Source organism: Pygocentrus nattereri, chromosome 4, assembly GCF_015220715.1.
Source record: "Pygocentrus nattereri isolate fPygNat1 chromosome 4, fPygNat1.pri, whole genome shotgun sequence".
NCBI lineage: Eukaryota > Metazoa > Chordata > Actinopteri > Characiformes > Serrasalmidae > Pygocentrus > Pygocentrus nattereri.
This window is the reverse complement of record NC_051214.1, coordinates 7,317,937-7,390,025: the sequence shown is the minus strand read 5'-3', so window position 1 is coordinate 7,390,025 and position 72,089 is coordinate 7,317,937. Positions and strand designations below refer to the sequence as shown.

At 40.4% G+C, this 72,089-nt stretch overlaps 2 protein-coding genes and 2 long non-coding RNA genes across 4 annotated transcripts; all 4 read left to right on the top strand.

Moving 5' to 3' along the window:
• Positions 1-5,345: 5,345 nt before the first annotated feature.
• LOC108415419 lies at positions 5,346-7,230 on the top strand. Its single transcript, XR_005130173.1, has 4 exons — positions 5,346-5,435; positions 5,598-5,684; positions 5,855-5,919; positions 7,035-7,230. It is a non-coding gene; the product is annotated as an uncharacterized LOC108415419 (long non-coding RNA).
• A 6,325-nt stretch (positions 7,231-13,555) lies between these two features.
• On the top strand, positions 13,556-47,800 carry LOC119263168 (obscurin-like). Its single transcript, XM_037537485.1, has 8 exons — positions 13,556-13,644; positions 29,046-29,354; positions 30,735-31,043; positions 32,436-32,750; positions 39,951-40,265; positions 46,680-46,994; positions 47,513-47,602; positions 47,688-47,800. Exons 1-8 carry the CDS (start codon positions 13,596-13,598, stop codon positions 47,735-47,737), a joined length of 1,752 nt encoding a protein of 583 aa, XP_037393382.1. The 5' UTR covers positions 13,556-13,595; the 3' UTR covers positions 47,738-47,800.
• A 2,747-nt stretch (positions 47,801-50,547) lies between these two features.
• LOC119263231 (obscurin-like) lies at positions 50,548-56,386 on the top strand. The gene is made up of 7 exons (XM_037537834.1): positions 50,548-50,690; positions 51,252-51,560; positions 52,952-53,266; positions 54,611-54,925; positions 55,335-55,418; positions 55,546-55,610; positions 56,282-56,386. The coding sequence occupies exons 1-7, from the start codon at positions 50,642-50,644 to the stop codon at positions 56,384-56,386; spliced, it is 1,242 nt and encodes a 413-aa protein (XP_037393731.1). The 5' UTR covers positions 50,548-50,641.
• A 5,013-nt stretch (positions 56,387-61,399) lies between these two features.
• Positions 61,400-63,530, top strand: LOC119263288. The gene is made up of 3 exons (XR_005130225.1): positions 61,400-61,479; positions 63,000-63,083; positions 63,167-63,530. It is a non-coding gene; the product is annotated as an uncharacterized LOC119263288 (long non-coding RNA).
• Positions 63,531-72,089: the final 8,559 nt, after the last annotated feature.

Below are 72,089 nucleotides of genomic sequence, written 5' to 3'. Positions count from 1 at the left end.
GGTGGTGCCAGTATGCATTAGTGGGATTAAATAAATAATATACAGTGCTTAGAATCCACATATTGTATTGTCTTCCTCTCCTTGTGTTGTGCCTCCCTGAGAGTAATTGTGTCTTTTTCTATGTAGCGCTGTGTTCTGCGTATTTCACTGCCTTAAACAGGCTTAATTTTACCGCTACCATAAACAATAGAAAGTCTCATCACTAATCTAAGCATAAAAAGTCTGTCTCTGGAGTGATAAGGCAAGAAGGACAGTGGTCATACATACAGAGAGAGAAAGAGAGCAAGAGGAACGGCTGATATAAACAAGACTTCTAATGGAAATTAGTTTGGTATGTAGCGTACATGTAAATAAAGCCCTCTGCGTCACTCGCACTGGTGTTTTTATTTGTGTCTTTGTGGCCTCGTCAAGTTTCAGGTCAGCATAGCTCAGCCCCTCCCAACCCAGCTGATACTATTATAGCTACCACAAAATAGAAGCATAGATGACATAGAGGTTTCACAACCATGAGATCACATCTCATTACCATACATAGGCCAGAAAGAACAACTAGCTAAACCACAGGTATAGTTAAAAAAAGATGTAGAAAAGTGCTTGAGGTCAGAGTTGCCTGACATGGCATTAGTTGATGCTTTTAACCATCAAAGTGTAAGAACTGCTATAAGACAGTTTTGAGAGACAAGATTATGGAGCAGAGGAACTGGCAGTGGAAAAAAGGAGTAAAACCAAAAAAGCAGTGGAACATGACAGTTCAAAGTCATCAAATATGAAAGCAAGGAAGCTGAAACATCAAATGTGAAGGCAAAACGAGTCTATGTTGTGTTTTGAATTCGGCTTTGCTGGTTAGCAGCAATACAAGCTAATAAGCAGGTGACCAGCAATACCACCATATGCTGTGTTTTGGATGCTGGTCTGCTGAATAACCAGCATGAACATACAGGGTGCCCAACTAAATCAACATCAGACCAGCACAAGACCAGCATAAACCAGCATAAACAAGCTTAGACCAGTACAGAATATATGATGGCCTGTTGGGCTTTTTTTGCTGTAACATTAGAAAGATGAATAGATGTGCACAACTTCTCTTTATGGCTGTTTCTGATGTCCACTTGTGTTTTCTGTGAAATGACAAACCGCAAAAACAGGAAACAGTAGGTGTTCCCATGATTCAGAGACCACCACGTCACTGTGTGTGGTTTGTGATTCTGAAGAAGCTGCTGCTAAAGTCTCTAAAAGACAGAAGAGTTCCGGTCTAGCTGATTTAAACACAGCTCCTGTGAGCTGCCGGACATCAGAGTGGGTTAGACTCCAGTGAAGAGCTGCTGAGAGAGCTGTGGACTCAGTGTGGTATACAGGGCTAGTGTAGTGCTGGGTGTGGAGCGGTCAGTGTGCTGTGGACTCAGTGTGGCATACAGGGCTAGTGTAGTGCTGGGTGTGGAGCGGTCAGTGTGCTGTGTACTCAGTGTGGTATACAGGGCTAGTGTAGTGCTGGGTGTGGAGCGGTCAGTGTGCTGTGGACTCAGTGTGGTATACAGGGCTAGTGTAGTGCTGGGTGTGGAGCGGTCAGTGTGCTGTGGACTCAGTGTTGTTTTACTAGTGAGGATGTTGCTGACTTTCTATCTTCTCTTCATTGGGCTTCATGTCTCTGAAGGTGAGTGTCATTTTTAATTTGTTGCTGAATTACTGATGACATGCATGTTTAAATTTATGAGGTAAAAATTGCAGTTAGCAGGAGTCCTGTTGCTGCTGTTGAACATGAAAGATACTTCAATTATGTGTGTGTGTTGCCGCTGTCAAAAATAGAAAATAAAAACAGGCAACTCCAAACTAGTAACTTTATAGGAGAAGGCAACAACCTTAATGTAAATCAATGTAATGAAATTTTTCTGTTCAAATTGTGAAAACATATTTAATAATGCAAAAACGGAGAGACATGGCAACAACAACCGGCATCATTTGTATATTTTTTCTTTTTTATATAGAGGATTTGATATTTAGATTTCTGTTAAAAAGTGGAAATGAGCCAAAACTGGGTTCACATTGCGTACTTAAAAACTTTAATCAGAATATCACACAAAATGTACATAATTCATCTGATCTGATTTTATTTATTTATTCATTTAATTTTTGTCCTGCAGGCTGCACTTTGGTGAATCATGAGCAACTGCTAAGTATCACAGCTCATAGAGGAGGGTCAGTACTGCTGCCCTGCTACTGCACTGACCTACAGACCACACCTGAGGAATTCAGCTGGAAGAAAGAAAACACAAAAACAAGCAGACGGGAAGAGATATCCAGTGAGAGTGGTCAGTACAGAGACAGAGTTCAGCTGGTTAATGGTCACTCTCCAGGAAATCTCTCTCTACTCATATCACACCTGACTGAAGAGGATGGAGGAGTTTACTGGTGTGCTGTTAAAGATGCTCATTTAATGATCAGACTGACATTAGAAGGTAAAACACTCTCTGTTTATATTATTACTGAATTTCAAATTGTAATAAGACATTTAACAGTATAGAAAACAAACTGAGCATTTAAACATTCCACATCCTCACTGTCCAGTCATGTGAAAAAGTTTGTGCACTCTGGGTCAAATTCTGTTCTGTTGATTTTCTTAGTGAAATTACTTTCACACATTTTCAGAGAGCACAATTCTGCACAATAAACAATGATTGTTTATTTGCTGAAATTAACATATTAGGAGAAAAAGTGAACATTAAACATGGTCTTTCCTGTTAAACTATCATTTTCATATCAAATTTTGCTTGTGCTGTGTAGATGTGTTCACTAAATTATCAGTCTGAATATCAATTAAGATTTATTTGAGGTGTTGAACTTTTTCCTCTGTCATTATTGTGTTCACTTTATTAAACATTACACAAAGTGCCATAAAAGTCCTTTGACATGCTGTAGTTCCTAGATTTCAAACAGTTGGGTCAGTGGATCAAAGCCAAATCCAAACTGAAAGCAGTGATTTGTGAATCTACTTTCACCTGTATTTGAACAAGAACAGTAGAAGGACAGGAAATGTTGAGCCAAATGCATGAAAATATATTTTTGAGACGTGGATATTTATTTTCCCATTATTCCTTTTTTGTGGATAATAATCTTAATTTCATAAACACTTGAGTGCTTGTGGGGCTTATTTTACATTTGCACATTAATGATAAACTCTCTAACGATATATATCTATTGTGACCGGGGTCCTCTCTGTGTGGAGTTTGCATGTTTTCCCCGTGTCTGTGTGGGTTTCCTCCGGATTCTCCGGTTTCCTCCCACAGTCCAAAGACATGCAGTCAGGCCAATTGGACATGTTACATTGCCCCTAGGTGTGAGTCTGTGAGTGACTGTCTGTGTCTGTCTGTCTGCCCTGCGATGGACTGACGACCTGTCCAGGGTGTATCCTGCCTTCCACCCAATGACCCCTGGGATAGGCTCCAACACCCCCCCCCCAAACCCTGAGGGAAAAGTGGCTTAGAAAATGGATGGATGGATTTACTTATTGTTTTTTATGCTATTTATGCAACACAAGTGCAAAACAGCTCAACTAGTTCATAGTTTATCCCCCATACTGCAGTATTTTACTGAAGTGGTCAGTCATTTATAAACATAATCTACACAATCCCAACGTTCTTCCACCTACAGTAAAATGAAGACATTTCATTCCATGTTTCATGTAAATGGTGTCTATATAAGAGGGTATATTCTGGTGAGGTTACAGAATGATGTACAGAAAGTGACCACACAGACATCAGACTCACTGATGAAGGTTAAAGACTATTTAAATCTATATTTATACTGTCATCTGTTCCAGCTGGAGATGGTTTGTTAGGAATTTATTACACGTATCTTTGCTGTTTAGCTTTATTCGCCTTCTATAGTGACAAATAATTGATGTATAAAGATGAACATTTGCACATGTTAGGATGTTAGAGAACCAGCCCTGCGACTGTAAGATTTCCAGTTTGATCCACCAAGCTGACAATATGTGACTGAAGTACCCTTGAGCAAGGCACCTTGCCCCCAACTGCTCCCAGCATGCTGCAGATAGGGCTGCCCACCGCTATGAGCAAGTGTGTTCACTGCCCCCTAGTGTGTGTGTGTGTGTGTGTGTGTGTGTATGTGTATGTGTGTACGCGCACTCTCACTAGTGAGCACTGTAAACAGCATGTAAACATGGCTACTCACTAACCACGTTTACATGCAGCCTAATAATCCATTAATAATCCAAATAACAGCTCAATCGGAATAGAATACGTCCATGTAAACACCTCAGTCAGAATAGCCTAGTCCGATTGAGGCCATTCGGAATACAATTTCTGTCCAATTGAACGAAGTGGGTAAACCTGTAAATAACCTGTTAAATAGAAGAATAATACCCGTGTAAACGCCTGAATCCGATTACACTCCAATTGGAACGTGATGTTCGCTGTCATGGTAACATTTACTCCAAGCACTGCTCCACGCATGCGGTCCTCTTTGCATCGGATTACTTGTAGTGAGCATGTAAACAAAGATTTTCATCAAACTGTTGAATAGAGTGAGAATAAACACCTCAGTCTGAGTCTGTAATCCGGTTGTTTTCAGTCGGATTGGCAAAAATCTTTGCATGTAAACACAGAAACTCACTCCTCTACTCTTAATGAGAGATGCTGTGCACAGTCAAGTCTCGACATGAACTACGGATGACTTACAGGGCCAAATAGAATTTGCGTTAACAGCACTATTTTTTTTAATTAAATTGAGATCGTGTTCAACTTCAACAGCCCTAATAAAAACATCTAACACAGTTTTAACAATAATATATGCTATAGGTAATGTAGCCTACAACTGCTAATTCACTAACCTTTAACACTGAAAAGCAGGAGACAATCGCACCGAGCTATAAAACAGGCAAAAGAGAGATTTAAGACAAACATCAATAATTTGGAGATGAATGGACAGGCATCTTTTAAGGTGGAATGGGAAAATTCAAACAAGAAGCTGGTGAACGAAAGCCTGACTTCAGTTTCATAAAAAGTCAGATGTTGAGAGACATTTTACAAGAAACTATTCTACTTTTGTGGAAAAGCTTCCTGCTGGAGATGTGAGAAAAATGGCCATAAGCTGAGATAACACTTAAAGCAGTGCAAAGTAAATCTGCGTTTTTGTTAATATTATATTTTTAAGCCTGTGCTGGCACATAATGAGACATATTTACAGCTAAGATATAAAAATGGAGATACAAAGTGTTTGGGTTGCTGATCCCAGATTATGTTCATATAACTGTGTATACGCAAAGTGCCATTTACTGCTGTTCTGTCTGACTATCAAACTCTGCTGTACCTACAGAGATATCTAAAAGGTCAACAACATCTGTGCATTAAAAGCATCAGTGGTCAGCAGCAAAACCAGTCCAACCTCCTCAAACAGAGATTCCTCTCAAATAGCTGATGGTAAGCTCAGCACACTGATGGCAGCTGAAACCGAATGTCACTATTTCTGAACATTCTAGCTCTCTCTCTCTCTCTCTCTCTCTCTCTCTCTCTCTCTCTCTCATTCTCTCTCTCTCTCTCTCTCTCTCTCTCTCTCTCTCATGTACTCTTATTTCTTTCTAGACACAGATTATTCCCTATATTTCGTTTGTATTCCTGTTTTTCTTCTCCTGCTGGGACTGGGAGGAGTCATCTACAGGAGATGCAGAGGTATACACACACACACACACACACGCACACACACACACACACACACACACACACACCCATGCACGCACGCACACACACACGCACGCACACACACACACACACACACACACACACACACACACACACACAGGTGAGGTCTGTGTTTCACTGTTTATTGTTTCATTCTACAGGACAGAGACGAGGACAGGCGGACGGTCAAGAGCAAATAAGGGTGAATAGAGAACAGAAATCACAGGTGAGTTCACACATCCCATCATATCTCAACACATCTCTTCTTATAGCATCACATTCCATCAGACCTCTTCCCTTCTAGTCATATTCCATCATATTACATAACATCCCATCATATTTCATCATGCCCCATCATAACTCATCACAATTTTCACATCCCATGATTTCTCATCTAATCAAGTCAAAATATCACATTATTTCCATCCTACATCCCATAATATATCATCATACCCTTCTCATCTAACCTACAAACTATGTATACCACATGATATATCTCATCACATCCTAGCACATTCCATCATAACCCACCGTTTTCCTTGGCATCCCATCATATGTCATTATATCATCCACACTGTATCATATCATAATCATATTCCATCGTATTCATACACATCACACCACACCCAGTAACAAGCTCCATCTGCATATCACATCTACAATATTATATTTACACAACCTGGATGCGTATCCCTCTCAGCAGATGATCACCTCTGTCAGGTAGGAAGATACAAACGCAAAAGCAAACACTCTACTGTGCTGTCAGTTTATTAGTTACCCAGGTTGGTATGACTTCTGGGTATTGATCCTACAAGATGCTCAAAAGCTCACTGGGATGTTTCTTGAATGCTTTGGTGTCAAAACATGCCTTGAGACAAGATTCATTATTATGATGGATGTCTTGACATAAAAGAAAAACTGGATTTGTTTGACTGGGCAACTTTATTCCATGATTATTTTAGACCCAGTTTGTTTTTATCTTCTCCTCATTTGTAAACAAGGTCTTTGGTTGTTCTAGCCTATTTGTGAGAAAATCAGACCCCTCTGAAAAAAAAGTTGGTTTTGTCCACATGAGCACTACTCAATAAAAATCATCTAGATGTTTTAATACACAAAATTAACTCATGTTGTCCATGATTTATTCTACACACTACAGTCACATGTTGTTGGAATGTACAGCGTGAGTGAGTGTGAGTGTACCTAATAAACTGGCACTCAGTGCACATCAGTATATCCTATTCCTACTGAGGAAGAAGCTGCTCCTGGTAGATTAAGTCAAACTCTGAGGTGGTTTTAAAGGGTCAGTGTTGTGTGTTAATTATCATTTGTGCTCCTCTACAGGATGAACTGACGTACTGTACTGTCGTCCACAGCAACACAACCACAACAACAACCACAGTCACTGACTTCGGAGAAAAGACAGAATACGCCACCATCAGAGTGAACTAGTAACACATCTCACATCATAAAAAATACATACTCTGCTTTGTTTCATGATTTTTAAAACATTTTCTAGCTTCTGCCTTTGCATATTCAAAATGGCAAATATGTAACTAAATAAAGCTTCAGCTAAGCATTTACTGATTTTATTTCTATTAAACTCTTTTAATGAGCTAATTTGCAATCTGTAGCACAATAAGATAACAAGCAAAATGAAGATGAATTATTAAACAAATGCATTTTACCTCACACCTGAATATTTCCTTTCCTGTCATGTTGGTCATACAACTCTAAACAAAATCAACTGTTCTGATTGGTCCTTATATCTCAAGGAATTTTGATACCAGTCTTTAGTCATTCACCAGTAGCCCCACTTACTGTGTTGTTATTTACCCTCAAAGCCATAGCTTAGCACAGCACGTCCTAGCCTAGCCTCCGTTACGTACTAGGCCCTTCTGTGCTCTGTCACCCTTAAACCTTCTCCCTAATGTCTTGTCTGGTTCAGCGCATATACAACGATGTAGCAGTGGTGCTTATATAAACTCAGTATATTACTCAGAGATGTTTAATTAAATGTGTGAATAAAATTAGTTTCTCTGTAGATGTTGAACCTGAGAGGAACTGAACATGTAACAGGTTTAATACAGACCATCTCAACATCCTCAACAAGCTTGTACAGACACCATTCAGTACCTGATTTAACTGAATTAGGACAAGTTGAGGGTTTGAGTTAAGTGTTTGGTTGACGTTAAGGTCAGGATTAGGTCCAGGGTGAGGCCGAGCAATTATGGGATGTGGTGGAGAGGTACAGTCGCACCAGAGATCCTGCACCTACAAACACCACAGTGCTGTGGGAGGCTATCCAGACGGCGTGGGTCAACATCCCCCCAGACATCTTCCATGATGAGTTGTTGCATTTTGCCAGGCTAGAAAGAATCCTACACTATATTAGTTCCTGTCTCAGGACTTTTGGCATGTTAGAATATTATTGTTAAACTCCTTGAATTAAATCTGAAGGTCTGCACTTCAATCACATATTGACTGTTTTATATTAACAACTAGCAGCACCACATGAATGAGAGCTGATAATTTAAAAAAAAATGCAGAAAAGGTTCATGGGGTCAGATCAGCTGGACATGGCTTTAGTCCTCACATTTCTCACACTTTAACCATCTGAGTGTAGCAACTACATAAGCACAGTTGTGAGAGATGAGACTATGGCTGCACGTCAGTATGACACTACTGAGAAATGGCTAGATGTATTGTGGGATGGCAGGGAGGCGGACCCAAGTGCAGAGAGGAAAACCTCTCTGGGAAGGTAATGGAGTATGAATTGAGTGTGTTGTGTGCCTGTTGGGGTTGGGGTGGCTCAGAGCCAGGCTCAAATCACTGATGTACTAACTGCTGGTCTGAGGAGTTACTGCTGTGGGAAAAGGCAAACAAGGGGGATGCTGAAAGCTTGGAGCTGTTTTTGTTTAAGCCTTCTATTTGGGCTTTTAAGTGCTTTGGGGGCACTTTCTCTTTTTTTTTCCAGATATTTTCTCTTTTCATTTTCTTTACCTTTTATTTTTGTTTAAAAAATCCACCTGGGTGAAGTCCCATACCAGTCACCCCTCTGTAGTACTGGGTGTTGAGCGGTCAGTGTGCTGTGTACTCAGTGTGGTATACAGGGCTAGTGTAGTGCTGGGTGTGGAGCGGTCAGTGTGCTGTGTACTCAGTGTGGTATACAGGGCTAGTGTAGTGCTGGGTGAGGAGCGGTCAGTGTGCTGTGTACTCAGTGTGGTATACAGGGCTAGTGTAGTGCTGGGTGTGGAGCGGTCAGTGTGCTGTGTACTCAGTGTGGTATACAGGGCTAGTGTAGTGCTGGGTGTGGAGCGGTCAGTGTGCTGTGTACTCAGTGTGGTATACAGGGCTAGTGTAGTGCTGGGTGAGGAGCGGTCAGTGTGCTGTGTACTCAGTGTGGTATACAGGGCTAGTGTAGTGCTGGGTGAGGAGCGGTCAGTGTGCTGTGTACTCAGTGTGGTATACAGGGCTAGTGTAGTGCTGGGCGTTGTTTTACTAGTGAGGATGTTCTTCTCTTCATTGGGCTTCATGTCTCTGAAGGTGAGTGACTTTTATACGTTTTTACTGATTTATTGATGTCATCCAAATCTAAATGTATGTGTCAGTCAAAATGTTTAGCAGAAGCTGCTAGTTTGACTCTCAATGTTTTATATACTCAAACACAGCATTATAAGTGTTTACACAGATCAGGCACAACATTATGACGCCCTGTTTCTACACTCATTGTCCACTTTATCAGCTCCACTTACTGTATAGCTGGTCTTTGTAGTTCTACAGTTACAGACTGTAGTCCATCTGTTTCTCTGATACTTTGTTACCCCCTTTTACCCTGTTCTTCAGTGGTCAGGACCCCCATGGACCCTGACAGAGCAAGTACTATTTGGGTGGTGGATCATTCTCAGCACTGCAGTAACACTGACATGGTGGTGGTGTGTTGGTGTGTGTTGCGCTGGTCTGAGTGGATCAGATACAGCACAACTTAGTGCACAATTACTGCTAATTTGCTGAATTCAACATATTGAGGAATCAAACATAAGATGTGGCCAGTGCAAAAGTTATGGCACCTCTTGTGTTTTATTTCCTTCCAATATGTGAAACTACAGAATAAAGTTTGTTTGGAATTTAAAAAGGATTCACAAATCAATCATCTGAACTTTTCTGTTCAACTCTTTGTCGTCTCAGCTGTGTTTTAGTTAACAAATGTGTGATGAGTGGATGAAGGAGATTCTTTTTGATGTGCAGATTAATATAAACTCATGCTGGAACATTTTTTTAGTTATCAATGTGTAATTATTGCATTGTTCTCAGCTTCATGTCACAAAGTTGAGTGTTTTTTTTCTCTACTTCTGCCATTAAAATGTAACATTAAGTAGTTTAACTAGGACCAATAAAACCAAATAACAATAACATTTAATTAGGCAAGTGCTTTTGTTTAATATCCATCCACTCTCTGAGCACCACATTATTAGAACACACTTCTTGTGGCCCTGAGGGCTTATCATCAGCTAGAGGGGTATAAAGCCCCCAGCTTTGGGCTGTGGAACAGTGGAACTACAATCACTGAAGTAATGCAGCACAATTAAAAAATATGCCTAGAGCTAAAAGCCAGGACAATATCAGTGGAAAAACCACCAGTTTGACTTTATGAAACTTTAGTTAATTGAGCAGAACATTTAATCCACATCATTTCTGAAATCTTCTTCCTGTAATCCAACCAGCCACTGTCCATAGTGCTGAACCCTCCAGCTCAGGTTCAGCACCAGAGTTGTGGACAGTGATCTGAACACGGCACCTAGAAACAAGCTGGCTGCTCTCTGTCTCACTGGAAGAGCAGCTCACTGTGAGGTTGATGGAACACGACACTTCCTTTTTGCTCCATTAACCTGTAATAACTACCACACTTGTTAAGTGTACATAATTCAGGTGAAGTCAACTCTCCATTTAAACCCATTTATAAGACATGTTGGCTTCATCTGAATCGTTTAAATTGTTGCACATCATAACTGAAATAAAAACATCCCTAAATGAGTTTAGTCTTTAATAGTTTTAGATATTGGCAACTATTCAAGAAGACACTAATGCAGGTGGCAGCCAAGTTATGTATATTTTTCATTAGCATTTGTAAATATAAACAGATTAGATAGATAGATAGATAGATAGATAGATAGATAGATAGATAGATAGATAGATAGATAGATAGATAGATAGATAGATAGATAGATAGATAGATAACATAAGAAAGGGAAAATTTACATAAGCAGAACATTTTATTTTTGCACTTTTGCTGCTTTTGGAACTGTTATTTATTTGATACGCTATGAAATTAAAGTTAAGTGCTTTATTTGATTTCATGTAGAACACTGTACTAAAGTCTGACTCTGTTTCATTCTTAGCAGCTTCATTTAGCGTCAGAACAAATGGCAGATGTTAAACAATGCACATTATTATTTTTATTATTACTACTATTATTATTGTTGTTGTTGTTTCAGTGTTGTTGTTTCATTGATGTTGTCCTACAATTGATATTGTCATGAAATATATCAATTACACTAATATTATAACTTTTTGCTTCAAATATTTGTATTGATTGTTGTGTAAAGTTCCACAGATTATAAAGTTACTACTAATCAAATCCAGATCAGAGAAGCTCCATCTCCATACAGCAGCTCTTCATCCAGCTTTTGATTGTCTGTAATTTCAGCAACAATGGAGGCTAATTTTTTCAGAAAACCTGTTTCATTATCTAAGTAATTATTAATGATTTAATGAGGCCAAACCATTAATGAACCTGTATTGAAGAGTAACTGCTAAACTGCACTAAATGCAAAGAGATCAGAAGCTTCCACTGGAGTTCTCACCAACTTTTGATTTGTGCTTCACCTTTACTGAAGATCCAGAGTGGTGTGTAGGAGACATGGAGAAAAGGAATTTGATGGAATTTTTATTCATTATTATCTTAATTCCTGAGTAAGAACAGGTTCCTAAAAATAAATAAATAAATAAAGAAGGAAATGAAAATGTTGTGTGTGTAGAATGTAAAAATGATCAAATTTGGGTGGTCATTTTTTACTTGATGTAGATCTGAGGATCCTCAATACCTGTGATAGTTGATACATTAGAGCTGGACAGGAGCAGCAAGGTGGACAGTCTGCTCAGAGTGAGGTGATCTAAAATAATTCCTCCTTTTCTGTGTAGCGCTGTGTCCTGTGGATTTGATTGTCTTAAACAGACTAAATTTACTTTTCTTGCTTCAATGAAAACAAATTTGATAATAAAGTCTAATCACTAATAATGAAAAGGTCTAATCTCTAATCTGTATATGAAGAGTAAATTGTTGGCACTACAGCATCTTGTGGTTTGTCTCAACTCTTGACCACTACCACAATACACGGGTCAGAGCTGTTACACAAGGGATGGAGCAGCAAAAAAGCTCCTGTTACATCAAGTCTGTTACGTCTGGTCTCAAAAGTAGAAAACAAATGACCTCTAAGAGGAACAGTTCAGACAGGTCAGGACCTGAAACTGAGCTGCTTCATACTTGAATTTGGTGGGTGTTTCCCCCGTGTGGGTTCTCTCAGACTTTCAGCGGCTTAAGACTGAATCTCTCTGGTGTGACAGAGGAAGAAGGATGGAAAGAAGCTTAAGAAGGACTTCTATAAAACATTAAACAGACGCTTGATTAGGATGTCCTGTCTGTGTAAATAAAGCACTTGCAATCGTGTTTGTTTCTCTGAGGCCTCACCAGGTTTCCAGGTAGCGTAACTCCCCCCTCCCCCCAGCATCAGTCACTCTTGATATTAATATAGCTGCCTGAAAACAGAGACGTAGACCAGAAGTTTCACAACCATGACATCACATCCCTTTACCACAAAAAGACCAGAGAGAACAACAAGCAAGACCACAGATGGTCAAAGGAGAGCTGATAGTTTAAAAAAACACAAGACACAGACGAGTACGTGTGGTCAGAGCTTCCTGTCATGGCTAAAGTTCTCACAATTTAAACATCAAAGTGTAAGAACTGCTTTAACACCGATTGGGGGGACAGGATTATGGACTACAACAAAACAAAGAAAACGCTGTCAAGATAACAAACATAGCCATTTATGATACACACAGACACTCACAGACACACAAATTGTGTGCATGCATACATACATACATGTGTATTTATATGACACCCCCCCGACATACACACACACACACACACACTAACACACACAAATACACACACAACCTTATAACCAGTGCAGATAGAAATTAGACTACAGAATCTACATCGTGGACAGTTTGGCAGAATGGAGGACTGGTGAAACATACTCAACATATGCTGCCACCAGAACCAAACTATTTCAGCATGAAGGCAGCACCAGATGATCAAAAACTAGCTTATACCAGTTTAGAGCATTCTTACTAGTCTGTGCTGCTTTATTTTTCCTTTTGTGAGAATGACAAAGAGGTGTGCATCACATTTCTTTCTTTTTTTTGTGTCCACTTGTTTGCACTGCAAAATGATGCACCTCAAAACAGGAAACAGTGGGGGTTCACATGAGACCACCATGTCTGCGTGTGTGATTTTGTGACTCTAAAGAAGCTGCTGCTAAAATTCTTCTGGTCTAGCTGATTTAAACTGAGCTCCTGTGAGCTGCTGGACATTAGAGTGGGTTAGACTCCAGTGAAGACCTGCTGAGAGAGCTGTGGACTGTGGTATACAGGGCTAGTGTAGTGCTGGGTGTGGAGCGGTCAGTGTGCTGTGAACTCAGTGTGGTATACAGGGCTAGTGTAGTGCTGGGTGTGGAGCGGTCAGTGTGCTGTGGACTCAGTGTGGTATACAGGGCTAGTGTAGTGCTGGGTGTGTAGTGGTCAGTGTGCTGTGGACTCAGTGTTGTTTTACTAGTGAGGATGTTGCTGACTTTCTATCTTCTCTTCATCGGGCTTCATGTCTCTGAAGGTGAGTGACTTTTTTATCTTGTTATTGAGTTACTGACATCATGCAAATCTACATTTATGTGCCAGTCAATAATTGTTATTAGCACAAGATCCTTTTTTGATCTTGAACATGTAATTTACTCAAACACAGCACTATATGGGCCAAACTGAGTAGCAAACATGTATTAGTCATGTGAAGTAGCACTCAGAGCTTCAGCTTCTGAATGAAGTGATGAAGCTCTGCATACTGTTTTCATTTTTCCTAAATGGACAGCAGTCCGGTGTCACTGTTTGTCCATTCTGCTGGCAGCACACAATCAGAACCTATTTATACTTAAAGACTTTCAGCTGGTTTGTTTTGTGCTTTGTTTGTGCAGCTGCATCTCCAAATCCAGTAGCTGGACAGTGACCACTCTGTTTCAGGTAGAGGGATTTACTGCACTCAGCAGAGCTGAGCAGTGAAGTAAATGTTATTGTGTCGGTACTGGAGACTCTTGAAGATGTTGCTCACCCACTTTAACATGTGTCTGATGTTGGAGACTGTATGGAGTATGAAACTGTGTCCTACATACTTTCTCATTATTAATCATCAATAACTGACTACTGACTCTTTGTAAGATGCTAGTCTGTCACTTGGACCCTGAGATAGAACAGTGCTCCACTGGGCAGGTGCAGATGTTGAAGCTGCAGAGACTGATAGTTTGGTCCGGACAAATTTAGGCCAATTTTTAAATTGATTACAGTATTATGCTGTATAACTGTCTTATCTGTCACTGAACATAATGAATACAGTTGTGTGATATCTCATAGAACCTGACACACTTTGCCATATAGAAATTTTCTAGGATTAAAAAATCGCCACAGCGGATCATCTGCCTCCATCTTGCCCTATCCACTGCCTCCTCTACTTTTACACCAACCATCTCCATGTCCACCTTCACTACATCCATAGACCTTCTCTGAGGTCTACCTCTTCTCCTTCTGCCCGGCAGCTCCATCTCCAACATTCTTTGCCCAATATATCCACTATTCCTCCTCAACACATGTCCAAACCATCTCAACCTGGCCTCTCTGGCTTTATCTCCAAACTGTCCTTTATCACCTTCACTGTCCCTCTGATCTGCTCATTTCTAATCTTGTCCATCCTTGTCACTCCCAACGAAAATCTCAGCATCTTCATCTCCGCCACCTCCAGCTCAGCCTCCTGTCTTTTAGACAGAGCCACAGTCTCCAAACCATACATCATAGCAGGATGCACTACTGTCTTGTAAACCTTCCCTTTCACTCTGTCTGTCAGTTTGTGATGTAAAACTGAAGTGCAGTTGGGTTATGCACCAGGACAGTGGTCCAAAGCTCACAACTAAGTTGTGGCTTCCTGTAGCTGCACGCATTAGGGTTTAAAACCCTAATGCTTGCCTACAAAGCCAAAAATGGACCAGCCCCTACTGTCTTCATAGCAATGGTGAAATCTCGAACTGTACTACGAGGCCTTGGAGCTTCAAGTACAGCTCAGCTTGACCTTCAAGGTGCGTGGAAGACTGTTCGAGAATGTTCTCCGTACTGTCACCCAAGTGGTGGAATGAAGTCTCTTGCTGTCTTCAAACGCAGACTGAAGACACGTCTCTTTATACAGCACTTAAATGAGTATTGACTTAAGTATTTATTGCAATATAGTGTGCTGCAGTTATATATTATATTTTATTGTATTGCACTGTGTATTGTAGTTTACTGTATTCCATTGCATTGTACTGCACAGAGTTCTGTGTTCAACTCTACTCCTTTTCTCTGGGTATCAACAGCGACTTTTTCTTTCTGGCAGTATCTGAGCTCAGGACTGTCTTTCTCTCTAACCTATTGGTAACTAGCAAAGATACTTTCTCTAGACAGACAAAGCACTTCTTGTAAGTCGCTCTGGATAAGAGCGTCTGCTAAATGCTGTAAATGTAAATGTAAGCCCAGCTCTGAGAGGATCAAAAGAAACTAAATTAAGGTTTTGGAATGGGCGGGTCAAAGCCCTGAATTCAACTCCATTGAGATGCTGAGGCAAGACCTCAAACAGACAGTTCATGCTCAAAAACCCCCTACGATAGCCAAATTACAATAATCTGTAACGAAAATTCCTCCACAGTGATGCAAAAATCTCATCACAAGTGATTCCAATTGTTATTGTCAAGGGTGATACAACAAGTTATTAAGTTAAGGGGGCAATTATATTTTCAAATAAATGTTATAGGCTTTGAATACAATAAATCTTCCTTGTAAAAAAGGAGCAATCAAATAAAAGATGTATTTTGTGTTTAGTCATCTTATATGAAATTTAGTCAGATGATCTGAAACACTTAAATGTTGTGACAAATTAGTGAAATACAACAAATCAAATACTTTTTCCCCTTTATAAGTACATATAATATAGTACATAACACACACACACACACAATGTATGCATATATATATATATATATATATATATGTGTGTGTGTGTGTGTGTGTGTGTGTGTGTGTGTGTGTGTGTGTATCCTAAACAGTAATTTTACAGGATAAAAAACAACATTCTTTACTTTTAATGTGTGGCATTGGTCCATCATTTTGACATTTTGAGAGATAATAAAAGACAGCAATGTTAATATAAATATGAAAAAAAATGGAAATACTTGTTTTTGTTAACACATCTTTTTTTTTTTTTTCATTGCTTTTAAATACATTTCTAGAAATGTATAAAGAAAAGAGGTAATAATCCAAAGATGTGTGATGACATCACATATAAAAACCTACATAATGTCAATTTGATCTGACTGATGTGTTTCTACAGGCTGTAATCTGGTGAACAGAGAACAAGTACTGGATATCACAGCTCATATAGGAGGGTCAGTACTGCTGCCCTGTTACTGCACTGACCTACAGACCACACCTGAGGAATTCAGCTGGAAGAAAGACAGTGCATACACACAAACTTGGGAAGAGATATCCAGTGACAGTGGTCAGTACAGAGGCAGAGTTCAGCTGTTTAATGGTCACTCTCCAGGAAATCTCTCTCTACTCACATCACACATGACTGAAGAGGATGGAGGAGATTATCAGTGCTCTGTTAAAGGTGCTCATTTAATCATCCGACTGACTGTAGAAGGTAAAGCAATGTCATTTGGGGAAAAATGGACATGTGCAAAAGTTGTTGAACATTTTATATTTTATTTTTCCCAATATATCAATAAAAATAAATAGAAACTGTTAACTACATTTTGCAGAAAATCAACAAAACAAACAAAATATACACATACATAAAGCATATATATATATATATATATATATATATATATATATATATATATATACATACATGAGCAAGGGTGTTTAAACTCTTGCATATGACTGAATGTGTTGCTAGCTCTAGTTATTATCTTGTACATTTGCATTATAAGCATTATTTGGTGATTGGTGTGCTCATGGACAGGCCTGGTGGTGCAGTGGGTAGCACTGTCACCTCCCAGCAAGAAGGACCTTGGTTCTGTTACCTGGCAGTGTGACAAGAGTCCTTCCTGTGTGGGGTTTGCTTATTCTCCCTGTGTCTGTGAGGGTTTCCTATAATCCAAAAGATATGCAGTCAGATGAAGTGGAGATGGTAAAATGCTGTGAAGGTCACTTTCAGTATCATCACTCATGTCATTATTAATAACAAAATTAGAAAAAAGTATACACAGTATGTACACAGGTGTCTTCTTAATATAACCCCAAATCCAGAAAAGTTGGGACACTGTAAAATGTAAATAAATGTAAATACAAACAGGATGCAATGATTTGCAAACCTCATAGACCCATATTTTATTCACAGTAGAACAACGAGCTCATGTCAGATGTTGAAAGTGAGACATTTAACCATTTAATGGACAACATTAACTCATTTAGAACTTGATGGCAGCAACGCATCTCAAAAAAGTTGGGAGGGGCTGTGTAAACCATTGTGTAGTATCCCCTCTTCTCTAAACAACAGTCTGTAAATGGTCAGTCTGGAAAGTGAGGAGACCGATTGGAAGAGGAATGTTGTCCCAGTTTTGTCTGATGTAGGATTCTAGCTGCTCAGCAGTCCGGGGTCTTCTTTGACAGATTTTTCATTTTATGATGCGCCAAAGCTTTTCTATTGGTGAAAGGTTTGGACTGCAGGCTGGCCACTTCAGCACCCAGACTCTTTTTCTATAAAGCCATTCTGTTGTGATGGATGGAGTATGTGGTTTAGCATTGTCTTGTTGAAATAGGCCTTTCCTGAAAGAGAGGCTGTCTGGATGGCAGCTTATGTTGCCAAAACCTGTGTATTTCGTTCAGCATTAACCGCACCTTCACAGATTTGCAAGAAACCTATACCATGTGCACTAATGCACCCCTATACCATCATGGGTACAGGCTTTTGAAATGTGTGCTTATAACACGCTGAGGGGTCTTTAGCCCAGAGGACACAGTGTCCATGATTTCCAAAAATAATTTTTTAATTCATTAGAACACATGACACTTGTCCACTTCCCCTCAGTCCATTTTAAATGAGCTTAGGCCCAGAGAAGACAGCAGCGTTTCTGGATTATGTTGATATATGGCATCTTCTTTGCATGATATAGCTTTAACTTGCATTTTTGGATTGTACAGCAAACTGTGTTTTCACAGACAATGATTTGTGAAAGTGCCCATGCAGTGATTTCCACTACAGAATTATGTCTGTTTTAATGCAATACCGTCTAAGGGCCGAAAGATCACAGCCAACCATTATTAGTTATAGGCTTTGTCCCCTGTACAGAGATTTCTCTGATTCTCTGAATCTGTAGATGATGAAAAGCAAAAGTTCTTTGCTATTTTATGTTGAGAAACGTTATTCTCAATCGCTCCTCATCTATACTTCTGAAAGACTCTGCCTCTCTGAGATGCTCTTTTTATACCCAATGATGTCCCTGACCTGTTGCTGATTTACCACCAGGTGTGTTTTTTAACATTACACAACTTTCCCAGCCTTTTGATGCACCTGTCCTAACTTTTTTGAGAAGTGTTGCTGCCATCAAGTTCTAAATGAGTTAATTTTCTCCATGATTGTAAAGTGTCTCACTTTCAACATCTGTGTTCTATGTTCTACTGTGAATAAAATATGGTTCTATAAGACTTGAAAATCATTGCATTCTGGTTTTATTTACATTTATTTACATTTTACAGAGTGTCCCAACTTTTTTGGAATTGGGGTTGTAATAAGTGGCAGGTAATTCAGGTTGAGTTTTGTAAATAGGTCATTTGTAAAAACTAAGAATTTGCAGACTTTAATGTTTATTATCTTACATTACCCCTCAGTATTAATGCAGTCATCCCAAACTAAACTGAATCTGATTTTCCTTCTCCTGTAAAGTTACCATTTTGGAGATATGAGGTGAAAACATTTGCCACATTATGAACTGAAAAATATGACAAAGGAGACTCTGAACTGTTGAGCAGCTAAAACTTTATATTAAACAAGAATGGGAAAATATTTCACTTTCAAAACTACAGCAGGTCCCAGAGTGTTCTTAAAGAAGAGGTGATGAAACACAGTTAGAAATAGGCCCCCGTCCCAACTTTTTTGGAAGGTGTTGTTGGCATCAAATTCAAAATAGGCATATATTTTTTTTAAAAATCAATAAAATTTCTCAGTTTCAACATTTGAAATCTTTGTAGGATTTTCCTTTAAAATATGGTTTACGTGATTTGCACATCATTGGATTCTATTTTTATTTATATTCTGCGCAACATCCCAACTTTTTTGGAAATGGGGTTGTATATTCCATTATACAAGATTACAACTGGCATTACAAGCTATTATGTATAACATATAAAGGCATTTATAAAGCAGTATGAATAAAGGATTCGTAGGAAGTGCTACTTTGTACGTCTGTTACAAGCTTCACATTTCCACATTAGACAGCAGATAGAACTGGCATCAAATATGAATACACAACATATAAACACTTGACTCTAATATAATACTGAAGCTTTTTACAGCGGCTCTAGTAGAATTTAACTCCATGCTAGCCATTAACCCTCCTGTCCTCTTCACCTCCCGCCCCTTACTTTAGTGTTCCCGGTCAAAATTGACCGGTCTGTTTTAACTGCTCTTATATTAGCACAAAAACCATTTTTCACCTCAATATTTTTATTCAACATTCTTTAGCTGTGAACAACGTCTCAAAGTAGTGTTTAACCTGAATTTATAGAATTAGACATAAAATAACTGCAGTGAAAATACAAACAGAGTGAGTGAGCTGGGGGGGGTGTGTATGAGGATGAGTGAGTGAGTTGGGGGGTGTGTATGAGGATGTTCTCTGTCTGATGGATGAATATAGTCTGGATACCCATTCATTTCCTATGGCGGTCACTTGTGACCGGGAACACCACAGGTGTAACGATTGATTGATTAAACACTCAAAATTCAATGAAAGAGGTGATCATCACTTTATATGTTCAAGTGCACAGTATGGAGGGTATCATAAGGCCTTGAGGCAATCAGATGTAAAACACAATATTTATGAGTGTTTTAAGTTGTAAATCAGTCAGATTTGGTTAGAAGGTTAATCAGATAAACAGTCACTACTTTTACAGTGAACTGAAAATGTTTCTCTTTTAAATTTTGCTTTGTAATGACACACAGCGAGTATATATTGATGATTTAATGACTTTATCTATCATATCTCATTTAGAATCATAAATCTTTTTTTTGTTATTAAGTCTATTCTCATGACATATTTTTCTCCCTGAAATAGCTCCCAACATTTCACCCAAACTTTTTTGTATTTTACAGTCTGCACTCTGATAAACAGTGGAACACCATTAAGTATCACAGCACATACAGGAGAGTCAGTCCTGCTACCCTGCCACTGCATTGACCTACACACCAAGCCTGAAAGTTTTAACTGGCTGAAAGTAAACAGCACACCAGAAGAGATATCCAATGAGAGTGGTCAGTACAGAGACAGAGTTCAGCTGGTTAATGGTGACTCTCCAGGAAATCTCTCTCTACTCATATCACACCTGACTGAAGAGGATGGAGGAGATTACAGGTGTGATGCTAAGAGCACAGGATACAGAGACATCCTTCTCACGGTTATAGGTAAGACACCACTTAATACTGAATTCTCAATCCACTGCAACTCTCACTAAAGTGAACTGAATAGAACACTTAGGCTGTGTTAAGCACACATTACACATTACTGTGGGAGGAAACCGGAGAACCCGGAGGAAACCCACGCAGACACGGGGAAAACATGCAAACTCCACACAGAGAGGACCCTGGTCGCTCGGCAGGGGAATCGAACCCAGGCCCACCTTGCTGTGAGGCGACAGCGCTTCCTGATATATATATATATATATATATATATATATATATATATATATATATATATATATATATATATGCAAATCAGCTTAGAATATGGAGTTTTAGGTGAGCAAAAGCATAAGTACAAATAGTCAAAGTACATTAAAGAAAATCCGATGACCCTCTGACATCACCAAACTGCATTTGTCTATTATGACTCTTTTCCAGACTTTTGCCGCAGCTGCTACTTGTTTGCTTACATGTGTTTCTCTCTTCAGTCGCCTCTTCAGTAGGTGAAATGCATGCTCAGTTGGGTTAAGGTCAAGTGAATGACTTGGCCAGTCTGAAGCCTTCCATTTTTTTCCAGCATGAACTCCTTTCTTGTGTTGGCAATGTGTTTTAGGTCATTGTCTTACTACATAGTGAAGGTCATTGTTTTGTAAATTGACAGACAGAACATTTATGTAGACTTATGACGCCATGATGCTGCTTACATCCTAAGTTACATCATCAGGAAAGATTAGTGGACCCCTTCCTGAAGCAGCCATGCAAGACCAAGCCATGACATTAACTCCACTATGCTTGACCAATAAGTTCATAATCATAGGTTCAGATCAAACATAGATCCTTTTTATTTATTGTTTTTTGAAGAACATATTCTATATATTTTAAATTTGATGCCAACAACACATTCCAAAAAAGTTGGGACAGAGACATGTTTACCACTGTGTTTCATCTCCTCTATTTGAAGTACACTCTGTAAGCATCTGGGAAAGTTAGTTTTGAAAGTGACACGTTTTCTCATTCTTGCTTGATACAGTATTACACAACTTTGCCAGCCTTTTGCTGCACCCTTCCCAACTTTTTTGGAATGTGTTGTTGGCATCAAACTCAAAATGGGCATATATTTTTCAAAAACAATAACATTTTCCAGTTTCAACATCTGATATGTTGTCTTTGTACTATTTTCAATAAAATATAGGGTTTAAATGATTTGCATATCATTGCATTTTGTTATTATTTACATTTTGCACAACTGCCCACATTTTTTGGAAATTATGTAAACAAAATATCAGTTAACCCTTAGAATTCAAAATCCAATTCCAAGTATTTAGCATGAGACAGTCACACATACCATAAGTTGTTGTTTTCAGGAGAGCCTGGGCTACACAGGTATGCCATTGTTTGACTGTCAATTTACAAAAAATGAAGACAATGATTCAAAACACACTGCACTGCTAACAGAAATTTGCTATGTTTATGAATTTGGCTTATTTTTGATCTAAATTTTACCCAGGGCTTGCAAAATTTCGTAATCTTTGACTTATAGAGATCTTAAAAACAAGCGGCACCTCAGATACCTTTTCAGTAATTGTTCATTTGCAGTGCATGTGAGCTGAAATTGCTGATTAATTCTATTGGTTATTAAGAGTAAAAAATAAACAATTAGCATAAAGTGACCATGTTTTTTATTGATTTTCTGTCCTCTTGGATTCATACTGAGTGCTAAAACTCTCATAAACAGCAAGAAAGGCTTTCCTTTTCATTACAAATTGCATATTTCATATCAGATATTCCTAAAATGTATAACGTTTAACAGTATTGATTATAGGAGTCATAATAGGATGCTTTTTCAGCTTCTCCACGGTCTCTGCCCTTCGTCCCCTTTGCCTTGGTGACTGTGATCTTTCTCCACATTATAGTAGCTGTGGTTTATCACACCAAGAGAAACAAAGGTACAAACTACACAATCAAGCTGTTATAATCATACTAATATCCTTCTGTGCATGAATTAACGTCTGTTTTGTGAACATTTATCAGATCCTCACTACAGCACTGCCGATGGAGATCAGTGGTCAGTCTGGAGTAGTGCACATGCTCTTCAGTGGAAAGAATTGCATCCAGGCGCTGAACATATAGAAGCAAAACATACATCATAAAACAAGCTGCTGCTTTTTATGTTTCATATTTATTAGTTTTGAAGTTTGTAGTTCTTTTTATAACAACTATGTTTGTTTGCCTTGGTGTATCACACTGTATTATATTTTAGTAACTCTTTCATTGTGAATTGTTTTATTTTTAATACAATATTGGTTGATCTAACATTTTAAGCTATTTTGAAATATTTTGGTTACTTTTTTATTAAAGCTTTTCATGGTCTGTACTGTAAATATTGACAGTTGCCGGAGACAATCAGTGGTTCATATTGTACATTTAGTCTTTTTTCCTTCGTGTGATATGTACCACAGTCCCCTAGTCTAGTGTCTCCCCTTATACACACACGGGAGTCTATTCATCAAAGCTGAGTAAGGATAAATCTGAATATTAACTGAGCATTATTTCTTATCCATCAATTTTAGTTTCATTCATTACTTGTCAGTTTAAAGTGATGATGTTTCTGGAGGATCAAATCCACCTCTGGCTGGTTTGTGTATACATGTAAGCATAATGTTTTAACAACTTAGGTCCATCTTGGGCGCTTGGATCTGCATCTTGTTCTATGAAGCTTATATAAATAAAGGTAGCTACCGTCATACATGAGGCATTTTACTGAATGTTTCTAGTATTTTATGAGCCACAATTTATCAATTTGCTCTGTGTTGTTTTTTCATATTCAATATATTTCTGCTCTGTTGGCCTTTAGATGAGTTCATTTTGCTTGCTTGTTTGTTTGTTGTTTTTACTTGAAACTTTGGTAAATAAACTGCATTTGGATCCAAACACTCTTGGTCTAGTGATACACCTGTGCATGAGGGAATATTCAGGTTGAAAACACTAGTGAAAAACAACAAGCAGAAGCACAAAAATGGAATGCAAAACGAGCAAAATAGGGCAGGAAAAGGGTCATAAACTGGGGTCAATCCAATAATCACACAAGAGACCGCTCAGTAGTTTCAGAGAAACAGTATGTCACACTGATAGTATCTAAAGCCTGGGCATTTGTACTCTAAGCTAAAATGAGACACAGGAGCAGACAGTTAGAATTCGGGAGACTGCGAGCGCTGATAGGAGCGCCAGGTGGAGTCCAGAGTCCAGGTGGTCTCCCAGCGCATTCTGGGAGTTGGAGTTCGAGTCCGCTCAAGGAGTCAAATGCGTGACCGTGTTAAATTACATTACTTGCTTTAACAGATCACATTTTGTGTTAAACAAACAAACATGAAGTACCTGACACATAAAATGAGACTTTTTTTTTTTTTTAACCTGTCATGTCTGGCCATTTTTGCAATCTGAATGGTAATCCGAATGTACTGATGTACCAAACATATTTGTTTTCACAAGAAAAAGCTCTATAGGTTACTAAAGCCTATTCTTGTTAAAGTTCGTATTTTATTTGTTTGGCCAGGCCTAATAATAAAAAAAAATAATAATAATAATAATAAAAGAGGACAGGAAAGAAAGAGAAGAAGGGAGGAAAGACAAAAAAAAAAAGATAATAATAATAATAATAAATCATAATAATGATAATTAAATAAGTAAATAAATAAATAAATAGAAAAATATATATATATATATATATAAAAAATTAAAATAAATAAAAAAGAAAGAAAAAACACATAAAATAAGTAAATAAACAGACAACTAAATAAAAATAAATAAATAAATAAATAAATAAATAAATAAATAAATAAATAAGTAATTTTTTTTTAAAAAAGGAGAAGGGAAAAAAAAACAATTATACAGATATACATACATATACATATTCACATATCTATACATATACATATACATATACATATACATATATACACCCAGACATAATTCTACTATTTGCTGCTACATACATACACATGTTCACATATCCATACATATGCCTCTATACATATACACCCACACACCACACACAATTCTACTGTTTGCAGCAATGTGTATATGTGTGTATACGCGTCCACGTGTTATGTGTCATGGAATGTGCTCAGCAATGAGGGCAAGAAGCCGCAACCATGCCCCCATGGTCCAGAGACAGATAGGGAAGGACCCAGGGGACCCGGACCATCCACAGCCCATTAGGAACTCAGGAGACCTGAGGCCACACGCCCTGACGGCCACCGCGTGCACGCCCCACAGGACGAAGAATGGAGGCCCCAGACAGAGCGCCCACAGACAAAGGGCAAGTGACCGGAAAGCCAGAGGCAATGAGCAGCCCACCCCCCCGGCAGGCCAACATCCCCAGCATGAGCCGAGCATGCGGCCCCCGAGGCCCCAGGCGCCCGAGAACGGCCGACCCCCGGCAGGACCCCCCCCATGCCAAAGAGGCCCAAACCACCCCCAGGACACAACCGCCAAGGGAGCAGGGTAGGGACCACGCCAAGATGTCCAGCCATGCACCCAGGGACCCACAGGACACCCATACCCCGGGGGGGGGTGGGGGGGGGGGGGGGGGGGTGGGAGTCGGCAAGCAGCGGGGAGCGGTGGGGAGGGGTAACTCCTGCCCACCACCATGTACCACAGATGTCCAGGCTCAGCAAGTCATGGACCCAGGCCCAGCTGTCCACACACACATGCTCACATGCACCCACACACACCCACACCCGCACTCACACACGCCAGTCACCCATTCATGCACACACACGGAACATACATGGACTCACAGTGTCAGTGGGCGGACACCAGCACGGGCCAGCGGCAACCTAGGGAGGCAGCCACCCCAGCCCCGAACGACCGGCCAGTCCCCCCACCAGGCAGGGTGCACCAAACCGGGGTGTGAGAGGACCCGCCCACCCCCCCCACACTCAATATGTGTGCGAAATGAAAAGAATGTGTGTGAGCTACAGTGCAATTAAAATTGGAGGGACAGAGGCAATGTAGTACTGAATAACAGCACACTGCCACACTGACCCCCAAGGCCCTCAATGTCTAATGTGTAAATAAAATTGAGGGGCAGGTAGCAGTGAGCAGATAAGCAGCGCCACCCACCATCCACTGAGTGACACACCTGACCCCCAAAGCCCTGTGTGTACTGTACTGTGTCATGAAATGTGTCATTGTAAGGGGGGAAAAAACCCCTATGTGCAGTGTGATGTTTGACTGAGTGGGAGGAGGGGAAGGGTCAGGATAAGAAAGACCGAGAGGCAGAGAACTACCCCTCGGAGGAAGAGAGCCAGCTGGCACTAGCTCACTAGGCACCCCGGTTTCCTACACCCGGCCGCGGTGCAGGGAAGGCCGGCCCTGGGCCCGAAGCGGCCACGACCCCAGGACACCACCGCGCTCCAGGCCGGCGCCCGCCCACACAGCTGACACAGCACAAAACATACACCCACACACGCACACAAGAGACAACAATTATCACACATACACATACTCACGGTTACAATACACATACTCACGATTACAATACACATACTCACAATTACAATACAAACACAAACAACACACACCCACACGCACACAAGAGACAACAATTATCACACATACACATACTCACGATTACAATACACATACTCACAATTACAATACACATACTCACAATTACAATACAAACACATACAAACACACACACATACATACCAACACAAACACACTCACCCGCAACAAACTTCACACCCACCCATACACACACAGACACAGTGGTCCTGGGTCCAGAACCAACCGGCCCTATGTGGTTGTCCCCCTACTTGAGTGCCCCACCCCTCCTCCCGGGAGGCATCCAGAATCCCGGAATGCCAGACAGACACCCCGGCGCGCCCCAGACCCCCCACCACCCGGCGGTGCGCCCAGGGGGGCACAGACCCTTCCAGCGCAGGGAGGAGCCCAAACGGGAGACGGGCGACCCCAGGCGCCAAGGCCCTAGACCCCGCACCCCGGCCCACACAGGAGGCCAGCCCCCCGGACAGGGCCAGCACCCACCCCCACGGGCCCCCAGATCCCCACCCCAAGACCGTGAGCGCACACATCCAGGCCCCCCACCATCAATAACAGGGCCTGCACACAGAAACAACAGAGCGGCAGCCCCCATCTCCAGTCCAAGAGCCATCAGACACCCAACCACCACATTCTGTGCCCTGTATAATGTATTCAATGGAGAGTTTTGTATTGTATAGGTTGTAAATTTGGATTTTTTGTCATTTTAAAAGTGTTTAGACATATCTGTGTCCAGAAGTTTTCATCCGGGATGATGGAAAGATCTCTCTCCCATTTTGTAATTGGAAGGGATATTGAATCATTAATTTTTAATAATAAAATAAAAAATTAAATAAAATGAGACTTTAAAAGATGACTGTAACCAATAGGCGACAGTTTAGACCCACTCACCAACTATGCTGATAAGGTCTAAATCTCACCAGGGTAGGCAAGATGTGCAGCAGGTAGGTGAGAAAGTGGCAGTGGAGGGCAGCAATAGTGGCCTCCTGCAGCGTCTGAGGCTCTGGATCATGTACGTCTGAGGACAAATGACAAAACAGAAACTCCCCAGGTCAAAAGATTAGTTCAAAACTGTTCAATACGAAGTCGTCAAGAAACAAAGGTGGAAAACATCCCTCCCATGAGAATTGGCAGCCAAACATGCTCAGCATTCTCTCACAGGAAGTGAGATATAACCACGCATATATAAATAAAGCACTCTGGGTCACTCATGCAGGTGTTTGTACCTCTGAGGCCACATCAGGTTTCCTGTCAGTGTGGCTAAACCCACTGAAAGTAGAGATGATAGATTAAAATAAACACAAAATGCAGTGAACTATATTAAAGTCAGAGCTGCCAGACATGGTATTAAAGTCAATAATTATTCTATCAAAGTGTATTAAAGTGTGTATATTGGAGGACAGCAGGAGAGCAGATGAACCGCCAGTGGAACATACCTGGAACTGCTTTCCTTGAGAATGAAGAGTTAAATAAGATGGCTGTAAACTGGGAAGATCATCTCTGCTTGATAAACCAGCATAGGTTCTGTTTGGATGCTGGTATGCTGGTCAACCAGCATGACTATAATGGGTGACTAAAACAGTATCATCCAGCAGCAGGTCGGCAAAAACCAGCATAAACCAGCTTAGACCAGCATGGAATTCATGCTAGTATTACACCTTTTGCTTTCTGCAAGAATGTGAGACACAAGAGTGGTGTCTTTATTTGACCTTTTCATGAGTCCAATTGGGTGAAGTGCAAAACAGGAAACGGTCAGTGTTCTCACAACTCCACCACGTCACTCTGTGTGGTTTGTGAATCTGAAGAAGCTGCTGCTAAAGTCTCTAAAAGACAGAAGAGTTCCGGACTAGCTGGTTTAAACACAGATCCTGTGAGCTGCACGGACATTAGAGTGGGTTAGACTCCAGTGAAGAGCTGCTGAGAGAGCTGTGGACTCAGTGTGGTATACAGGGCTAGTGTAGTGCTGGGTGTGGAGCGGTCAGTGTGCTGTGGACTCAGTGTGGTATACAGGGCTAGTGTAGTGCTGGATGTGGAGCGGTCAGTGTGCTGTGTACTCAGTGTGGTATACAGGGCTAGTGTAGTGCTGGGTGTGGAGCGGTCAGTGTGCTGTGATCTCAATGTTGTTTTACTAGTGAGGATGTTGCTGACTTTCTATCTTCTCTTCATTGGACTTCATGTCTCTGAAGGTGAGTGACTTATTTTATTCATGGGCTACAGACGCCTTGTATATCTACGTTTATGTGCCAGTCAACAACTGTAATTAGCACAAGCTCAATTTTTTACATTAAACTATCATGTACTCCATTACATACCGACTAAATGGCTATAGTTCAGAATAAATATATAGACTGAGGTAAAATTGGAACCGCGTGGAAACCGAGTGAGCTGGTAGACTTACACGCAGGCGGGCAGCGTAGTTTTTAAACAGGAGGCTCCGCCCCTTTTGGCTGAGAAGCCGTATTTAATTGGCCGATTGACAACGCTCTTGCCGATGACTGACAGCTCCGTCAACCTATAGAAAGACAGAGAGATCTGCGAGAGTAACGCACTCAAATACAGATTTAATAATAATCATAATAATAATAATAATAATAACACATAAATGCATCTAGTTTTAGATTTTCTATGAAAAAGATTGAATATTTTGGTTTATATCAAAAATGTATTTTGTAAAAGTTGTGGGTTGACGTTAAATGTATAAAATAAATAAATAAAACATCACGACGTCTGATCTGACTGATGTGTTTCTACAGGCTGCACTCTAGAAAACAGAGGAGAAGTACTGAATATAGCAGCTCATGCAGGAGGGTCAGTATTGCTGCCCTGCTACTGCACTGACCAACACACCACACCTGAGAGATTCAGCTGGAAGAAAGACAACAAAGACACATGGGAAGAGATATCCATTGAGAGTGGTCAGTACAGAGACAGAGTTCAGCTGTTTAATGGTCACTCTCCAGGAAACGTCTCTCTACTCATATCACACCTGACTGAAGAGGATGGAGGAGATTATCAGTGCTCTGTTGAAGGTGCTCATTTAATCATCAGACTGACTGTAAAAGGTAAAACAATGACTCAGTTTTCATTCATAACAAATTTCAAATCCTATAATGAAACGTATCTGCATAGAAAACCAGTGTGAGTTTTAAACATTCCACCCCTCATCTCTGTTCACCTACAGTCATGTGAGAAAATGTGTACACCCTGTTCAAATCACCCCCAAACAAAGTTAAAATAAAACAGACCGGCGTTTAACTGTCTGAACTCTGACCTCTCTTCTTCTGGACATTAGACCATCTGTTCGCTGCATGTTATTAAGACTCGTCTAAACACAGATTCTTACTCTCTTATCTTCTTTGGTTTTCATATACGGATAATCTTTTAATCTTTTAATTATTTAATGTGTGTATGTGTGGATCTTATGTCTCATTGTATGTGCCTGTTTTGCTCCTATTACTTTTGTTATTATTCTTTATTATGAGTATTTTTACATTTGCTTTGTTTATTTTATGTAATGTTTTGAATAACTTTGTATCTTTTCTCTGGAAAAATGCTACAAAAATACAGACATACATACATTACTGAGTTATTGATATTATACAGTCCTAAATCTATGTGTGAGTCAAAAATGGCTATTAGTACAAGTTCAGGGAACTTGGCCAGTAAATTCTGGCTTTTGGCCTTGTCCCTACATACAGAGGTTTCTCCAGATTCTTTTAATATTATAATGATGAAAAGCAAAAGTTCTTTATTGCTGAGAAACATTATTCTTGATTTGATGATGCAGTCTTTCACAGAGTGGTGACCCCCTCCCCAACTTTACTTCTAATCGGCTCTTTTTGTGCTCAATCATGTTACTGACCTGTTGCCAATGAACTACCAGGTGCTTTTTTAAGCACTACACAACTTTACCAGCCTTTTTTTGTCCCCATCCCAATTGTTTTGGCATCAAATTCAAAATGGACACAGATTTTTCAAAAAACAAGTCTTTGAAGCAATCAAAGCAAACAATGAGATATAGAGTTTAAATGATTTGCATATCATTGCATTTTGTTTTTATTTATATATCACACAGCATCCCAACTGTTTTGGAAATGGGGTTGTAAGTTAATACAATTTTCCCCCATGTCATTTCTGACCATTTCTATTGGTCCACTTGCTCTGATATTTTGAGGAAAGGACAGCTCCCGTGTGCAAATAATGCTGAAAATTTTAAACCGAAAAATGAAATTGTGATACATGGAGTGTTTTTTGGACAGCAGCAAGGTGCTTCTGATATAAATAGAACTTTCTTCATCAAAGAATTTTGATATTTTGATTGATATCAAGAAGTGACCCGTCAAAGCTGTGTGTTGACATCAAATATTTAAAATAAAAACTGTAATCATGATGTCAAACAAAGAGTAGATAATCAATCTGATCTGACTGATGTGTTTCTACAGGCTGCCCTCTGGAAAACAGAGGAGAAGTACTGAATATCACAGCTCATACAGGAGGGTCAGTACTGCTGCCCTGCTACTGCCCTGACCTACACACCACACCCAAGACATTCAGCTGGAAGAAAGACAACAAAGACACATGGGAAGAGATATCCAGTGAGAGTGGTCAGTACAGAGACAGAGTTCAGCTGGGTAATGGTCACTCTCCAGGAAACGTCTCTCTACTCATATCACACCTGATTGAAGAGGATGGAGGAGATTATCAGTGCTCTGTTGAAGGCGTACATTTAATCATCAGACTGACTGTAAAAGGTAAAACAATGACTCAGTTTTCATTCATAACACATTTCAAATCCTATAATGAAACGTATCTTCATAGAAAACCAGTGTGAGTTTTAAACATTCCACCCCTCATCTCTGTTCACCTCCAGTCATGTGAAAAAATGTGTACACCCTGTTCAAATCACCCCCAAACAAAGTTAAAATAAAACAGACCGGCGTTTAACTGTCTGAACTCTGACCTCTCTTCTTCTGGACATTAGACCGTCTGTTCGCTGCATGTTATTAAGACTCGTCTAAACACAGATTCTTACTCTCTTATCTTCTTTGGTTTTCATATACGGATAATCTTTTAATCTTTTAATTATTTAATGTGTGTATGTGTGGATCTGATGTCTCATTGTATGTGCCTGTTTTGCTCCTATTACTTTTGTTATTATTCTTTATTATAAGTATTTTTACATTTGCTTTGTTTATTCTATGTAATGTTTTGAATAACTTTGTATCTTTTCTCTGGAAAAATGCTACAAAAATACAGACATACATACATTACTGAGTTATTGATATTATACAGACCTAAATCTATGTGTCAGTCAAAAATGGCTATTAGTACAAGTTCAGGGAACTTGGCCAGTAAATTCTGGCTTTTGGCCTTGTCCCTACATACAGAGGTTTCTCCAGATTCTTTTAATGTTATAACGCACCATAGATGATGAAAAGCAAAAGTTCTTCATTGCTGAGAAACATTATTCTTGATTTGATGATGCAGTCTTTCACAGAGTGGTGACCCCCTCCCCAACTTTACTTCTAATCGGCTCTTTTTGTGCTCAATCATGTTACTGACCTGTTGCCAATGAACTACCAGGTGCTTTTTTAAGCACTACACAACTTTACCAGCCTTTTTTTGTCCCCGTCCCAATTGTTTTGGCATCAAATTCAAAATGGACACAGATTTTTAAAAAAAACAAGTCTTTGAAGCAATCAAAGCAAACAATGAGATATAGAGTTTAAATGATTTGCATATCATTGCATTTTGTTTTTATTTATATATCACACAGCATCCCAACTGTTTTGGAAATGGGGTTGTAAGTTAATACAATTTTCCCCCCATGTCATTTCTGACCATTTCTATTGGTCCACTTGCTCTGATATTTTGAGGAAAGGACAGCTCCCGTGTGCAAATAATGCTGAAAATTTTAAACCGAAAAATGAAATTGTGATACATGGAGGGTTTTTTGGACAGCAGCAAGGTGCTTCTGATATAAATAGAACTTTCTTCATCAAAGAATTTTGATATTTTGATTGATATCAAGAAGTGACCCGTCAAAGCTGTGTGTTGACATCAAATATTTAAAATAAAACTGTAATCATGATGTCAAACAAAGAGTAGATAATCAATCTGATCTGACTGATGTGTTTCTACAGGCTGCCCTCTGGAAAACAGAGGAGAAGTACTGAATATCACAGCTCATACAGGAGGGTCAGTACTGCTGCCCTGCTACTGCACTGACCTACACACCAAAGTTAAGACATTCCGCTGGAAGAAACAGAACAGATCCACACACAAACAAGAAGAGATATCCAGTGAGAGTGGTCAGTACAGAGACAGAGTTCAGATGTTTAATGGTCACTCTCCAGGAAATCTCTCTCTACTCATATCCCACCTGACTGAAGAGGATGGGGGAGATTATATCTGTGCTGTTAAAGGTTCACGTTTAACCATCAAACTGACTGTAAAAGGTAAAACATTCCCAGTTTATATTCATAAATAATTTCAATCTTTTAATGAATGTATCTGTGCAGAAATCCAGCTCTTTGAGTTTTAAAGATCCCACCCCTTCATCACTGTTCACCTACAGTCATGTGTGAAAATGTGTAGACTCCATTAAAATGACAGGTTTGGTCGATTTTCTAAGAGAAACTTATTATAATCCTCTGAGAGAGCACACTCAATGTAAAGTCACAATTTTTGTCTGATTTAACAAATTGGAAAAAGAAAAAAGAAAAAAAAAACATAAAATATGGCCTGTGTAAACATTTTGACACCTTTTATATTCAATTTCTTTTCCCTATGTTAAACTAAAATTAGCAGAAAAAAGCTATTTATTTTTTTTTTGTGTAGAGGATGTGTTCACTTCATTTACTGTGAAACCAAATCAGAGACAGAAGATAATAAACACACACACACACACATTTACGTTTAACAGTATTGATTATACGAGTCATAGGAAGCTTTTTCAGCTTCTCCACCCTTTTTCAGCTTCTCTGCCCTTCGTCCCCTTTGCCTTGGTGACTGTGATCTTTCTCCACATTATAGTAGCTGTGGTTTATCACACCAAGAGGAACAAAGGTACAAACTACACAATCAAGCTGTTATAATCATACTAATATCCTTCTGTGCATGAATTAACGTCTGTTTTGTGAACATTTATCAGATCCTCACTACAGCACTGCCGATGGAGATGGAGTGGTCAGTCTGGAGTAGTGCACATGCTCTTCAGTGGAAAGAATTACATCCAGGCGCTGAACATATAGAAGCAAAACATACATCATAAAACAAGCTGCTGCTTTTTATGTTTCATATTTATTAGTTTTGAAGTTTGTAGTTCTTCTTTTTATAACAACTATGTTTGTTTGCCTTGGTGTATCACACTGTATTATATTTTAGTAACTCTTTCATTGTGCATGTTTTATTTTTAATACAATATTGGTTGATCTAACATTTTAAGCTATTTTGAAATATTTTGGTTACTTTTTTATTAAAACTTTTCATGGTCTGTACTGTAAATATTGACAGTTGCCGGAGACAATCAGTGGTTCATATTGTACATTTAGTCTTTTTTCCTTTGTGTGATATGTACCACAGTCCCCTAGTCTAGTGTCTCCCCTTATACACACACGGGAGTCTATTCATCAAAGCTGAGTAAGGATAAATCTGAATATTAACTGAGCATTATTTCTTATCCATCAGTTTTAGTTTCATTCATTACTTGCCAGTTTAAAGTGATGATGTTTCTGGAGGATCAAATCCACCTCTGGCTGGTTTGTGTATACATGTAAACATAATGTTTTAACAACTTAATATCATTAATAATATTGTAATACTAGTACAAATAGCTGGATTTGCTCATGGAGCACAATCACGGTAAATGAAATACATTTAATGTAAAAGACATATGCAGGAAGGTAAACTGAGGTGTGATATTTTCAGATGATATATAAAGGACTAGTTGGCAGACGTTTGTTTCTATGCTGTTTGCACTTGAACACAAATTACAGCTTGGACAATTTCATTGGTTAAACTATGTGTAGTTGGTACATCTTGGGCGCTTGGATCTGCATCTTGTTCTATAAAGCTTATATAAATAAAGGTAGCTACCGTCATACATGGGGCATTTTACTGAATGTTTCTAGTATTTTATGAGCCACAATTTATCAATTTGCTCTGTGTAGTTTTTTCATAATCGATATATTTCTGCTCTGTTGGCCTTTAAATGAGTTAATTTTCCTTGCTTGTTTGTTTGTTGTTTTTACTTGAAACTTTGGTAAATAAACTGCATTTGGATCCAAACACTCTTGGTCTAGTGATACACCTGTGCATGAGGGAATATTCAGGTTGAAAACACTAGAGAAAAATCAACAAGCAGAAGCACAAAAATGGAATGCAAAAAGGGCAAAATAGGGCAGGAAAAGGGTCATAAACTGGGGTCAATCCAAGAGACCGCTCAGTAGTTTCAGAGAAACAGTACCTCACACTGATAGTATCTAAAGCCTGGGCATTTGTACTCTAAGCTAAAATGATACACAGGAGCAGACAGTTAGAATTCGGGAGACTGCGAGCGCTGATAGGAGCGCCAGGTGGAGTCCAGAGTCCAGGTGGTCTCCCAGCACATTCTGGGAGTTGGAGTTCGAGTCCGCTCAAGGAGTCAAATGCGTGACCGTGTTAAATTACATTACTTGCTTTAACAGATCACATTTTGTGTTAAACAAACAAACATGAAGTACCTGACACATAAAATGAGACTTTAAAAGATGACTGTAACCAATAGGCCACAGTGGAGACCCACTCACCAACTATGCTGATAAGGTCAAATCTCACCAGGGTAGGCCAGATGTGCAGCAGGTAGGGGAGAAAGTGGCAGTGGAGGGCAGCAATAGTGGCCTCCTGCAGCGTCTGAGGCTCTGGATCATGTACGTCTGAGGACAAATGACAAAACAGAAACTCCCCAGGTCAAAAGATTAGTTCAAAACTGTTCAATACGAAGTCGTCAAGAAACAAAGGTGGAAAACACCCTCCAGTGAGAAGTGGCAGCCAAACACGCTCAGCATTCTCTCACAGGAAGTGAGATATAACCACGCATATATAAATAAAGCACTCTGGGTCACTCATGCAGGTGTTTGTACCTCTGAGGCCACATCAGGTTTCCTGTCAGTGTGGCTAAACCCACTGAAAGTAGAGATGATAGATTAAAATAAACACAAATGCAGTGAACTATATTAAAGTCAGAGCTGCCAGACATGGTATTAAAGTCAATAATTATTCTATCAAAGTGTATTAAAGGGTGTATATTGGAGGACAGTAGGAGAGCAGAGGAACCGCCAGTGGAACATACCTGGAATCGCTTTCCTTGAGAATGAAGAGTTAAATAAGATGGCTGTAAACTGGGAAGATCATCTCTGCTTGATAAACCAGCATAGGTTCTGTTTGGATGCTGGTATGCTGGTCAACCAGCATGAATATAATGGGTGACTAAAACAGTATCATCTAGCAGCAGGTCGGCAAAAACCAGCATAAACCAGCTTAGACCAGCATGGAATTCATGCTAGTATTGCATCTTTTGCTTTCTGCAAGAATGTGAGACACAAGAGTGGTGTCTTTATTTGACCTTTTCATGAGTCCAACTGGGTGAAGTGCAAAACAGGAAACAGTCAGTGTTCTCACAACTCCACCACGTCACTCTGTGTGGTTTGTGATTCTGAAGAAGCTGCTGATAAAGTCTCTAAAAGACAGAAGAGTTCCGGTCCAGCTGGTTTAAACACAACTCCTGTGAGCTGCACGGACATTAGAGTGGGTTAGACTCCAGTGAAGACCTGCTGAGAGAGCTGTGGACTCAGTGTGGTATACAGGGCTAGTGTAGTGCTGGGTGTGGAGTGGTCAGTGTGCTGTGTACTCAGTGTGGTATACAGGGCTAGTGTAGTGCTGGGTGTGGAGCGGTCAGTGTGCTGTGTACTCAGTGTGGTATACAGGGCTAGTGTAGTGCTGGGTGTGGAGCGGTCAGTGTGCTGTGGACTCAGTGTGGTATACAGGGCTAGTGTAGTGCTGGGTGTGGAGCGGTCAGTGTGCTGTGTACTCAGTGTGGTATACAGGCCTAGTGTAGTGCTGGGTGTGGAGCGGTCAGTGTGCTGTGGACTCAGTGTGGTATACAGGGCTAGTGTAGTGCTGGGTGTGGAGCGGTCAGTGTGCTGTGGACTCAGTGTTGTTTTACTAGTGAGGATGTTGCTGACTTTCTATCTTCTCTTCATTGGACTTCATGTCTCTGAAGGTGAGTGACTTATTTTATTCATGGGCTACAGACGCCTTGTATATCTACGTTTATGTGCCAGTCAACAACTGTAATTAGCACAAGCTCAATTTTTTACATTAAACTATCATGTACTCCATTACATACCGACTAAATGGCTATAGTTCAGATTAAATATATAGCCTGAGGTAAAATTGGAACCGCGTGGAAACCGAGTGAGCTGGTAGACTTACACGCAGGCGGTCAGCGTAATTTTTAAACTGGAGGCTCCGCCCCTTTTGGCAGCAAAGCCGTACTTAATTGGCCGATTTACAACACTCTTGCCGATGACTGACAGCTCCGTCAACCTATAGAAAGACAGAGAGATCTGCGAGAGTAACGCACTCAAATACAGATTTAATAATAATAATAATAATAATAATAATAATAATAATAATAATAATAATAATAACAATAACACATAAGTACATCTAGTTTTAGATTTTCTATGAAAAAGATTTAATATTTTCGCTTATATCAAAAATGTATTTTGTAAAAGTTGTGGGTTGACGTTAAATGTATAAAATAAATAATAAATAAAACATCACGACGTCTGATCTGACTGATGTGTTTCTACAGGCTGCACTCTGGAAAACAGAGGAGAAGTACTGAATATAGCAGCTCATGCAGGAGGGTCAGTACTGCTGCCCTGCTACTGCACTGACCCACACACCACACCTGAGAGATTCAGCTGGAAGAAAGACAACAAAGACACATGGGAAGTGATATCCAGTGAGAGTGATCAGTACAGAGACAGAGTTCAGCTGTTTAATGGTCACTCTCCAGGAAACCTCTCTCTACTCATATCACACCTGACTGAAGAGGATGGAGGAGATTACTGGTGTGATGTTAAACGTTCTTATTTAATCATCAGACTGACTGTAAAAGGTAAAACACTGACTCAGTTTTCATTCATAACAAATTTCAAATCTTATAATGAAACTTATCTGCATAGAAAACCAGTGTGAGTTTTAAACATTGCACCCCTCATCTCTGTTCACCTACAGTCATGTGAGAAAATGTGTACACCCTGTTCAAATCACCCCCAAACAAAGTTAAAATAAAACAGACCGGCGTTTAACTGTCTGAACTCTGACCTCTCTTCTTCTGGACATTAGACCGTCTGTTCACTGCATGTTATTAAGACTCGTCTAAACACAGATTCTTACTCTCTTATCTTCTTTGGTTTTCATATACGGATAATCTTCTCATCTTTTAATTATTTAATGTGTGTATGTGTGGATCTTATGTCTCATTGTATGTGCCTGTTTTGCTCCTATTACTTTGTTATTATTCTTTATTATAAGTATTTTTACATTTGCTTTGTTTATTTTGTGTAATGTTTTGAATAACTTTGTATCTTTTCTATTTCTATTTTTAGAGTTATTGACATTATGCAGATGTAAATGAATGAGTCAGTGAAAAATGGCTGTTAGTACAAGTTCAGCTTTTGACACTGAACATGTAATATACTCAAACACATTATATTTTCCTGTTCATATATATTAATTAAATGGAAATTACAGGAGAAAGCAAAAACATTCTTTACTTTTAATACTATTATACAACCTAATTTCCAAAAAATATTGGGGCGCTGTGCAAAATTTAAATACAAACAAAGTCAATGATGTGCAAATCATTTAAAACCTGTATTTCATTAAAATAGTACAAAGACAATAAATTGATTGCTCAAACTGAGGAATTTTACTGTTTTTTTTGAAAAGTATATGGCCATTTTAAATTTGATGCCAACAACACATTCCAAAAAAGATGGGGACAGGTGCATGTTTACCGCTGTGTTTCATCATCTCTTCTTTTAAAAAACTCTGGAAGTGTTTGGGAACTAAGGAGACACTGCTGTAAGTATAACTTAAGATAGGATTTCAGCTGCTCATCAGTTCAGTAAGTGTTGCTATATTTATTTTATTTGTTATATTTATCATTTAATAACCCTCTAAATGTTATCAGGGGGTGACACATCTGGACTGCAGGCAGGCCAATTTAGCACCTGGACTTTTAATACGAAGCAATGCTGTTGTAATATATGCAGACTGTGGCAAGACATTGTCTTGCTGAAATAATAAAGGCCTTCCCTGAAATAAATGTCACCTGGATGGCAGCATATGTTGCCAAAACCTGTATATATCATTCAGCATTAAAGGTGCCTGCACAGATGTGCATGTTACCCACGCTATTTGCACTAATGAAGCCCTATACCATCATGAATACTGGCTTTTGAACTGTGCACTGATAACAAGCTGAGAGGTCTTTAGCTCGGAGGACACGGTGTCCATGATTTCCAAAAAGAAATTTAAGTGTCGATTCGTCGGATTCCAAGACACTTTTCTGCTTTCACTCAATACATTTAAAATGAGCCCAGAGAAGGTGGCAGCATTTATGGATCCTGTTTATATCTGATTTCTTCTTTGTATTTAGGAGTTTTAATTAGCATTTGTGGATGCAGCACTGAACTGTTTTCACAGACAGTGGTTTTCTGAAGTGTTTCTTAGCCCATGCAATGATTTCCACTGGAGGATCATATCTGTTTTTAATGCAGTGCCATCTCAGGGCCCAAAGAACTTGGCCAGTAAATTTTGGCTTTTGGCTTTGTCCCTACATACAGAGGTTTCTCCAGATTCTTTTAATGTTATAACGCACCATAGATGATGAAAAGCAAAAGTTCTTTATTGCTGAGAAACATTATTCTTGATTTGATGATGCAGTCTTTCACAGAGTGGTGACCCCCTCCCCAACTTTGCTTCTAATCGGCTCTTTTTGTGCTCAATCATGTTACTGACCTGTTGCCAATGAACTACCAGGTGCTTTTTTAAGCACTACACAACTTTACCAGCCTTTTTTTGTCCCCGTCCCAATTTTTTTGGCATCAAATTCAAAATGGACACAGATTTTTCAAAAAACAAGTCTTTGAAGCAATCAAAGCAAACAATGAGATATAGAGTTTAAATGATTTGCATATCATTGTATTTTGTTTTTATTTATATATCACACAGCATCCCAACTGTTTTGGAAATGGGGTTGTAAGTTAATACAATTTTCCCCCCATGTCATTTCTGACCATTTCTATTGGTCCACTTGTTCTGATATTTTGAGGAAAGGACAGCTCCCGTGTGCAAATAATGCTGAAAATTTTAAACCGAAAAATGAAATTGTGATACATGGAGGGTTTTTTGGACAGCAGCAAGGTGCTTCTGATATAAATAGAACTTTCTTCATCAAAGAATTTTGATATTTTGATTGATATCAAGAAGTGACCCATCAAAGCTGTGTGTTGACATCAAATATTTAAAATAAAAACTGTAATCATGATGTCAAACAAAGAGTAGATAATCAATCTGATCTGACTGATGTGTTTCTACAGGCTGCCCTCTGGAAAACAGAGGAGAAGTACTGAATATCACAGCTCATGCAGGAGGGTCAGCACTTCTGCCCTGCTACTGCCCTGACCTACACACCAAAGTTAAGACATTCCGCTGGAAGAAACAAAACAGATCCACACACAAACAAGAAGAGATATCCAGTGAGAGTGGTCAGTACAGAGACAGAGTTCAGGTGTTTAATGGTCACTCTCCAGGAAATCTCTCTCTACTCATATCCCACCTGACTGAAGAGGATGGGGGAGATTATATCTGTGCTGTTAAAGGTTCACGTTTAACCATCATACTGACTGTAAAAGGTAAAACATTCCCAGTTTATATTCATAAATAATTTAAATCTTGTAATGAATGTATCTGTGCAGAAATCCAGCTCTTTGAGTTTTAAAGATCCCACCCCCTCATCACTGTTCACCTACAGTCATGTGTGAAAATGTGTAGACCTAAATGTCACCCATGCTATATGCACTAATGAAGCCCTATACCATCATGAACACTGGCTTTTGAACTGTGGACTGATAACAAGCTGAGAGGTCTTTAGCTCGGAGGACACGGTGTCCATGATTTCCAAAAATGAATTTAAGTGTCGATTCGTTGGGCTACAAGACACTTTTCTGCTTTCACTCAATACATTTAAAATGAGCCCAGAGAAGGTGGCAGCATTTATGGATCCTGTTTATATTTGATTTCTTCTTTGTATTTAGGAGTTTTAATTAGCATTTGTGGATGCAGCACTGAACTTTTTTCACAGACAGTGGTTTTCAGAAGTGTTTCTTAGCCCATGCAATGATTTCCACTGGAGGATTATATCTGGTTTTAATGCAGTGCCATCTCAGGGCCCAAAGAACTTGGCCAGTAAATTCTGGCTTTTGGCCTTGTCCCTACATACAGAGGTTTCTCCAGATTCTTTTAATGTTATAAGGCACCATAGATGATGAAAAGCAAAAGTTCTTTATTGCTGAGAAACATTATTCTTGATTTGATGATGCAGTCTTTCACAGAGTGGTGACCCCCTCCCCAACTTTACTTCTAATCGGCTCTTTTTGTGCTCAATCATGTTACTGACCTGTTGCCAATGAACTACCAGGTGCTTTTTTAAGCACTACACAACTTTACCAGCCTTTTTTTGTCCCCGTCCCAATTTTTTTGGCATCAAATTCAAAATGGACACAGATTTAAAAAAAAAACAAGTCTTTGAAGCAATCAAAGCAAACAATGAGATATAGAGTTTAAATGATTTGCATATCATTGCATTTTGTTTTTATTTATATATCACACAGCATCCCAACTGTTTTGGAAATGGGGTTGTAAGTTAATACAATTTTCCCCCCATGTCATTTCTGACCATTTCTATTGGTCCACTTGTTCTGATATTTTGAGGAAAGGACAGCTCCCGTGTGCAAATAATGCTGAAAATTTTAAACCGAAAAATGAAATTGTGATACATGGAGGGTTTTTTGGACAGCAGCAAGGTGCTTCTGATATAAATAGAACTTTCTTCATCAAAGAATTTTGATATTTTGATTGATATCAAGAAGTGACCCATCAAAGCTGTGTGTTGACATCAAATATTTAAAATAAAAACTGTAATCATGATGTCAAACAAAGAGTAGATAATCAATCTGATCTGACTGATGTGTTTCTACAGGCTGCCCTCTGGAAAACAGAGGAGAAGTACTGAATATCACAGCTCATGCAGGACAGTCAGTACTGCTGCCCTGCTACTGCACTGACCAACACATCACACCCGAGACATTCAGCTGGAAGAAAGACAACAAAGACACATGGGAAGTGATATCCAGTGGGAGTGTCAGTACAGAGACAGAGTTCAGCTGGTTAATGGTCACTCTCCAGGAAACGTCTCTCTACTCATATCACACCTGGCTGAAGAGGATGGAGGAGATTATCAGTGCTCTGTTGAAGGTGCTCATTTAATCATCAGACTGACTGTAAAAGGTAAAACACTGACTCAGTTTTCATTCATAACACATTTCAAATCTTATAATGAAACGTATCTGCATAGAAAACCAGTGTGAGTTTTAAACATTCCACCCCTCATCTCTGTTCACCTACAGTCATGTGAGAAAATGTGTACACCCTGTTCAAATCACCCCCAAACAAAGTTAAAATAAAACAGACCGGCGTTTAACTGTCTGAACTCTGACCTCTCTTCTTCTGGACATTAGACTGTCTGTTCGCTGCATGTTATTAAGACTCGTCTAAACACAGATTCTTACTCTCTTATCTTCTTTGGTTTTCATATACGGATAATCTTTTCATCTTTTAATTATTTAATGTGTGTATGTGTGGATCTGATGTCTCATTGTATGTGCCTGTTTTGCTCCTATTACTTTTGTTATTATTCTTTATTATGAGTATTTTTACATTTGCTTTGTTTATTTTGTGTAATGCCTCTCCATGGATCACCACCTTATCGTGGTGGAGAGGTTTGTGTGCTTGAAGGACCCTAGGAGCTATGTTGTCTGGAGCAAAAGCTCCTGGTAGGGTCTCCCATGGCAAACTGGTCCTAGGTGACAGGCCAGACAAAGTGTGATCCATAACCACCCCTATGAGGACAACAAAGCAGGACTCGTGTACCCTGCCCGGATCAGGGTTACCGGGGCCCCACCCTGGAGCCAGGCCTGGGGGAGGGGCTCGCCAGCGAGCGTCTGGTGGCCGGGCATTCACTCATGGTGCCCGACCGGGCCCAGCCCGAAGGAGCTACATGAGTCCCCCCTCCCATCGACCCACCACCGATGGGAGGGGCAGTAGTAGGGGTGCGGTGCATTGTGGATCGGGCAGTGTCCGAAGGCGTGGGCCTTGGCGTTCTGATCCTCGGTTGCTGAAACTGGCTTTTGGAACTTGGAACGTTACCTCACTGGCGGGGAAGGAGCCTGAGTTGGTGCGCGAGGTCGAGAGATACCGGCTAGATATAGTCGGGCTCACCTCAACACACAGCTTGGGCTCTGGGTCCAATCTCCTTGAGAGGGGCTGGACTTTTTTCTTTTCTGGAGTTGCCCATGGTGAGAGGCGGCGGGCAGGTGTGGGCTTTCTCATAGCCCCTCGACTCGGCGCCTGTATGTTGGGGTTTTCCCCGGTGGATGAGAGGGTAGCTTCCCTACGCCTTCGGGTTGGGGAACGGGTCCTGACTGTTGTCTGTGCTTATGCACCGAACAGCAGTTCAGAATACCCAGCCTTCATAGAGTCCTTGGAAGGGGTGCTTGAAAGTGCTCCTCCTGGAGACTCGATTGTCCTACTGGGGGACTTCAACGCTCACGTGGGCAACGACAGTAAGACCTGGAGGGGTGTGATTGGGAGGAATGGCCTCTCTGATCTGAACCCGAGTGGTGTTCAGTTTTTGGACTTCTGTGCAAACCACAGTTTGTCCATAACGAACACCATGTTTGAACACAAGGATGTCCATAAGTGCACATGGCACCAGGACACCCTAGGCCGCAGTTCAATGATTGACTTTGTAGTCGTGTCAGCGGACTTGCGGCCATGTGTACTGGACACTCGGGTAAAGAGAGGAGCTGAGCTGTCAACTGATCACCACCTGGTGGTGAGTTGGATCAGGTGGTGGGGGAAGATGCCAGTCAGACCAGGCAAACCCAAACGTATAGTGAGGGTTTGCTGGGAACGTCTGGCAGAAGAACCTGTCAGATTGATCTTCAACTCACACCTCCGTCAGAACTTTGACCAGATATCGGGGGAGGTGGGGGACATTGACTCAGAATGGGCCATGTTCCGCTCCTCCATTGTTGAAGCGGCTGACTGTAGCTGTGGTCGCAAGGTAGTTGGTGCCTGTCGGGGCGGTAATCCTCGAACCCGGTGGTGGACACCCCAGGTGAGAGATGCCGTCAAGCTGAAGAAGGAGTCCTACCAGACATGCTTGGCCTGTAGGACACCAGAGGCAGCTGGCAGGTATCGAGAGGCCAAGCGATCTGCGGCTTCAGTCGTTGCCAAGGCAAAAACCCGGGTGTGGGAAGAGTTCGGTGAGGCCTTGGAAAGTGACTTTAAGTCGGCTCCGAAAAGATTCTGGCAAACCGTCAGGCGACTCAGAAGGGGAAAGCAGTGTGCCACTAGCACTGTATATAGTGGAGATGGTGTGCTGCTGACTTCGACTGAAGACGTCATTGGGCGGTGGAAGGAGTACTTTGAGGACCTTCTCAATCCCACCAACATGTTCTCCAGTGAGGAGGCAGAGTCTGGGGACACGGGAATAGGCTTGTCCATTACTGAGGCCGAAGTCGCTAAGGTAGTTAAAAAGCTCCTTGGCGGCAGGGCTGCAGGGGTGGATGAGATCCGTCCCGAGTTCCTCAAGGCTCTGGATGTTGTGGGGCTGTCTTGGCTGACACGCCTTTTCAACATTGCATGGACATCGGGGGTGGTGCCACTTGATTGGCAGACTGGGGTGGTGGTGCCTCTTTTTAAAAAGGGGGACCGGAGGGTGTGTTCCAACTACAGGGGAATCACACTCCTCAGCCTCCCTGGTAAGGTCTATGCAAGGGTACTGGAGAAGAGAGTCCGGCTTATAGTCGAACCTCGGATTCAGGAGGAGCAGTGCGGGTTCCGCCCTGGTCGTGGAACACTGGACCAACTCTTTACCCTCTCCAGGATTCTCGAGGGTTCATGGGAGTTTGCCCAACCAGTCCACATGTGCTTTGTGGATTTGGAGAAGGCATTCGACTGTGTTCCCCGGGGTATTCTGTGGGAGGTGCTTCGGGTGTATGGGGTACATGCCTCTTTGCTACGAGCCATTCAGGCCCTGTACAAACAAAGCAGGAGCTTGGTTCGCATGGCCGGCAGTAAGTCAGACTTTTTCCCAGTGAGAGTTGGACTCCGTCAGGGCTGCCCTTTGTCACCGATTCTATTCATAATTTTTATGGATAGAATTTCTAGGCGCAGTCAGGGGATGGAGGGTGTCCGGTTTGGTGACCTCAGGGTCACATCGCTGCTGTTTGCAGATGATGTGGTCCTATTGGGGACATCAGGCCGTGAACTTCAGCTTTCGCTGGATCGGTTTGCAGCCGAGTGTGAAGCGGCCGGGATGAGGATCAGTACCTCCAAATCCGAGGCCATGGTTCTCACGCGGGAAAGGGTGGAGAGCCCTCTCTGGGTCGGGGATGAGCTCTTGCCTCAAGTGGAGGAGTTTAAGTATCTTGGGGTCTTGTTCACGAGTGATGGTACAAGGGAGCGGGAGATTGACAGGCGGATTGGTGCTGGGTCAGCAGTGATGCGGGCTCTTTACCGGTCTGTTGTGGTAAAGAAAGAGCTGAGCCATAAGGCAAGGCTCTTGATTTACTGGTCGATCTATGTTCCCACCCTCACATATGGTCATGAGCTTTGGGTAATGACCGAAAGAACGAGATCGCGAATACAAGCGGCTGAAATGAGTTTCCTCCGCAGGGTGGCTGGACTCTCCCTTAGAGATAGGGTGAGAAGTTCGGTCATCCGGGAGGGACTCGGAGTAGAGCCGCTGCTTCTTCACGTCGAGAGGAGCCAGTTGAGGTGGTTCGGGCATCTTGTTAGGATGCCTCCTGGACGCCTCCCTTGGGAGGTGTCACAGGCAAGTCCACCGGGGAGGAGACCCCGGGGAAGACCCAGGACACGCTGGCGTGACTATATCGTCCAGCTGGCCTGGGAGCGCCTCGGAATCCCTCCCAGGGAGCTAGTGGAAGTGGCTGGGGAAAGGGAGGTCTGGGCTTCATTGCTCAGGATGCTGCCCCCGCGACCCGAACCCCAGAGAAGCGGAAGATGATGGATGGATGGATGGATGGATTTTGTGTAATGTTTTGAATAACTTTGTATCTTTTCTCTGGAAAAATGCTACAAAAATACAGACATACATACATTACTGAGTTATTGATATTATACAGACCTAAATCTATGTGCCAGTCAAAAATGGCTATTAGTACAAGTTCAGGGAACTTGGCCAGTAAATTCTGGCTTTTGGCCTTGTCCCTACATACAGAGGTTTCTCCAGATTCTTTTAATGTTATAATGATGAAAAGCAAAAGTTCTTTATTGCTGAGAAACATTATTCTTGATTTGATGATGCAGTCTTTCACAGAGTGGTGACCCCCTCCCCAACTTTACTTCTAATCGGCTCTTTTTGTGCTCAATCATGTTACTGACCTGTTGCCAATGAACTACCAGGTGCTTTTTTAAGCACTACACAACTTTACCAGCCTTTTTTGTCCCCGTCCCAATTTTTTTGGCATCAAATTCAAAATGGACACAGATTTTTCAAAAAACAAGTCTTTGAAGCAATCAAAGCAAACAATGAGATATAGAGTTTAAATGATTTGCATATCATTGTATTTTGTTTTTATTTATATATCACACAGCATCCCAACTGTTTTGGAAATGGGGTTGTAAGTTAATACAATTTTCCCCCATGTCATTTCTGACCATTTCTATTGGTCCACTTGTTCTGATATTTTGAGGAAAGGACAGCTCCCGTGTGCAAATAATGCTGAAAATTTTAAACCGAAAAATGAAATTGTGATACATGGAGGGTTTTTGGACAGCAGCAAGGTGCTTCTGATATAAATAGAACTTTCTTCATCAAAGAATTTTGATATTTTGATTGATATCAAAAAGTGACCCGTCAAAGCTGTGTGTTGACATCAAATATTTAAAATAAAAACTGTAATCATGATGTCAAACAAAGAGTAGATAATCAATCTGATCTGACTGATGTGTTTCTACAGGCTGCCCTCTGGAAAACAGAGGAGAAGTACTGAATATCACAGCTCATGCAGGAGGGTCAGCACTGCTGCCCTGCTACTGCCCTGACCTACACACCAAAGTTAAGACATTCCGCTGGAAGAAACAAAACAGATCCACACACAAACAAGAAGAGATATCCAGTGAGAGTGGTCAGTACAGAGACAGAGTTCAGATGTTTAATGGTCACTCTCCAGGAAATCTCTCTCTACTCATATCCCACCTGACTGAAGAGGATGGGGGAGATTATATCTGTGCTGTTGAAGGTTCACGTTTAACCATCAAACTGACTGTAAAAGGTAAAACATTCCCAGTTTATATTCATAAATAATTTTAATCTTTTAATGAATGTATCTGTGCAGAAATCCAGCTCTTTGAGTTTTAAAGATCCCACCCCTTCATCACTGTTCACCTACAGTCATGTGTGAAAATGTGTAGACTCCATTCAAATGACAGGTTTGGTCGATTTTCTAAGAGAAACTTATTATAATAATCCTCTGAGAGAGCACACTCAATGTAAAGTCACAATTTTTTTCTGATTTTAACATAATGGAAAAAGAAAAAAAAAACATAAAATATGTCCCATTTAAAAAGTTTGACACCTTTTATATTCAATTTCTTTTCCCTATGTTAAACTAAAATTAGCAGAAAAAAGCTATTTATTTATTTTTTGTGTAGAGGATGTGTTCACTTCATTTACTGTGAAACGAAATCAGAGACAGAAGATAATAAACACACACACACACATTTACGTTTAACAGTATTGATTATACGAGTCATAATAGGATGCTTTTTCAGCTTCTCCACCCTTTTTCAGCTTCTCTGCCCTTCGTCCCCTTTGCCTTGGTGACTGTGATCTTTCTCCACATTATAGTAGCTGTGGTTTATCACACCAAGAGGAACAAAGGTACAAACTACACAATCAAGCTGTTATAATCATACTAATATCCTTCTGTGCATGAATTAACGTCTGTTTTGCGAACATTTATCAGATCCTCACTACAGCACTGCCGATGGAGATGGAGTGGTCAGTCTGGAGTAGTGCACATGCTCTTCAGTGGAAAGAATTACATCCAGGCGCTGAACATATAGAAGCAAAACATACATCATAAAACAATCTGTTGCTTTTTATGTTTCATATTTATTAGTTTTGAAGTTTGTAGTTCTTCTTTTTATAACAACTATGTTTGTTTGCCTTGGTGTATCACACTGTATTATATTTTAGTAACTCTTTCATTGTGCATGTTTTATTTTTAATACAATATTGGTTGATCTAACATTTTAAGCTATTTTGAAATATTTTGGTTACTTTTTTATTAAAGCTTTTCATGGTCTGTACTGTAAATATTGACAGTTGCTGGAGACAATCAGTGGTTCATATTGTACATTTAGTCTTTTTTCCTTCGTTTGATATGTACCACAGTCCCCTAGTCTAGTGTCTCCCCTTATACACACACGGGAGTCTATTCATCAAAGCTGAGTAAGGATAAATCTGAATATTAACTGAGCATTATTTCTTATCCATCAATTTTAGTTTCATTCATTACTTGCCAGTTTAAAGTGATGATGTTTCTGGAGGATCAAATCCACCTCTGGCTGGTTTGTGTATACATGTAAGCATAATGTTTTAACAACTTAATATCATTAATAATATTGTAATACCAGTACAAATAGCTGGATTTGCTCATGGAGCACAATCACGGTTAATGAAATACATTTAATGTAAAAGACATATGCAGGAAGGTAAACTGAGGTGTGATATTTTCACATGATATATAAAGGACTAGTTGGCAGTTTCTATGCCGTTTGCACTTGAACACAAATTACTTCTTGGACAATTTCATTGATTAAACAATGTGTAGTTGGTACATCTTGGGCGCTTGGATCTGCATCTTGTTCTATAAAGCTTATATAAATAAAGGTAGCTACCGTCATACATGGGGCATTTTACTGAATGTTTCTAGTATTTTATGAGCCACAATTTATCAATTTGCTCTGTGTAGTTTTTTCATATTCAATATATTTCTGCTCTGTTGGCCTTTAAATGAGTTAATTTTCCTTGCTTGTTTGTTTGTTGTTTTTACTTGAAACTGTGGTAAATAAACTCTGCATTTGGATCCAAACACTCTTGGTCTAGTGATACACCTGTGCATGAGGGAATATTCGGGTTGAAAACACTAGTGAAAAATCAACAAGCAGAAGCACAAAAATGGAATGCAAAAAGGGCAAAATAGGGCAGGAAAAGGGTCATAAACTGGGGTCAATCCAATAATCACACAAGAGACCGCTCAGTAGTTTCAGAGAAACAATACCTCACACTGATAGTATCTAAAGCCTGGGCATTTGTACTCTAAGCTAAAATGATACACAGGAGCAGACAGTTAGAATTCGGGAGACTGCGAGCGCTGATAGGAGCGTCAGGTGGAGTCCAGAGTCCAGGTGGTCTCCCAGCACATTCTGGGAGTTGGAGTTCGAGTCCGCTCAAGGAGTCAAATGCGTGACCGTGTTAAATTACATTACTTGCTTTAACAGATCACATTTTGTGTTAAACAAAGAAACATGAAGTACCTGACACATAAAATGAGACTTTAAAAGATGACTGTAACCAATAGGCCACAGTGGAGACCCACTCACCAACTATGCTGATAAGGTCAAATCTCACCAGGGTAGGCCAGATGTGCGTCAGGTAGGGGACAAAGTGGCAGTGGAGGGCAGCAATAGTGGCCTCCTGCAGCGTCTGAGGCTCTGGATCATGTACGTCTGAGGACAAATGACAAAACAGAAACTCCCCAGTTCAAAAGATTAGTTCAAAACTGTTCAATACGAAGTCGTCAAGAAACAAAGGTGGAAAACATCCCTCCCGTGAGAATTGGCAGCCAAACATGCTCAGCTTTCTCTCACAGGAAGTGAGATATAACCACGCATATATAAATAAAGCACTCTGGGTCACTCATGCAGGTGTTTGTACCTCTGAGGCCACATCAGGTTTCCTGTCAGTGTGGCTAAACCCACTGAAAGTAGAGATGATAGATTAAAATAAACACAAAATGCAGTGAACTATATTAAAGTCAGAGCTGCCAGACATGGTATTAAAGTCAATAATTATTCTATCAAAGTGTATTAAAGTGTATATATTGGAGGACAGCAGGAGAGCAGAGGAACTGCCAGGGGAACATACCTGGAATCGCTTTCCTTGAGAATGAAGAGTTAAATAAGATGGCTGTAAACTGGGAAGATCATCTCTGCTTGATAAACCAGCATAGGTTATGTTTGGATGCTGGTATACTGGTCAACCAGCATGAACTATAATGGGTGACTAAAACAGTATCATCCAGCAGCAGGTCGGCAAAAACCAGCATAAACCAGCTTAGACCAGCATGGAATTCATGCTAGTATTGCACCTTTTGCTTTCTGCAAGAATGTGAGACACAAGAGTGGTGTCTTTATTTGGCCTTTTCATGAGTCCAATTGGGTGAAGTGCAAAACAGGAAACGGTCAGTGTTCTCACAACTCAGAGACCACCACGTCACTCTGTGTGGTTTGTGATTCTGAAGAAGCTGCTGCTAACGTCTCTAAAAGACAGAAGAGTTCCGGTCTAGCTGGTTTAAACACAGCTCCTGTGAGCTGCACGGACATTAGAGTGGGTTAGACTCCAGTGAAGACCTGCTGAGAGAGCTGTGGACTCAGTGTGGTATACAGGGCTAGTGTAGTGCTGGGTGTGGAGCGGTCAGTGTGCTGTGGACTCAGTGTGGTATACAGGGCTAGTGTAGTGCTGGGTGTGGAGAGGTCAGTGTGCTGTGTACTCAGTGTGGTATACAGGGCTAGTGTAGTGCTGGGTGTGGAGCGGTCAGTGTGCTGTGGACTCAGTGTGGTATACAGGGCTAGTGTAGTGCTGGGTGTGGAGCGGTCAGTGTGCTGTGGACTCAGTGTTGTTTTACTAGTGAGGATGTTGCTGACTTTCTATCTTCTCTTCATTGGGCTTCATGTCTCTGAAGGTGAGTGACTTATTTTATTCATGGGCTACAGACGCCTTGTATATCTACGTTTATGTGCCAGTCAACAACTGTAATTAGCACAAGCTCAATTTTTTACATTAAACTATTATGTACTCCATTACATACCGACTAAATGGCTATAGTTCAGATTAAATATATAGACTGAGGTAAAATTGGAACCGCGTGGAAACCGAGTGAGCTGGTAGACTTACACGCAGGCGGGCAGCGTAGTTTTTAAACAGGAGGCTCCGCCCCTTTTGGCTGAGAAGCCGTATTTAATTGGCCGATTGACAACGCTCTTGCCGATGACTGACAGCTCTGTCAACCTATAGAAAGACAGAGAGATCTGCGAGAGTAACGCACTCAAATACAGATTTAATAATAATCATAATAATAATAATAACACATAAATGCATCTAGTTTTAGATTTTCTATGAAAAAGATTGAATATTTTGGTTTATATCAAAAATGTATTTTGTAAAAGTTGTGGGTTGACGTTAAATGTATAAAATAAATAAATAAAACATCACGACGTCTGATCTGACTGATGTGTTTCTACAGGCTGCACTCTGGAAAACAGAGGAGAAGTACTGAATATAGCAGCTCATGCAGGAGGGTCAGTACTGCTGCCCTGCTACTGCACTGACCAACACACCACACCTGAGGAATTCAGCTGGAAGAAAGACAACAAAGACACATGGGAAGAGATATCCAGTGAGAGTGGTCAGTACAGAGCCAGAGTTCAGCTGGTTAATGGTCACTCTCCAGGAAACGTCTCTCTACTCATATCACACCTGACTGAAGAGGATGGAGGAGATTATCAGTGCTCTGTTGAAGGTGCTCATTTAATCATCAGACTGACTGTAAAAGGTAAAACACTGACTCAGTTTTCATTCATAACAAATTTCAAATCTTATAATGAAACGTATCTTCATAGAAAACCAGTGTGAGTTTTAAACATTCCACCCCTCATCTCTGTTCACCTACAGTCATGTGAGAAAATGTGTACACCCTGTTCAAATCACCCCCAAACAAAGTTAAAATAAAACAGACCGGCGTTTAACTGTCTGAACTCTGACCTCTCTTCTTCTGGACATTAGACCGTCTGTTCGCTGCATGTTATTAAGACTCGTCTAAACACAGATTCTTACTCTCTTATCTTCTTTAGTTTTCATATACGGATAATCTTTTAATCTTTTAATTATTTAATGTGTGTATGTGTGGATCTTATGTCTCATTGTATGTGCCTGTTTTGCTCCTATTACTTTTGTTATTATTCTTTATTATGAGTATTTTTACATTTGCTTTGTTTATTTTATGTAATGTTTTGTATAACTTTGTATCTTTTCTCTGGAAAAATGCTACAAAAATACAGACATACATACATTACTGAGTTATTGATATTATACAGACCTAAATCTATGTGCCAGTCAAAAATGGCTATTAGTACAAGTTCAGGGAACTTGGCCAGTAAATTCTGGCTTTTGGCCTTGTCCCTACATACAGAGGTTTCTCCAGATTCTTTTAATGTTATAAGGCACCATAGATGATGAAAAGCAAAAGTTCTTTATTGCTGAGAAACATTATTCTTGATTTGATGATGCAGTCTTTCACAGAGTGGTGACCCCCTCCCCAACTTTACTTCTAATCGGCTCTTTTGTGCTCAATCATGTTACTGACCTGTTGCTAATGAACTACCAGGTGCTTTTTTAAGCACTACACAACTTTACCAGCCTTTTTTTGTCCCCGTCCCAATTTTTTTGGCATCAAATTCAAAATGGACACAGATTTTTCAAAAAACAAGTCTTTGAAGCAATCAAAGCAAACAATGAGATATAGAGTTTAAATGATTTGCATATCATTGTATTTTGTTTTTATTTATATATCACACAGCATCCCAACTGTTTTGGAAATGGGGTTGTAAGTTAATACAATTTTCCCCCCATGTCATTTCTGACCATTTCTATTGGTCCACTTGCTCTGATATTTTGAGGAAAGGACAGCTCCCGTGTGCAAATAATGCTGAAAATTTTAAACCGAAAAATGAAATTGTGATACATGGAGGGTATTTTGGACAGCAGCAAGGTGCTTCTGATATAAATAGAACTTTCTTCATCAAAGAATTTTGATATTTTGATTGATATCAAAAAGTGACCCGTCAAAGCTGTGTGTTGACATCAAATATTTAAAATAAAAACTGTAATCATGATGTCAAACAAAGAGTAGATAATCAATCTGATCTGACTGATGTGTTTCTACAGGCTGCCGTCTGCAAAACAGAGGAGAAGTACTGAGTATCACAGCTCATACAGGAGGGTCAGTACTGCTGCCCTGCTACTGCACTGACGTACACACCAAAGTTAAGACATTCCGCTGGAAGAAACAAAACAGATCCACACACAAACAAGAAGAGGTATCCAGTGAGAGTGGTCAGTACAGAGACAGAGTTCAGATGTTTAATGGTCACTCTCCAGGAAATCTCTCTCTACTCATATCCCACCTGACTGAAGAGGATGGGGGAGATTATATCTGTGCTGTTAAAGGTTCACGTTTAACCATCAAACTGACTGTAAAAGGTAAAACATTCCCAGTTTATATTCATAAATAATTTAAATCTTTTAATGAATGTATCTGTGCAGAAATCCAGCTCTTTGAGTTTTAAAGATCCCACCCCCTCATCACTGCTCACCTACAGTCATGTGTGAAAATGTGTAGACTTAAATGTCACCCACGCTATATGCACTAATGAAGCCCTATACCATCATGAATACTGGCTTTTGAACTGTGCACTGATAACAAGCTGAGAGGTCTTTAGCTCGGAGGACACGGTGTCCATGATTTCCAAAAAGAAATTTAAGTGTCGATTCGTCGGATTCCAAGACACTTTTCTGCTTTCACTCAATACATTTAAAATGAGCCCAGAGAAGGTGGCAGCATTTATGGATCCTGTTTATATTTGATTTCTTCTTTGTATTTAGGAGTTTTAATTAGCATTTGTGGATGCAGCACTGAACTGTTTTCACAGACAGTGGTTTTCAGAAGTGTTTCTTAGCCCATGCAATGATTTCCACTGGAGGATTATATCTGTTTTTAATGCAGTGCCATCTCAGGGCCCAAAGAACTTGGCCAGTAAATTCTGGCTTTTGGCCTTGTCCCTACATACAGAGGTTTCTCCAGATTCTTTTAATGTTATAAGGCACCATAGATGATGAAAAGCAAAAGTTCTTTATTGCTGAGAAACATTATTCTTGATTTGATGATGCAGTCTTTCACAGAGTGGTGACCCCCTCCCCAACTTTACTTCTAATCGGCTCTTTTTGTGCTCAATCATGTTACTGACCTGTTGCCAATGAACTACCAGGTGCTTTTTTAAGCACTACACAACTTTACCAGCCTTTTTTTGTCCCTGTCCCAATTTTTTTGGCATCAAATTCAAAATGGACACAGATTTTTCAAAAAACAAGTCTTTGAAGCAATCAAAGCAAACAATGAGATATAGAGTTTAAATGATTTGCATATCATTGTATTTTGTTTTTATTTATATATCACACAGCATCCCAACTGTTTTGGAAATGGGGTTGTAAGTTAATACAATTTTCCCCCCATGTCATTTCTGACCATTTCTATTGGTCCACTTGTTCTGATATTTTGAGGAAAGGACAGCTCCCGTGTGCAAATAATGCTGAAAATTTTAAACCGAAAAATGAAATTGTGATACATGGAGGGTTTTTGGACAGCAGCAAGGTGCTTCTGATATAAATAGAACTTTCTTCATCAAAGAATTTTGATATTTTGATTGATATCAAGAAGTGACCCGTCAAAGCTGTGTGTTGACATCAAATATTTAAAATAAAAACTGTAATCATGATGTCAAACAAAGAGTAGATGATCAATCTGATCTGACTGATGTGTTTCTACAGGCTGCCGTCTGCAAAACAGAGGAGAAGTACTGAGTATCACAGCTCATACAGGAGGGTCAGCTCTGCTGCCCTGCTACTGCACTGACCTTCACACCAAAGTTAAGACATTCCGCTGGAAGAAACAAAACAGATCCACACACAAACAAGAAGAGGTATCCAGTGAGAGTGGTCAGTACAGAGACAGAGTTCAGCTGTTTAATGGTCACTCTCCAGGAAATCTCTCTCTACTCATATCCCACCTGACTGAAGAGGATGGGGGAGATTATATCTGTGCTGTTAAAGGTTCACGTTTAACCATCAAACTGACTGTAAAAGGTAAAACATTCCCAGTTTATATTCATAAATAATTTCAATCTTTTAATGAATGTATCTGTGCAGAAATCCAGCTCTTTGAGTTTTAAAGATCCCACCCCCTCATCACTGTTCACCTACAGTCATGTGTGAAAATGTGTAGACTCCATTCAAATGACAGGTTTAGTTTTCATTTTAGTCATTTTTCAGATTTTAACATATTGGAAAAAGAAAAAAAAAACATAAAATATGTCCCGTGTAAACAGTTTGACACATTTTATATTCAATTTCTTTTCCCTATGTTAAACTAAAATTAGCAGAAAAATGCTATATTTATTTTTTTGTGTAGAGCATGTGTTCACTTTATTTACTGTAAATATTTACTATATATATGTACAAATTTGCAAAGTCTCTCATTTTTTTCTTGACACAGGTTATTCCATTCATTTCTTCATCTTTATTCCTGTCCTTCTTTTCCTGTTGGGACTTGGAGGAGTCATCTACTGGAGATGCAGAGGTACACACACACACACACACACACACACATACACACACACACACACACACACACACACACACACACACACACACAGTTTAAATATGTACAGTATCTGTATCTCATTTTGTATCATTTCATTCTGCAGGACAGAGAAGAGGACAGACAGAGAGCGGAGAGCAAAGAAGGATGAAGAAAAAGCAGAAAACACAGGTGAGTTCATACATCCCGTCATACACTCACTGGCCACTTTATTAGGTACAACTAACTGTTCAACTGCTTGTTAACACAAATAGCTAATCAGCCAATCACACGGCCACAACTCAGCGCATTTAGGCGTGTAGAGGTGGTCAAGACAACCTGCTGAAGTGCAGACCGAGCATCAGAACGGGGAAGAAAGGGGATTTAAGGGACTTTGAACGTGGCCTGGTTGTTGGTGCCAGACGGGCTGGTCTGAGTATTTCAGAAACTGCTGATCTGCTGGGATTTTCACGCACAACCATCTCTAGGGTTTACAGAGAACAGTCAGAAATAGAGGAAATATCCAGTGAGCGGTCAGTTGTGTGGATGAAAATGCCTTGTTGATGTGAGAGGTCAGAGGAGAATGGGCAGACTGGTTCCAGATGATAGAAAGGCAACAGGAACTCAAATAACCAACCAAAATCTCTGAGGAACGTTTCCAACACCTTGTTGAAAGTGTGCCACAAAGAATTAAAGCAGTTCTGAAGGGAAAAGGGGTCCAATCTTTCACTAGCAAGGTGTATCTAATAAAGTGGCCGGTGAGTGTATCTCATCAAATCTGCTCCTGGTAGTTTAAGTCAAACTCTGAAGTGGTTTTAAAGGGTCAGTGTTGTGTGTTAATTATCATTTGTGATCCTCTACAGGATGAAGTGACATACTCTACTGTCGTCCACAGTAACACAACTAGAACAACCACAGTCACCCTCATCGGAGAAAAGACAGAATACGCCACCATCAGAGTGAACTAGTAACACCACTTCCTGTCTATTAAAAATGTGTACTGTATGCTATTTTTCTTTCTTTTTTTCTTTTCATCTTTTCATCTAAATGCATAAGTTTACACATAAATGAAGAGCAAATAAAAAAACACAATGAATCAGTCAAGCTGCAGTTGGGTTGTGGGGTTTGATTAATGAAAAAAAAAATCAACAACACACCTGTAACTTACAAAATTAAACCTTTCCAAATTGTCATTTTTTATTTTTATTTTGTGTTTTTGGCAACAGCAGACGACTCTAACGGTCATTTCATGTTTTAAATGTAAATGAAGTCATATTATGAATACAAATATCTTTCATGTGCGATATTTAACATTTTTAACATGAAACAAGCAGGTTAAGTGCAGAAAAAACAGCCCATTAATGGAAATATTAGCCATCTATAAGATCATCCATCCATTTTCAAAGCTGCTTCTCCCTCAGGGTCGTGGGGGTGGGGTGGGGGGGTAATTGAGCCTATCCCAGCGGTCATCGGGCGGAAGGCAGGATACACCCTGGACAGGTCGCCAGTCCATCGCATGGCAGACAGACAGACACAGACAGTCACTCACACCCAGGGGCAATTTAGCATGTCCAATTGGCCTGACTGCATGTCTTTGGACTGTGGGAGGAAACCCACGTAGACATGGGGAGAACATGCAAACTCCACACAGATCTATAAGATCAGACCTCAGAAAATCCTAAGGCTGAATCTCTAATGATTTACTGCTCTCTATATAGTGCACTATGTCCATTATGAAAATACACCCTAAATATTGTCCAGTATGAATTGTGCACACACAGCTGAATCCACAGTGGTTCAGATACAGTAGCTGTTATTTTAAGACTTACGTGCTGCACTTTGTAGGGAGAAGGGAGTCGATTAAGATTCTGCCTAAAACACTTTGCAGCAGCGTTGTGTCACCTGATCTGAATACTGCGTGCTGATTCGGCGTGCTGATGCTGAAACAGATTTATTGGGTTCTACTGGAGAACAGTGCTGGCGTTTGACTGTTTCTGCTGTAAATAGTGAGCTTGAAATGCCTTGACAATGTAAAATAACGGCTTTTGTGATGAAATGTATTAGAATGCGCTGTGTGGCAAATGAAGTTTTCAAATAAAGCTTTTAATCAATTTTATTTCTATATATCTTCTTTTCAGCCAAGTTAATCAGACAGCTATGAACAAAATCCACTGTTCTGATTGTTTCTTGTATGTCAAGGAATTTTGAGCCCAGTCTTTAGCATTAACCAGTAGCCCTACTTACTGTATTGATGTTTCCCCTCATAGCCATAGCTTAGCATAGCATATCCTAGCTTACTAGGCCCTGCTGTAATCCGTCTCATAACCTGTTTCCTAATGTCCATCTCTAGTCTGGTCTGGTTCATTACCTCATTCAGCTAAACCTCTTGATGTAAAAAGCAAAATGACTATAAGTTTTATAGCCTAGTTCTCTAAAACTAGAACAAACTGGTTGATGAACTAAGGACGTTGTTCCTAACTCTGTCCTGGTTAAGCAGCTTATTCAGTGGTGAACTTTCAGTTGAATGCACAGCTTGGCGACTTACCCAGGGGCTTTTTTTTACTACCTGGCAGTTTTCCAAGAATGGGAATCATATCTATCGAATATTTTATATGCAGGGTGGTTGAGCGACACCACAGTGCCATCCTTTCCAGCCTTCTCACCTCTTCTGCATAGTTATAACACTGTGTGATGTCAAGAATAAATTCTACTGAACTTTGACAACAATAACTTTAATGGTGATTAGAAATCAAAGCTTTGGCCACAATTCCATATCGAAATAAGGACAACTTGTCATTCATTAAAATGTGCAGGATAGTGATGCTCCAAAAAACCCTAAATATACATTTTAAATATAGACAGTAGCTGAGTTAAAGGCTCTTTGAGGCATTGTTAAATGGCACATCACTAAAGATGCTGCAAGTGATCTCATGACTTCAAATAGCAAATGTTCTCATCACATCCTCACACCATCAGGTCAATCATGTGGGAGGGGTGTAAGTTGGGGGGTGTATGTGTGTGGTCTGGGACACACAGTGTTGGTATTTCCAAAAAAAAAAGTTCTTTCAAAAAGGGTTCTGTGTGAACATCAGAGCACAGTCCAAGTTCTCTCACTGTGGCACAGCATTCATAAACAGGATGTATGTATGTAGCTGCATCATAGAGGCTCCACAGAAAGGACAGCCAAGGTTACACAAAGGCAGTGTGACGTCAGGTTGGTGTGTTTTTGAGTGACTACATTCACTCACTCCACATCTGATCAAAGGCCTTGTTGTTTCTCTTAGCAACACCACTGGACAGTTAGGATAGGGTCCTGTCTATTGGAATGAGGAGAGGCCCATCACTCTGAAATTGATGGTCACTTGAACATTTCAGACAGATCTGAAATCACTGGTAAAATTGAACAAAAACATTTTATTAGCATCTTTAACAATGCTGGAAAAAATGTTTTATCCTTCAAAAAGCAAATACAGGAATGTTTTACAGGCAAAAGCTGACAGATCAACACACAATGCACAGTTAATCAATTCAGTGTGGGCTATTGCAGCTCTGACTGTATGCTGTGTCTTGTGTGGTGGAGGAGAGGCGGAGTTAACGTGTTTGCTGTCTGCATTTGGTGATTGCTCCTCCCCTAATCATGGACAGCTAGTATTGTTTAGGGAGGAGTACTGACAGCATAAGACTGTCCATCTCTGAAAAGGACAGAGAGAGAGAGAGAGAGAGAGAGAGAGAGAGAGAGAGAGAGAGAGAGAGAGAGAGAGAGAGAGCATAGTCCAAATAGATGTTTGTTTGGTGTGTCAGTCTGTGTAAATAACTCTCTTGTGCAGTGGTTGTATTTGTGTCTCTGAGGCCTTGTCAGGTTTCCAGTCAGTGTAGGTCAGCAGCATCTTCTGGTCTAGCTGATTTAAACTCAGCTCCTGTGAGCTGCACGGACATTAGAGTGGGTTAGACTCCAGTGAAGAGCTGCTGAGAGAGCTGTGAACTCAGTGTGGTATACAGGGCTAGTGTAGTGCTGGGTGTGGAGCGGTCAGTGTGCTGTGTACTCAGTGTGGTATACAGGGCTAGTGTAGTGCTGGGTGTGGAGCGGTCAGTGTGCTGTGTACTCAGTGTGGTATACAGGGCTAGTGTAGTGCTGGGTGTGGAGCGGTCAGTGTGCTGTGTACTCAGTGTGGTATACAGGGCTAGTGTAGTGCTGGGTGTGGAGCGGTCAGTGTGCTGTGGACTCAGTGTGGTATACCGGGCTAGTGTAGTGCTGGGTGTGGAGCGGTCAGTGTGCTGTGAACTCAGTGTTGTTTTACTAGTGAGGATGTTGCTGATTTTCTATCTTCTCTTCATTGGGCTTCATGTCTCTAAAGGTGAGCGTCTTTTTTATCATTACTGAGTTACTGACATCATGCAAATTTAATTTATGAGCTGGTCAAAAATTGTGATTATATCTTTTTGATTTCATAAAAAGAGTTTAGAATTAATTTGGTATTTCTGATGTGTGTTTCTGCAGGCTGTGCTCTGATGGGAAGCGGTGGAACACAATTGACTATCACAGCCCAGACAGGAGGGTCAGTACTGCTGCCCTGCTACTGCACTGACCTAAACACTAAGCCTGAGGCATTGATCTGGAGAAAATACAACAGAAATAAATGGGAAGATATGTCCCTTAAGGGTGGTCAGTACAGAGACAGAGTTCAGCTGGTTACTGGTCACTCTCCAGGAAATCTCTCTCTACTCATATCACACCTGACTGAAGAGGATGGAGGAGATTACCACTGTGTTCTTAGTGGTTCATATATAAACATCAGACTGACTTTAAAAGGTAAAACACTCTCAGTTTATATTCTAACTGCATTTCAAAACTTCATTAATATTAATGAATGTAACAGTATAGAGAACCGACTCTATGAGTTTTCTAAGCACTGCCCCCCTCATCACTGCTCACCTCCAGTCGTGTGTAAAAGTTTGTGCACCCTGGTCAAACGACATGCATCATTGATTTTTAAAGTGAAAATAATTGACACGTCCTCTACAGAACACACGTCTGCACATTTTAATGCACAGTTACTGACTATTTGCTAAGTTTAACATCTTGGGGGAAACTTTCTCTGTGCAACGGTTCCAGCATATTTTACATTATTGTTAGATGTTATATATTAAATTAAAATTCACAGAACTTGTCATATTTAAGTGTGAGGATGTGTTCACTCATTTTCACTTTGAAATGATTTCATTTTTATGTATTTTCTCAATTCTAGGTTGAAAGCTCACACTTGTGTTTTGGTGTTTGTGTGTGTTTTTGTGTGTTTCAGTAAATGTCCAATTATTTCCCATTTCTCAAACATTCAAAAGCCAGTAAACACATAATAAACAAACAATTTGTTTTTTGTGATGCTTTTGGAGAAATCATTAAAGTTACCATTAAGAAACTATATGTAACACATAGAGATGATACATAGGATTTATCACATGGTATTATTGAGTGTTATATTTGCAGATAATTATTGAAAATCACTAAAATCAATTATATGATTAATATTAATAAATGCAGAAAATTATATATTATTTTAAAATAATAATGCGCTCAGGAATCCTTAAAATAAAATTTTCCAAACTTGGATATTAATCATATTATTATTCCTTCAGCTGGGTGGTTCATTTACATTTACAAATACTTGAGGTGTGTGTCTGAGAGGGGCTTATATTTTTATATAAATACTTACTTATACTACAGATCAGTCATAACATTAAATCCACCTCTTGTTTTTACTCTCCTTTCCACTGTATCAGCTCCACTTACCATCTAGAAGCACTTTGTAGTTCTAATTACAGACTGTAGTTCATCTTTACTGTGAATACTTTTTTAGCCCTTTTTTATTATTAATATACTCACCAAACACACAGCGCTGAAATACTTACAGTGAACTGCCTGCTGATGTTCTGCTCCTTCACTGACTATCAAATTCTTCTCTCTCTACAGAGGCTCCACCTACAACTACACCAACTAGGACAGTGGTCAATGTGCAGACCAGACCAGCCACTTCAACCACACATTCCTCTCAAAAGCCTGATGGTAAGTACAGCAAACTGACTGCAGCTGAACTGAACATTTGACTGCTTTCTTATTTTTTGTATGGAGTGTTTTAAATTCTGCACGTTCACTTCTTATTTTGTGGAATTGAACATGAAATGTGACCTGAGCAAAAGTTCTGACAGATTTTGTGTTTAATATTTTCTTTCTTTTCAATATGTTCAATAGCCCTGCAATGGACTGGCGACCTGTCCAGGGTGTATCCTGCCTTCCGCCCGAAGACTGCTGGGATAGGCTCCAGCATCCCCCCGCGACCCTGACGGAGAAGCGGCTTAGAAAATGGATGGATGGATGGGTGGATGGACGTTCAATAAGTTTAATATCTTAGGGGAAACTTTCCCTGTGCAGCAGTTCCAGCATATTTCACATTTTTGTTAGATGTTATATATTAAAGTAAAAATGACAGAGCGTGTCATATTTAAGTGTGTTCACTGTAAAGGATGTTCACTTAGGTTCATGTTGATATTATTTCTTCTTTATGTATTTTGTCAGTCCTAGGTTTCATGCTTTCATGTGTATTCCGGTAAAAATTGTCCAAATATTTCTGTGGCATGGGCCTGTCCCCAGCTGTGAAAGCCTGCAGGAAGGCGGGGCCTAAACTCAGAGTGGAGACAAAGCCCGTCAGGGAGAGGAAGGCAGCAAATGAGGGTAGGGGGCCAATGTTTGGGTGTGCACGAGTCCCAAGTCCCAAGCATCTGGGCAGCGCTTCTGGTCCTACAGTGAAAACAATCTAATTTGCTGAGTTTCCCGCCTTCGTGTTTCTTGTGTCCGTCATCGTCTCCTCTCTTGTGGCTGGTCGGGATTTGTGCGTCATCCCCCACTCGCTAGCAGATCTCTCCCCTGTCATCCTCATTGGGGTTCGTCACCATTCGGTGTTCAGGCCCTGCCTTCCTGCAGGCTCTCGTGGCCATCATTGGGGCCCGGGGTACAGGTGCCTGCTACAGTTTCCCATTTCTAAAACATCAGTCCAAAACCAGCTTTAGCAAGTGGATGAAACTTTAGTAAACTGAGCAGAATATGTAAATGGCCTAATTTTAGAAATCTCTACCCACTGTCAGAGAAGTTCTCACCCATTTTTGTAGCTTTTTATCTTGTTCCAATCCAGTTGGTCACTGTCCATGGTGCTGAACCTGCATCCTCCAGCTCAGCTTCAGCACCAATGTTGTGGACAATGATCTGAATGTGGCAGGTAGACACAATCTAGCTTCTCTCTGTGTCTCTGGAAAGAGCCGCTCCCTGTGAGGTTCCACTGTGTGGAATAAATGCACACTGTTCATGGAAATTGTCATGCCAACTGACATAAAATGTAATTAGAGGAAGATGATGTCGTTGTTTTGTAGCTGTGTTGGTAGCTGTTTAAAAACACACTGATATACAAATCTAATGAATGTTGTCCAGATTGTGTCCACATCTTTAAGAACATATGTAAATGCACTCAGATGATTAAATAAATACTCACTATGTGAGAGAAAAGGACTAAAATGACCCACTTCTTGTTCCAGAACCCTACATCCCCTTCGCCTTGGTCACTGTGATCTTTCTCCACATTATAGTAGCTGTGGTTTATCACACCAAGAGAACCAAAGGTACAAACTACACAGTCAAGCTGTTGTAATCATAATAATTTCTTGTGTCTTAATTTATCAAGTATTTTATTTATCTCTGTCAGATCCTGCCAGAGTTACCTACAGCACTGCTGATGGAGTGGTCAGTCTGGATTAGTGTATTTTTGCAACACTGGCATGACGTCACCATACAGAAGACAAAACCTCTTAAAATCACGAGTGGAAGAATTTCTCTGCTGGTGATGTTCATAAAGTGCCAAGATATGTATCTTATTTTTTAAGCTGAACTGCTAATGATACAATTGTAATATTGCACATTAAATGTGACATAATATGATGTATTATTATACATGTAATAGCATAATACTTTGACCTTTTATGTGGCCACGACCTGCCAGGAGGCCCAAGGTTTTATTACACACTTTTATAAGCCAACACAACCGGCTTTCATTAAAGTCCCTGTAGAGATTGAACAAAAAGCCTTAGTATGTAAAAAGACTGAGATTTTAGGGGTTAATATAACATTATTATTATTATTATTATTATTATTATTATTTCTGCTTCATGTATTTACATTTGTGCTCTGTAAAATTTCATTGTCTTAACTGGATAAATTTGACTTTTAATGATATCAAGAAAACATCAAAATTAAACCATTAAAAAAGACGCATCACTGATATTTTATGCGATTCTACATTTATGTGAATTTATGTGTAACTATGAATCAACAAGGATTATAAAAATGTTTTCCTTATTATTTATTTAACAAAACCATGTGTGTCATTATTATAGCCCCCCTTGCATTTCATACTTTGTGTCACCTTTGTTTGCCAACATAACAGCACTGAATCTTGAGAGCCCACTCCTCAATACAGAAGCTCTCCAGATCCTCCAGACTCCCAGACTTCTTTTTACAGTAGTGTTTAGGTCCAGGACAGGGATGATACACTTGAAATCTTTCATTTTGTGGTTATTCAACACTTTTTGTGTAGATATAGATGCTTGTTTTCATTACTGTTCTTCTGGGAAGACAGAACCTTGCAGTTCATGCAGTTTGGTGATGTCATTCATATATATATATACACAGATTTCAATCCATACTTGTGTCTTTTTATGTTCCTGCTTTGAGAGTTTGCTGTAGAAAAACTGTCTTCTTTCTCATCTGATTCTAGAACTGAGTTGCATTCAGAATCAGAATCAGAAGAGGTTTTATTGCCATTGTCAATGAACAGGATTCACAGACTAGGAATTTGCTTTGGCATGAAGGTGCAACATAAAAACAAGTAGTAATAGGCATGCAAAATTAAGTCCACATAAATAAATACTCTATGCAAATATAAAATATAGATAGAATGAATAAAAATAAAAATAAAAAAGGCATGTACAACAGTACTATATACAACAGTGCAGGTGGAGCAGTGCAATTCAAGTAAAGTGACCAAGGCAGGGTTATAAAGAGGTAGGTGACGTGATTATATATTGTTCTTGAGTCCAATGGCAGAGGGGAAGAAACTGTTCCTGTGGTGGGAGGTTCTGGTCCGAATGGACCGAAGCCTCCTGCCCAAGGGGAGTGGATCAAATAGTCCGCGTGCGGGGTGAGAAGGGTCTGCTATAATCCGATCCGCTCTCCCCACAGTCCTGGAGACGTACAGGTCTTGGAGAGATGGGAGGCTGCAGCCTATCACCTTCTCAGCAGAGCGCACAATGTGCTGCAGCCTTTGTCTGTCCCTGGCAGTGGCCCCAGTATACCACACTGTTATGGAGGAGCTGAGGATGGACTCGATGATGGCCGTGTAGAACTGTACCATCAGCTGGGCTGGCAGTTTGGCTTTCCTCAGCTGCTGCAGAAAGTACATCCTCTGCTGGGTCTTCTTGATGAGGGAGCTGATGTTCAGCTCCCACTTGAGGTCCTGGGTGATGGTGGTGCCAAGGAACCGGTAACAGTCCACAGTGGTGATGGGGGTGTCGGTAAGGATAAGGGGGGGCAGGGGGCTTGTGGCTTTCCTGAAGTCCACAGTCATCTCCACTGTCTTCTGGGCATTGAGCACCAAGTTGCTGTTGCTGCACCAGGTCACCAGCCGGTCCGCCTCCTTCCTGTAGGCAGACTCATCACCGTCTGAGATGAGTTCAATGAGGGTGGTGTCGTCCGCAAACTTAATCAGTTTGACAGAGTCATGGATGGATGGAGGTGCAGCAGTTGGTGTACAGGGAGAAGAACAGAGGGGAAAGCCCTGAGGAGATCCTGTGCTTAAAGTCCGCGTGTCCGAGACAATCTTCCCCAGCCGTACTCGCTGACTACGAGTACAAACACTTTGTGGTTAGATTAAACTGGCTTTCTTCCAGCGCTCCTTCCAAACAGTTTGTTGGCATTGTGGTGTCATTGCAGTGGAGTTTTGTAGACTTGATGACCCCAAAACCCTACAATCACGATTCTTTGAGAAACTGCTGTCTCTCTGCCCAGTCTTAACCACACATGTGTGTACTGCCCCTATGACCATTCAGTTCTGTGGCTCTGAGAGTGGAGATCTTTCTTACAGGACAAAACTGATACATATGTTTCAATGCAGGCTGTAGCAGTTATGACAACTATATATACACCAATCAGGCACAACATTATGACCAGCTCCTTGTTTCTATGCTGATTGTCAACTTTATCAGCTCCACTTACTGTATAGTTGCACTTTGTAGTTCTACAGTTACAGACTGTAGTCCATCTGTTTCTCTGATACTCTGTTAGTCCCCTTTTACTCTGTTCTTTAGTACTCAGGACCCCCATGGACCCTCACAGAGCCGATACTATTTGGGTGGTAGATCATTCTCAGCACTGCAGTAACACTGATGTAGTGGTGGTGTGTTAGTGTGTGTTGAGCTGGTACGAGTGGATCAGACACAGCAGAGAGCCTGCCAGAAGGCAGGGCCTGAACATCAAACCGCGATGTACCCTGGCCTGGACAGAGGACCAACTTCATAGGAGGCAGGTGGTCCTAATGTTTGGGCTCATTGGTGTGAATCACTCAGCTCATTGTACTGATGACACTGATTAGGGAATATACAGGGGAAGAAAGTTATCATCAAGAAAAAATTACATTTTCCACTCAACGTTCCTTACACTAAAATGGTAGATAATTCCATTTGTGTTTTGTCAACAGCTCTGCATTTTTAAATGTTTGAAACTAAAGACATTGTCCAGACTTTAATATTTATTAGATTGTTATTCTTTCAATCTTCATGAAACTAAATGGGCTTTAATCCGGCTGGACAAGGTTCAAAATTATTTGCAAAAAAAATAAAAGGTTGATGTTCGGTGTCTCTACACTGAGCTGTTTACTGACGTGCTCTTCCTGCACTGACTGTCAAACTCTTCTCTCTCTACAGAGGGTCCACCTACAACTACAGCATCTACTGCAGTGGTCAGTGTACAGACCAGACCAGCCATTCAACCACACATTCATCTCAAAGGCCTAATAGTAAGTACTGCACACTGACTGCAGCTGAAAGCACATGAATATTCAGTTGTGTTGCTGTTATTCTACCCCCAGCCTCTTCTCTCTCTCTCTCTCTCTCTCCCTCTCTCTCTCTCTCTCTCTCTCTCTCTCTCTCTCTCTCTCTCTCTCTCTCTCTCTCTCTCGCTCTCTCTCTCTCCTCTCTCTCTCTCTCTCTCTCTCTCTCTCTCTCTCTCTCTCTCTCTCGCTCTCTCTCTCTCTCTCTCTCCCTCTGTCTCTCTCTCTCTCTCTCTCTCTCTCTCTCTCTCTCTCTCTCTCCTCTCTCGCTCTCTCTCTCTCCCTCTGTCTCTCTCTCTCCCTCTGTCTCTCTCTCTCTCTCTCTCTCTCTCCCTGTCTCTCCCTCTCTCTCTCTCTCTCTCTCTCTCTCTCTCTCTCTCCCTCTCTCTCTCTCTCACCATTTCTGTAAATAGCAGTGAAGCATCTGTCAGTAATCCATTGTGGAGAAACAGTAAAAATAGAATCACCTTCACAGTTTTTGTTCAAGTAAAACTCAGTTTCTTTCCTCATAAACTCTGCATTATATTTTATTTCCACTACTATTTATTACTTCTAGGGCCTCTAAAATATTTACAGTGTTTCAAGTCAAATATTTGATTAAATGAGTCAGTATCATCCACCAAAAATGCCTCATCAGTGCCTCCACCGCTTAGCCAGCTCTGAAGTGCGCTCCACTGAAAAGGCGCTTTCTTTGCTGTTTCTGTGCTTGTGTCCTAGAAACGGTGCATTTGACGCTGGGCGCAGTGAAGAGATGCGCTCGCAGCTTACGAGTCTTTTCTCATCCCTCCGCTGGTCTGACATAGATTTCAAGTTTATATTATGGTGCATACGTCTTTACTGTGTGTGTTTTCTAAACAAGCCAGTGTTTATCTAATCATTTGTGGAAGGACTCTTTATTATAAGAGTAATCGTTATCGTAAGCAGCCGATAGTGAACACCCAGTGTACTAAAGCAGGGCTTTATTAGCTGGAATATTAGCCATATTGGCCCTGAACAAAACACTCATAGGCCTGGCTGCTGTGTCAGTCCGTCACATGCAGTTTCAGCAACCTGCATGTGTCCTACAGGTGAGAATATCAAGACAAATAAGTCCGCCTGATGCTTCTCTTATACAGTGTCACAGTAATAAGCCATCAAAACGTCCAGTTTCACAGGAATATCAAACTTCTGTGGGCATTTACAACTCAGGCGATTACATATTTGAGAAGCCACATGTCTTCTGAAAATAAAACAACATATAGCAGGTGGCTGTCGCATATATTTACTAGAGTTATAACAACTGAATGAGGAACTGACAAAAAACAGGGAAACTAAACACACCTAATAGTGCTAGGGTCCTAAAATGATGCATCACTACTGAAGCAGCAAATGTTCTCACAGCTTAAAATAACAAATGATCTCCACACATCTTCACACCATCACATCAGCCGTGTGAGCAGGGATGTAAATTGGAATGTGTGCGTGAGCAAACTTTGTCTCTGCTGCATGAACATCAGGGTACCGTCCACTGAAGTACTGCAGGTTCTGAAACTGGGACATGTGCATGATCCCTTCTGTTTCTCAGACTCTCACTGTGGAGCAGCGTTCACACGTGGTTGATGTGTATGTTGAAAAGTTGCTGCGTCATTGTGGTTTTTTTAACTGTTTAAATGAGGCACCACAAAAAGGGCAGCAGCAAGTTTTCTCACGGCCAAGAGGCACTGAGACCTCAGGTTGGTCATTTTTTTTGTGTTTTTCAGGATGTTTTGGACTTTTCCCACTACAGTCACACATTCCACATTCATTCTAATTCCCTACTGGAAAGACTGTCCATCTTGGCAACACCACTGGCCAGTTATTTTGAGTCCTATGAGTCCAGACTCTGTTGAATCTGTTTGAATGCACAATGTCAACCTGAATCTAAAAGCCACATTTCAGAAACATCTGGTGAAATTTGACTATAAATGACTGAAATAACTCAAAAGCTTGTTCTGGCTACTTCATCTCCACAGTGAGGGAGGGTCTTTCTCACTTGTAGCTTTACCAGCAGGCCACTTGGCTATTTTTATAAAGGGGCGAAACTTTCTTTCTGTGTGTGCGCACGTGTGTGTGTGTGTGTGTGTGTGTGTGTGTGTGTGTGTTCTTGTAATGTTATACTTGTGAAGACCCCACGTCCTCACTATGATAGGACTGCCTGAATTTCTTGCTCAAGTGAGAACATTTTGCTGGTCCTTACTTGAGCAGGTGTTCTTTACTTTTTTTTATTTAACTCTTTATAAACTAAAAGAGCAGAAAAGAATCCTTTTGGATACTGAGGTTAAGGTTACATTAGGTTTATTGTAGTTGTGTATTTAGCTACAGTAACACAAAATCAATAGAAACCTATAGATGTCCTCATATGTATAGGATGACAAACCTCCATGTCAGTTAATATGCCACCAAATGCCTTTGAGATGTTTTGGATAAACCACAACTAGTTGCCCACTAGGTACTAAATCGTCTTGTGGGGGGTGTAGCATCAGTCCCCTTAGTTAGGCCACATAACTGAAGCGCATGTCTTTGCACTACTATTTTTAAGTGTATTATATTGACTTCATTTTTATTTTAGTGTTTTGTTTTTAACATTAGGATTTGGGAAGGTACAAATTCAAACTTTACCCTGAAATGGAACACATGCATGATTTCTCCTGTTTCTCAGACTCTCACTGTGGAGCAGGATTCACAAGTGGTAGATGTGCACACTGCAAGGAACTGTAGCTGCGTCTTTGTGGGTTTTAACAAACTGTTAAAAGATGCACCACAAAAAAGGAAGCAGCACGTTTTCTCATGAGCAAGAACAAACATACTGTAACAGGCACTGTGGACTATGTAAGGGATACCATTGGAACCACTTTTGTACATATGAGGGCACATTTACATCGTTTGTACCTTCGGGAACAAAAAAATGTACCAACACAGAACCTTTTACTTACAGTCTGCACACAACAAAGAAACCCTCTATATTCATAGCGGTATTTTTTGATATCATATGAGAATATATAAGCAACCTACATTGAAAATCAAACCACAAACAAGTAAACAGCTACTTTTCTCACAGCCCAGGGGCCAAGAAGGCACTGTGCTGTCAGCTGGGTTTTTGGTAGTCATGGTTTTGTCACTTATTTTGAGCACAGAGCTTCTTTGGTAATCGGACGTGGGGTCAAGTAAAGAGGTCTGCAGTGTTTATGTGTCTGTACGATTACAGATAGTGTCACATGGAACTACTAAGACTTAAATATGTCAAAGCAAATATTGCATGAGGATTTCATGTGTAGTGTTTTCATGTAAAACCATGTCCTCGATTTAAAGTAGAATTGTGAAATGATGCAACACATATGAGGAAACCATTAGTTTTCTAATGGTGTAAGGACTCAAGAGGCAGCTGGGTTTATGGCTTGATAGTTGTGGAGGAGTCAGGAAAATTTCTTAAAACCTAGCGGTGTGATGACAGCTGGGTTTTTTCTGAGTAACTTTGGTGAAGTTGTTGTCACACTTCATGTCACTAAAGTTAAGCTTGGAATTCATGTGAAAATGTAACTGTATACAAATTGACTGGGACCATTATAACTGACTATATGACACCATTAAGGAAAGTGCCTTTGGTCCGTTTGCATTGTTTTTCTGTGTATCACATGACTGGAATTCACTTCTGATGGCAGCCCATGCCCAGCGTCAGCTAGAGAGGAATGAATCCTCCCCTGTTTGTGCTATGGAACACTGGAACTGCACTCTCTGGAGTGATACAGCACCATCCAATACCTCTGGGATGAGTTAAAGTGGTGTCTGTGATCCAACATCAGTACCTGACTGCACTAATGCTCTTTTGGATGAATGCAATCAGATCCTTAGAGCAATGTTCCAACATCTAAGCCTTCCCAGAATAGCAGACTGTAAAGACTTCAGTAAAGAGGGAACAAACTCTGTAATTATATCTTCAATTTCAGACATAATGTTGAGCAGGTGTCTACAAACTTTTGGACATGTAAGGTCCAGATGTACATACAAGTGTATGTGCAGCACAATGTGTGCCTTGTTACTGCAATATGTACCCACAACATCCTGGAATTTAATATTTGTTTACTAAAGCTGTAACTTATCACTCAAATATTGAATGTCTGAGTAAAATATGTGACATTATTTTGCTGGATTGACATAAGAAACAGCTGTAAACCACCAACTGGCCTGCACAGAAACTTAGAAATAACCCTATAAAATGACGCAATAGGCTGACCCAGGGTGTGTGTAGAAAAATAAGCCAGAACAAGCAGGTAATCAGAGTCCAATGCTCCAAAAGCATTCAAAGAAAAGAAGTCATTTGACTTCAGTGGCAGACAAAGTTGTGTATCATTGGCAGAACAGTGAAAAGCAGTACTGTAATTCTGGGTAGAGTTTCCAAAAGGGAGCCTGCATATATAGATAGATAGATAGATAGATAGATAGATAGATAGATAGATAGATAGATAGATAGATAGATAGATAGATAGATAGATAGACAGATAGATAGATAGATAGATAGATAGATAGATAGATAGATAGATAGATAGATAGATAGATAGATAGATAGATAGATAGACAGATAGACAGATAGATAGAAAGAAGCTAAGAGGACTGGAATAGTAGTAGGTAAGCTATGGGGCACTAGGACCCCGTAGCTACAGCTAATACAACCAAAATAAGACTCAGCAGCACTACAGCCATCTGAGGGACAGTAGGACCCAGTGACGTGGAAGCTCTTCTGAACTAATTTCACTGCTTCTTTATTAAGCTGTCCTGTGACTCACCTGAGTTGGTAGCGCATGGCCTTTCTGTGCATGGGGTAAACGTGTTCCCCTGTCATGTGAGACTGGTGTGCCTGCATGGAAAGGGAAAACATCCTGTCTCAGAAAGGCTGCAGTTGCCCTTTGAGGTCAAAGAGTTTGAAGCTGAGTGTTAGCAAGTGAGAGGCCAGTAAAGGCCTCGGATGACCAGTGCTGTTCCCTGTTTTAAACACTGATGACTCCAACCAGTTTAATCAAAACTTCATGATGGTTCATTGTGCTCCTGGGATGCTGGGAGTGTATCCAGGTGGTAAAGAGCTGCTGCTGCTATAGGGGCAGTAAAACTACACAGGAGTGTGAACATAGCTAAGCGCTAGCCATTGTTTGTGTTTTTTTTCTGTGTACTCATTTACTGTACACAGTCGAACCTTTAAACCACTGTCATGTACAAAATATATGTACAACTTACTTTGAAGATGAAAAGAACAGCAGTGGCCTGAAAAAGTCGTTTAGAATTTTTCAGCCTCAGCAGAGTTGCTTTCTATGAGCTTTGAAATGGTGGACCATAAATGAGAAGATGTTCTGAGTTCATTTTCTCATGGCCCAGGGGCCACAAAGGCACTGACATCAGCTGTTTTTGTGGTTTTCTAACTTATTTTGAACACAGGTCTCCTTCACTAATTGGACTTCAAGTTGGGTTCAAGTAAAGAGCTCAAGAGTGTTTATATTTCTCTAGTAGGCTTTTTCACAGA

Coding starts and splice junctions, on each gene's coding strand:
- LOC119263168 (XM_037537485.1), top strand. CDS start 13,596: ATGTTGCTGACTTTCTATCTTCTCTTCATCGGGCTTCATGTCTCTGAA. Junction 13,645..29,045: donor CGGGCTTCATGTCTCTGAAG/GTGAGTGACTTT, acceptor GTGTTTCTACAG/GCTGCACTCTAGAAAACAGA. Junction 29,355..30,734: donor CATCAGACTGACTGTAAAAG/GTAAAACAATGA, acceptor GTGTTTCTACAG/GCTGCCCTCTGGAAAACAGA.
- LOC119263231 (XM_037537834.1), top strand. CDS start 50,642: ATGTTGCTGACTTTCTATCTTCTCTTCATTGGGCTTCATGTCTCTGAA. Junction 51,561..52,951: donor CATCAGACTGACTGTAAAAG/GTAAAACACTGA, acceptor GTGTTTCTACAG/GCTGCCGTCTGCAAAACAGA. Junction 55,419..55,545: donor CATCTACTGGAGATGCAGAG/GTACACACACAC, acceptor TTCATTCTGCAG/GACAGAGAAGAGGACAGACA.